The sequence below is a fragment of the Alosa sapidissima genome, chromosome 12, assembly GCF_018492685.1.
Source record: "Alosa sapidissima isolate fAloSap1 chromosome 12, fAloSap1.pri, whole genome shotgun sequence".
In the NCBI taxonomy this organism is placed as follows: Eukaryota; Metazoa; Chordata; class Actinopteri; order Clupeiformes; family Clupeidae; genus Alosa; species Alosa sapidissima.
In genome coordinates, this window is record NC_055968.1 from 4821780 (window position 1) to 4891773 (window position 69994).

The following is a 69994-nucleotide window of genomic DNA, read 5'->3' on the forward strand; positions in this document are numbered from 1 at the left end:
GGACATCAAGTGTGCTCCTGTATGGTCATAGTGAACATCTGTACCTGTCTCTTAGCTTATGATGAGACAATGGATGGCACTCACTGGACAAATTTCACCATATAAATATCAACTTGGTACATTATTCCAGTTTCTAAATTTAATTTGAAACATATTCATATGTCTTGAGTCATCATATCATATCATATCATATCATATGCGATTTCAAATTGAAAGAGCACCCTGAAGTGTCATGGAGCCAGCCTTTCTTATCGTAGGCTTGCCATCAGCTCACTGGGAAGGAAGCTATTTTACCCTCCATGAGTTAAACGTTTGCGCAAGATAATGGTGACTTGTCTCCCACTTACTCAGAACTGTATGGACTGATTCTTGGAAAAAAGTTGAAAGACAAAAAAGTTACGACCAAACCTTCCAGTGTTTCTGCTTGGCCACGCAAGATGGAGTGGATTCTGTCTTCTTTTCTCTCTGGCTTTCTGTCTGCTACACTGGGGTGTTTGCTCTCACAGTCTCTGCTAACTCCCATTGCCCCCCAAAACTGGTCACCTCGTCTGGGGGCAACACCCCTACTCCCTCCTCTGCCCCTGCCTGCCCTGTGGACTAGCCTGAGTTCATGGACATTACAACAAAAGACTTGGGCTCATAATAACGCTGCACTGTCTTAAGACTTGACTGAATCGTTCCCTGAACACTCGTCCATAATAATGACCCCTTCTCCCCCCTCCCCAACCCCCATTACAGCAATTCCCCACCTTCTATGAGCTAAGCTGTCTATCTGATATTTCTGGTCTTAAGGCTATCATAATGTTTAAATACAAGCTAACCTCTGTGTAGTGGATGTGTGCTCTTGACAAGCGTTCTGTATGTGAGAAAGTGGTAAGGTTTGGATACAGCTTTGTGTATTGCCTGTCTGCTGTACAAGCACTACTAAACCCGTGGATTCTGTTCTCTGTGTTCCCCCTCTGGTTCTTCTTCCTTTGGCCTCCTGTACATATTGTATGTTCATGTGCATCGCACAAATAAACGAGAAGAGAGCGAAGAGAAGAAGAACTGAGAAACCCTACCTCTGTGTTGTCATGAAGGAATCAGAATGATATTCATTTAGGAACTGTGAACCTCACTTGACCATCACAGAGAGTTTTCCTGCAGTTACTTGCCATTGGTTCAGATGAAGTTGTAATGTTAAACTGGTACCATTGGCACATTGGCCATGTTTCACATCACATCATTCAAATGACCTTTCGGTGGCATTTAGAATTCAGAGCAATTAAAGGTAGAGCATCCATGTTGACACGCTGAGGCCAGGTGTTTGGGATGAAATTAGCGCAGTTCATCACAGGGTTGACATCTCATTCCTGCATGGACCCGTCTTACAGCAGGCCCAGAGCTGTTCCAGGATTACTGTAGGCACCACCACAGACTTGTGGATGTAGAATACATTCATTATGGTGTTTGTAGACAAGGGAAAGTGGCTAGGGACATTTACATAAAATATGATGTAGGTGGGCGTGGAGTTCTGAATCACAGCTCTGGAACAATGAATCATCTCATTTGAGTTTGTAAAGTGATTCATTTAGCTTAACGTAATGTCTATAAATCTACATTAACATGTATTTACAGTATTTAGGAGTAAGTTGACACTTTAATGGAAAACAAGAGTACCTAGAGTAATGTTATGTAAATAAGCTTTATTATTTAGTTTGTCTGATGTTTCATTCATCAATCTACATACACACACATTTACATTCTTGTGTAGAGTAAAAAGAACGTCCTCTGAGTCCTCTGATGAAGATGTAACATTACATCGAAACGTTAGTCACCGTTACGCACCTTAAAAAATGAAAACCCTATAAATGAATAGTGTTGCACCAGCGTTCTTTTTACTCCACACTGTCTTGTCTTGCCCTGGCTGCACCAGATTGTTGTGGTTTGCAGAAGCACAGAGAACTCTCTCTTTTACATTCCTTTTCCAGATACGTAATATTTTAGTGATATTTAAAACAACTGTATACTAGGTAAGGATGTTTGAGGGTGTCTCTTTTGGCAAAGAGACACAACTCATAGAAGAACTCCACAAATCCTGGGAATGTATGTTAATATCTTGGATCCTTATGATACTACTCATCAATTACACTTTTATGTGAAGAGAGTAAGTGACAGGAAAGTAACAGTGAAGCAAAAGTGTTCCTTCGCTCATGTGACTACCAATCGACCGACTTCTCAGATGACTACCAGTCAGTGGATGCACACTATTCACTCTCTTTGTGGCCTTTGTTTGCTTATAGTTCGGCTGATAGACTGAGACATTATGCAGGACAAAGCATTCAAATCTAAAGATGACAATGCCTGAAAAACACCCACAGTACTAACAGGAAGCCTCTTGAACTTTTTTGTTTTTCTGTTTGTGTGTGTGTATGAAGTTATTGAATGACACACATATAACGGTTTGATCACTGGAGGGCAGTAGTGAGTCAACTCACGCAGCGCCGAAGATAGAGAACAATTCATAATTTTCTACCGTCATTGGGGTGCACAGACATGGGTGTATTTCTGTAGGGATCCTTTATTTATGAGTCTGTGAGTGGCTTTAGTTTGACGTTGCATGTCTGTCACATAGGGTTGCATTGTATGGCCATACCACCACAAGACGGTGACTATTGTTGAGTTGTCCAAACTCTATACGGCTCTGACCTCACGCTAGGAGAGATGGCTGCGCTCTCTATCCATCTCTGTCAGTCCTTTGGCTTACACAACAACAGCATAATTGCTGAGGAGACTTTGATGACTAACACGTATCACAGGGTCACTTTGGATGGCAAGTTTGTAAGTGGCACAGAGGATCCAGCAGAGGACTTTAATAGACCTGGTAAATGTCTTTGACTTGTCCGTTGTTGTCTCTAGAGCAGCACTGAATGGGCAGTGCGGGCTTACACTGAAAGCTGATTGATGCGACTGCATTCCATTACAAGGATGAAAAACTTTGGACTGCGTCATAGTCGGCTCTCCCTCCCTATTCCTCTGTGGCTCCTCCCCCCTGGAGCCCTGCCACTGTCTGTCAGGCTTCTGTGCTGGTCAGCCATTGTTATATTGGCACTGAAAACCCCCACTAAGTGTTTCGCCTGGTTCTTGCGCCCTCATATCCAGTCAGATGCCCCCTCCACCCCTCCCTCTCCCCTGCTCTGTGTGGTGGTGGCAGTGACGCACATACGTGGGGGATCTCCAGTGATTGATGCAGCACTGGTGCCCTATTCGTCAGAGCAGCCCGCGTTATTAACGCCGCCTCACATGGGCTCCGACAGCTCCCCTGTTTTATGCCCACCCGGTCCACCCTCTCTCCGCTCCGCTCCGCTCCTCTCTGCGCTGCAATCACACCGTGAGCTGGCTTTATTCCGCAGGAGCTGAGGGGCTACGGTCGTAAAACAGCTAAAGAGGAGCGGAGGACGCAGAGCCACCAGTAAGTCAGCGCTGTGATGCAGATACTGATGACCATGCAGAAGCAGTGGCTGATTTGAAAGTGATGATGAGGTTATTACACTGGATGAGACTGTACTGAAATGATGGGCAATGGGCAAGCAGTCAACCCATCTGGGCCTGTAAAGTTAATGAGGGTGTGTGAGATGAGATTGTGGTTAGGGCATTCTCTGACCTCCACGAACTGTCATGGGTGGGTGGATAGAAATATTCAATCTGGAAAGGGCAAGAGAGGAGAGAATCAATGAAAACACTAGCTGACTGTATGGATGCGGTATTCTCAGGTACATTGCAATGCTGCAATAGATGAACCCACAAATTGTAAGGATGCCTCTGAATAATTGTTCCTAAGTTATCCTGATACTGTAGGATTTACCACCTTAGGCTTATATACAGAAGCTTCTTCCTCATTCAGCCATTTTTACCACATCTCTTGAAACCATAAACTCAGCCAATCATGTGTACACAGGGAGACAGATTTATTGCTTTATTGAATACCTATGTGAGGGTCAGAATAAGGGATTATTAATACTAATGGTCAGATCATGGAAAACCATGTCCAATATCAGTACTGTCAACAAATGTACGCACACCGAACACTGAAAGATTGTCTCTGAAATCTTTTCAAGTTCTGTGTTACCATATTCAGCCTCAGAAACGCTGTGCACAATTGATCAAGGACTTTCATCTGAAGCATCTTTACAGACACACACACATAGAAAGTATGCATACACACAGACTGACACTGGCACGCACGCACGCACACACACACACACACACACACACACACACACACGTGCACACACACACACACACACAGAAACACACATACAAAGATATATGCACCTGGATCACGTTTTGGGAGCATGAGTGAGGAAGTCTTTGCCAACGTCATTAGAAAAGGAAGAAAAGGTTTTATGTGACAAGTCATGAGTCAGGCCGGGCATTGACGTCTGGCAATAAAGAGCAGTTTGCTGAAACAGAAAATTAGATCAGCAAGCTCATAACACACACACACACACACACACACACACACACAGTTAACTCGGTGCTATTATGATTGCTGCTCTAAGAAATGACTAATACAATTGAGCAGCTGGAACTATTCAAATGAAAAACCTTGTCTTGTCTTGTCATTGTCTTGTCTATTTCATAAACAAAACCCTTCAGGACGCAGTGTTTTATTTGATCACAGCACCTACTGATTAGTGAAACAGAAGTGTTTTTTTATCCATTTAAGAAACTTGATACACATGTTTCAAAGTTTGGAAGGACCATTTAAAGTTGGCACTATAATCCTGGGAAAAAAGATTTGGCTTTGGCAAACTTGAGGACATTTCCCAACATGGGCTGCCATAGTCAGCAGGAATATAAGTACATTTTCAGAGGCAGTCTCATGACTTTGGATGATGCCAGCAACGGGTAAGACCATGTTGTTTTCACTTGTGACTGTTATTAAGTGGCTTTAGCTAACTCTGAGATATTTATCAAAATAACACTCACCACTAACACACACACACACACACACACACACACACACACACACACACACACACACACACACACACACACACATACTAATTAAAAAATACAAAGTCAAATCAAGGGCCCTATTCTGCAATCTGATAGGCCTGGTCAGAGGCGCAAGGTTTAAAGACATTTAGTGCGTGTCCAGACATTTAGGGCGTGTCCAGTCCAATTTAAAGCTGACATTTGGTGATCAGATGCAGGGCATATTGTTCAAAAGGGTTGTTCTTATGTTTCTTAATCAGTCATGGTTGTGTTTTGGGCGTAACATCTTCTAAAACAATGAAAGTGCCATCTGTTATTCCCTTTAAGAGCCAGCAGTGCAACATTAAAGCGATGGTTCGGAGTAATTTCACTCTAGGGTCCTTTGCACCATGACCCCGAGCCAAACTCGTAAATTACCCCACTAATAATTCCCAGAATGGTACAAAACTTCTACAGTAGTACAACTATGTTCTTTACTCATAAGACAAGGCATTGGAAAGTTTGTAATTACACCAGGAGTTTATTTAAATAACACTTGCCTGATAGCTTCTACTCTGCTGCTATCTACCGCTGCGTCGACGTTACTTCAGTGATTTGAGAAAAGCCCGTAAAAGTCCTGGCAGGAAGCGATTACATATGATAACCTAATTAAATGCTCGGCGGGGTGGTCTAAAGTGCGTGGCGGGCCATAGTTTGTCCACCTCTGGGCTAGAGAGAATCGGATAAATCCGGGATCTCCTCCAGCCTCATCTTTGTTGCCTTCGTAATTTCCTTTTAAAAGTTGGATGTAAGATAGGGCCCCAACACTCTGTGGAGTGCTTCGCAAAGACAAATACATCCTATATGAGCTGTCCACTCCTTGTCTTTGATATTTGTTCTGTTTGCTGTGTTGGCGTTGAGTTTGTGTCTTGAATAGAATGAGTTAGTTTAGTTTGATTGAGACTTTTCCTATTCATCCACTCCACTGTGACCTTAGAGAGACATTCTCAACAGCGTAATGGGAAATGTGAGGTTGCCAAGACTGCGCTTGTTGATAACCTTGTACATTTTGAACAATAAAGAAGCCCAACCGCAGTGCTCTACAGAACAAGCCATTCAGTACATTTGCAGTGAGTTTGTTTCCTACGCACAGTTTGTCTGAACTCTGGAGACATGTACTGTATAACAACAGCAGGTGTGTATTTGGGATTTGATGCTCCAATATCAAAATTCCATCCATAGAATATTGTAACATACATATTCATGCATTAGGCTACTACACAATCAGGGAAATATGAGTCTATACATAAAAAAGTCCATTAGGAAATGCATTTATTCACAGACTGTAAAGCTGCAAATATAGCCTACTATAGGCCTAAACAGAATGGTGACCTTTAATTGATCATACAAAGACAAACTGATTTGTGGATGGTGTGGGTTGTGTGATACACAATACACAAAACAGCACACATAGAAACGGCATTAAGAGCAAAAAAGGCAATAACATCAAGGCAATCCAAGGACACCCCCATGAGTGCTGGAGTGCTATAGTATACTAATGCAGACCTTACATACAGGATACATAAAAAACTTGTTTGTTCTCCAGGAAGCACTTTGTGCCACAGCACCTGAGTACTCCATTAGCCCTTTGCCTCTGAAGGATAAGTGACCCTCACTTAACATGATGGCTCTAGATTAGGGCAAATAATGACAATATTTAGACTATATTTAGCTCTACCCCGCTATGGAACTCATCAGGTCAGTTGTAGCTTTGATACGATGCATGACTGACTGAGTTTTGATGTAATAATATGTGCTATCATAGAGCGTAAAAGTTTGGAAGAGTGAGCCCAATGTTTGGGTGGGCTGTACTGATCAACTATGAAACGAGGCCTTGGGAGACTGGCTCTCTGATGAATGAGTGATCTTAAATATAAATAAGTTGATCTCTCAGAAAAAGTGAAATAACTCGATGTCTGAAAAAAGGGTTAAATTAAATGTAACTGGATGCCAGCTTGGGGCTACCATAGTTCCTAATCCCCAATTTTTGTGTGTGTAGCTTTTGGTAAATTCATGTATTAGCAGAATCCCATGTTTTGCAGATTTTTTACAGAAATCCTTGCACTGCTCCTTTTGTCAAATGTCTCTTCAATCACACTCTCTCTTTCATTCTCTCTCTCTCTCTAACCTTCTCCTTCTGCTTTCGTCCTTTTTTTGCTGACATACCAAAAGAATCATTTTGTGGCAGGGCACAAGGACAGTTTATTTGGTGGCGTGCCTGTGTTTCTCATTGGTGTCCAGAAGAACGGAGGAGCTGAATAAGCCACATTCTCCATCTTGCAGAAATGTTCACTCGGAGAGTATCTTTTTCCACACACTCTGAACTCCCCTGCCAGGTTATAGGGAGTATTGAGTTCTTGAGTAAGAGCATCGCTTCTTTGGCATCACAAACCTGGCAATGTCTCCCGTATCATCCTCACAACCTGGTTTGTGAGTGACCTGCTTTTTGGAGGTGCAGTTGGTTTCTCTAAGCGTTTTTTTTGCATGACTTTTTCCTTATGAAATTGAGCTAGCAAAAGACATGAGAAGAAGTCACTATTTCCAAACAGCTGGAAGTGCGTTTTATTGCTCGGGAGTTTAGCACATCTGAAACTATGCAGTTTATGGAGCTAATCCATGGCAAACAGGTCCATAGACTTTCCTAGCAGTTTAAAAATAGATGTCTAAATTAGGCCTTACTGTCACAGAGGATATAGGGCTGCAGCTGCCTCTGTAAATAAGGTAATAATAGCAGTAAATACGATCAGAAAAGTTGATGGGAAGTGCCCTCCACCTCTTCTCCCTGTGTTATGCAAACAGCTGTAGGAGCACTGCTGGGGATCGCCGGTGTATTTTTAATCTGTTACTGGGGCTGGACACCTTAGTCCAACCGTCAGAGACAACAGGGTGGAGCCGACCACTCTGGACAAAGGTGAGTTCCACTTGCCATCACTTGTTAAACTGTCACTTGTGTAATATTGAGTCTGTGAATTGCTCACATTTGAGTGGGCGAGTCATGTAACATTGCACTGTTGGTAAACAACATTGTGGTTAAGATGATAAATCCTTGAATCTAATATACCAGACTATTTGCTTTGAACACAGAAGCATTGTGAGGGCTATCCAAGTTGTGACATTAGAACCTATGATATATGACTCTATACTCAAGAAAGATTTATTTTTCGACACTAAACACCATGATTTGGATAATACCTTTATTGCAGAATCTGAAATGAATACTGCTGTTTTGTCTATTAACTCTATGGATTCATGATGCATATGATGTGAACCAGTAGAAATCATCCTAATCTTAAACAGCTAAACACACCTTTCGACCTACATGCACTTGAGTCTATTTACACAGACTTGTTTGTGTCTTTGCGAGCATTTGCACAGCAGAATCAGGTGTAATAGATTAAGGCTAGAACAAAGCACCCCAGGGTGTAGATCTCATCGAGGACAGAGATGGGGAACTCAAACAAACATCCACCACGCAGATGGGCCACGCCACACTGTGAGCACATGTTTCTTATCACAGACCATCATAGGAGCAGAGGAGGGAGAGGGCATGAGCATCCTGCCTTATGAGGTGCAACAGCATATCACAGACACACACACACACACACATACATACACCCACACACACTCCATCTCCCTCTGTCTGTCACTCTCGCTCCATCACACACAAACTTTCTCTCACTCACACACTCACTCACATCACACACACACACACACACACACACACACACACACACACACACATGTTTTGCACATGTGCACTTTTAATTAATTTTTATGTGCAAAGAAGCATTGGAAAAAGTCCCTATATGATTGCAACATAAAGCCATATGCCAAATCGCATGCAGATGCTTATCAGACTGCAAGCAACCAGTGGGGTGCAACTGTTCAGAGTCAGTGGCATGCTAGACCTCTGGCAAGCGTCCTAGTCCAGTGGCCTCATGCCCCGGGTAGAGTGACAAAGTTCTCACATTGTGTCCTAAACATAAACACTAATGCACTCTCTCTGCCTCTCTCTCTCTCTCTCTCTCTCTCTCTCTCACACACACACAGAGTGTCGTGTTTCACAGCGCACAGCGGCAGTGATTGATGATTGGTGTGTATTCTAGGTGAGCCAGCTCAGAATAGCCGCTCGTTTACCCAGAGACCAGTGGAGAAGCAACTCAAGTCCCTCCATCGCCTGCCTGTTGACCTGAGCCAAACAAAACTACCTGAGCAAATCACTACAATGTGCCATATGATTCAGCTCCACACCGGCCCTATGAGCAACCAGTGACAGGTGAGTGTGCCTGCTGTGTCCGGAGCCTGGCGTCTGTGGCGAGGTTTAGTCAGAGTAAGAGTTATTATAGAACTGAGTTGGGTAGCTATGTTGATTAACTTTGATTAATACAGTGAGTAACTTTGTTTCATCAAAGACAACATATTTTTGTTTTGTTTCCTACGAGTGTGAGTCTCCCAAAGTGATTGGCAAGATGTGGTCATGCACAGTATATTGTTCTGCTTTGAAATCTATAGCGCTATGGAGATTTGGAGACCCAAGGATCCGTTCAGCAAATGTATCCCTGGCATTATAGGGCTCTGTGTAATGAACTGAAGGCAATGATTCTATGAGAAGCATGTTACACATTGCTGTGTGAACCTTGTAGAAAATGGGTTGTTTATGTAGCATCATGCTGTGCAGTTGTGCTGTGCAATAAGTAAAGGGATTGTATAACTTTAATGTTATATTTGTTCTCATCTTCAAATGACCCATGGATGTTATTTCCTGTTATTGTGAAAGCTGGGGTCAGAGGAGCTTTTTTGAGCACACACTCCAACTGATTGTATCTATAACATAAATGAGGTCTGGTTAATATTTGCAGCACTGAATAATGATGGCTGGCTTGTTAAAGATAGCCCTAATGCACTATGATGCGTTACGTTTCTCATAGGTAATATGTTGTTTCCTCTCTCTTTCTCTTTCTCATGCTTTACTTCTGCGTTCTTTTCTCACACGTTTGGTTTCGGGTTCCGTTTTCAGATGGATCTGTCTTTTTCTCTCTCCTGCTCTCTTTGGTTTTCTCTCTATTTACTGCCAAGTGTTATGTCAAGTCATGTTCCTCTCATTTCAGCATGTTCCAATAAGGTCCAGCTTATGTCAGCTGCGTACCCTGGTAGTTACTGGGGTTCAGTCTCTTCACAGACAATATGGCCTTTTTATCAGCCATTCTCGGTGTTCTTTCCTCTTTAATAGTATTGCATTCTATTGTATTACTGTAACATCAAGACTGCAGGTGCCCCTCGCTCTCCTCAACAGCTTCTCAGTGAGCCCCTCTAACAACATTACTGTATTCACTTGGAGAAAAAGCTATGTGTCAGCTAGCATCCAGCACTGTCTCTACAGTACTCTCTGAGTTCAGGCATGCACAGAAAATAACAGCCTAGCCTGTGGGTAGCTGGTGCTGTTTGTAAACACTGCGTGTTTAGTAGTCAAACCACAGATGTGCTGACATGATTTTAAAGAGTGGTGGACAGAAGCCCGGCCCCAGGTGCCATTATGAAAGGATTTCATTAAGGATGCACAGGCAGCTTTATGGGGTGCTGATGTACTGTGTTGACTGAGAGAGAATTATGTGTTCTGCGCAAGCATGCCGGTTGGGTGGGATGGGGCGGTGTTGTGATGCTTTGGTTTAGTTGGCATTAACACTAATGACTTTTGGACAATGATGGCCAAAGGGGACAATGGGGTGAAGTAGCTGGACTCGTGTGCTGATGGACCGTGCGGCTGCCGAAGCTAGCGGCTGCCCCTCGAGCTTCCAGGAAGATGCATGCTGATTTATTATAATGGTCAATTAGCGGCGGCTGAATCATGCCCACATTCACACTCCGCGCTCAAGCCTCTTGCAGCACCTATGCTGTTGTTTTGGGTGCTGTTGTGATTCCCAGCAGGATTAAAGCCCACAGAAGGTTGGGCTCAGATATGGAGTGGAGGCAAGCAAAGAAGAGTATCATGTAATGAACTAGAGTTCTTCTTTTCTTCACACTTTGTACAGCACTGGACCAGACCATTCATTTTCTATAACCTTTAGTGGGCGCAGGAACATGACCAAATGGCATACATTATGAGACCAGTGCAATCCACCACTTTGTCCTGTCAGACTGGCTGTAAACAGCTTGGGGCTGGTTCCCCAAAACGTTCTTATCGCTAAGTAGTTCTTAACCTATTCCTTAACATCTCTCTTAAAGGAACCGTATGTATATATTAAATATACAAATATTTCAATTAATCATAAAATGGCCCTGATATGTCACTAGACATTAAGAAATCATGTTCATTTCAAATACTTATATCACTGACAACAGTAGTCCGGCCAGGATATTGTCATTTAAAAAGTGAAGTTGCAGCCCTCAACTGATGTTGATGTTGTGTTTTGTCATGTCATGTTGTGTTTTGGCCTGATGCACCACCCTCCACCTATCTACTAATCACGAAGTCAGTAGTGTTTCGCCATCAGGGTTGGCAACCTCGAGTCAGGGGGGAGGGGGAGGGGATACACCGCTCTTCAGTATTTTGAAAGTGATTGCAGTACCAGTTTTGGCCACAATGAACATTTTGTTCCTTTAACGTTATGGCACGATTCCCGACACGTTCATACGCTTAGTATATCTTCTGTAAGTCACACGTTCGTAAGGTTGGTCTGGATCATTCGTAAGCTCTTAGCGTTGTTTGAGCTCAAGACGATAGTCGCCGCCACTGTGCAGCAGACTTTAGAAATCAGCGCAGCGCAGGTCATACTATGGTACAGTATGTTGACAATGTTGTGGCTCAACGATAATTTTATGTTATGGACATTTTACGACTAATAAAATATGTTCGCAATGGATACAGGCCTACGTTTACTTTATTTGGTATCATAATGTGGTGGTAATTAGCCTAGGCTATTTTGTAATGTCATTAAAGCGTTCAAATTGGCAATCACTTTTAATAATTAAAAGCTGGCAACGAATTTGCCTCTAAATGGCTAAGATCTATAAATGGGTAAGAATGGTGGTGTCCAGTAAGTGACCAACTATGGCAGCGATCCAACGTGTCCTTGTATTGAATCAAAGACGGCGCCGGCCGAGGGGCCGTTTAGTCCATGCCGCTCCATAGCTCTTTTTTTTGTTGCTGTTGCACAAGTTATTCCGAAAGCTGTTCTCTCTGTTCTTCTCTATATTTTACTGATAACTTACTCTGTTAAAATAAAAGTTACTGGGACTTCCGGTGACGTCATGTCTAAGGCATAAGCCTAAAAACGGAGCTCCGTCTATTTGATTATTAAAAATCCTAACAACTGACCGAAAACTAGGCGATATAATATATTTGCGTGATGTCAACTTCATCTAGAGGCAGAGGTGCTGGCAAACAGCAGAACTTGACGGATAAGAATGAAAATCCGAAGCAAAACCAAAAGGGAGAAGACGATAAGGCTAGTGCTAACGTTCACCACATGGAATCCAGGGTATTAGTCGAGCTAGAAAAGCTACGGGCGGAAAACCGTGATGGACATGAACAGACTAAAGGCTTCTACATACCTGACGCACCCGACCGGTAGCGCGACAATGTGACGTCAAAATGACGTAGATCTCTCTGGCGCGCCAGGGTTTTGGCCGTGTAGCGCGAGGTAGCGCACCACTCATTTTTTTTCAGACGAGCGCGACAAGGCGGAAACAGGAAGATGGACTAGTTCGAGGGCAAGCGAGTTGCAGTGTTTTGTTACAGTCGTGAATTTTTAATAGTTTGCTGGATAAGTTAACAAAGTTACCAGTGAGAGTTGCAACACATGGAATTAAGAGGAAAGAATAGAAACGATTTATTTTCAAACAAAGGATATCTATTAAGGCCTGAACAAAATCTCTTTCCACTTCAGGAAATTACACAAACTCAGCCAGCTGCTAGCTAGCTAGCTAGCTAACTAAACTGTTTAAATTATTAAAATTTCCCTCGGGATGACTAAAGTACCTATCTATATATCCATCTATCTATCTATCTATCTACCTGTGCACACACCTTGGAAACTACATGATAATGATGATGGTAGTTGTGAATAGTAGCAACCAAAGTCTGAAGTACCATCACAGAGGCTAGCTACTGGTGTTTCCATAGACATAATATACATAGACGCCGCATCGACCGCTGCTCCCTACTAGCGCTGACGAGATTTGGAGCCGCCATCTTGGACCGGTCATCCACTCCACTCAGTGTAATCTGTTTGGCCGGTGCAATGAGCTGTCAGCACACTTAATTAATCATATCTCACTGAATACCGAACAGATTTTCACGCGGTTTTTTTTGCTGCAAAGGTCATACATGTAGCTATGATACAGGCCACATTGTTCGAAAATACAAAATACAACCAATAGTACGGTAATGTTAAATCTTACTTGTGAAAAGTAAATCCCCCGAGTATGGTCCGCCGATTTGAGCAGGAACATGCTGCACAGTGCTGTCATCTTGTGTTTTCTGCTGCAACGCAATGAGGAGTATGACCGGTCCAAGATGGCGGCCGCATTTCTTGTTTCCAGCAGCCAATGCGGCGTCTATGTATATTATGTCTATGGGTGTTTCTTACTGCAGCTTCTTCTGCTGTGTAAGTAGTTAATGTTAGTCTTTTCACAACAGCGACACCTCTGTTCAGGAGAATATTGCAACTAGTGTTGCGACCACCACGCGCGAGTATAAATGGTTACGGCGCTTCTGTGACGTCACATTGTCGCGCTACTGGTCGGGTGCGTCGAGTATGTGGGACGTTTAAGGCCTCGCTTACAAAATTGGGATCGTCTATGGAGGAACTGAAAACTGAGGCCTAGTCCACACGTACCAAACCGATCTTTTTTTCCTCCGTCTTCCCTGGAACCGTATCAAGAATATTTGCGTCCCTACGGATCCATCCACGGGCACTGTGTCTTTACAGAAATTCACCAAAACTTGCAAAACGTGCGCTTTTAAAACAGACAGAATAGGCTACGGCGAAATGGCTAGTGCAAGGAAACCAGAATTGTTTGTGTGGACTGATGGTGAACTGTCAACTGTAGTCAACTGTAAAACTAATAAACTTTATTTTACGGTTTGTGAAGGGTGCAGTCCCGTCCTTTATTTGGCTAACGCAGGTAGGCCTACTAATCACCTTTACTTCTTTGGTTGTAGGATAGTCCGTGATTCACATTAGTTTTGGCTATCACCGCAATTAAAGGCTACTAAACGCATAAGGCTTACCCAAGTTCTAGGCTATTCTGTCGCCACATTTATAATATTGCTATAAAACCTTCGTTAGTAAGTCAATAGTTTTGCCTGCATCAAATCTTTTTTTTTTTTTACTTTATTGCCAGTACATAACTTACAGGCAAACATAACCACACAATACACTAAGGGCAACAACAACAACAAAACTAAGATATAATAATAATAATAATGATATAAAAAACAAACAAAACCAAAACAAAAAACAAAAACAACAACAACAGCAACAAAAAAACAGACAAACATACACTCAACTAGACTGACAAAAAAGACCTTGATCGTGGATCACATAATATTTATAAATTACATGGGCATATTCATCTTTCAATTATCTGTTCACTTTCAACCCATGTATAGAGTAACAAGAGTCCATCTCCTTATAAACAAAGGCAGTTTCAGCTGTAGAATGGCAGTCATATTTTCCATCATTTGGACATGTTTAATTTTCTATATCCATTCAGATATTGTGGGAGGGTCAGGCTGCATCCAGTGAATGGTTATCATTTTCCTAGCGGTCATCAAAAGGATATGTAAAATATAACATTGGTCTTTGGTCAAATTTTGTTCTGCCATGTTGTCCAATAAGAACAACACAGGGTCCAGAGGTAAATTAATACCCATAATTTTTTCCAATTCATCTTTAATGTTTCTCCAGAATGTCTGTATTTTGGGGCAATCCCAGAATATATGGGTATGGTCTCCAACCATCCCACAATCTCTCCAACACTTGTTATTACATTTGTTCACTAGTTCGCCCTTCTATATGATTGCCTCAGCTAGACTAGAATGTATGGGAGAAGTGCGTGTTTGGCAAGGTAGCTGTCCGTGGTCCCGGAGTGCCTGGAGCGGATATCGCGATAGAGCGATGACCGCTTGCACCCCCCTGTGTAAGGAGGATGAGTAACAGGGCAATTGGTGAAATGGAGGAGTAGGGGGAGGAGGGGGGATGATTTCGCGAACGTCGGAGCGTGTGACGTATGGAAAAGGAGGTCGGCTTAAATAGGCCTACCCTGCGGCGGCAGTGGGTGAGTTAATTGCTGTCAATCATCCCGAAGGCTCCACCCGAACTTTGTTTATAAAACATCATTTCACTAGTTCGCCCTTCTATATGATTGCCTCAGCTAGACTAGAATGTATGGGAGAAGTGCGTGTTTGGCAAGGTAGCTGTCCGTGGTCCCGGAGTGCCTGGAGCGGATATCGCGATAGAGCGATGACCGCTTGCACCCCAAAAGATCACAGAGAAAGGCCGCTACCAACTACATAAGTGCTTGCTGAGCGAGTCGTAAATCCGCTAGATTGGAGCGGATGTAAGACTGGTAGGCATCCGAGGACCAACGGCCCAGTATTTTAATTTGTTGCTCCGATAAGCCGTTGAGCGCAGCTGTTGTGGCAGCTCCTATCCTGAAGGAGTGTGCGGAGTAGCGATCCGCGGGAAAACCAGATTTGACTAGAATGGTTTTTAAGAGTGTCTGGAATCTGTGGCGAGTGATGGGTAGCCCTTCGTCTGACACGAAGGGCGGGCTAGTAGACGAAGCTTGAGCTGACCGATATGAGATGTAGTGAGATAGGTATTGGAAAGGCTGAAGATCTGAGGCGGAGTTAAATGGATATGGAGTGTCCTTTTCGGGACTGATCGGTTTTACTCTGTTTGATGGTAAATCGAATGGTGTCTTGGTCTAGCTGCTCTAGATCTGCGATGCACGGGTGGACATCGGGAATGAAGAGAGACGAAGGGCATGTAAACTCGCTACATCTCAGCAGCCCAAAAAGGCCGGTAGAAACATAACGGAGATGGTGGAATCGGAATGCGGTGACATGACCCTTTGCGAAGGGTAGCGAGGCGGGTGGCGAGAATGCTTGAGGTAATGGGAAGGCGGGAGTCTTGGGGGACTGGATGTTGCCTACGGATACCTTTAATTAACAAGCCTATCCTGGTGTCGGAGAAGGGGCATTCGGAGCCGTGGGAGCGTTTGTAGAAGAAATGAATGCCAGCTAGGTAGACTCTAATGGAAGAAACTTTGATCCCGAGTGAAGTGTGGGCGTAGGTGATGATGATATGGTGACTGCATCGAAACTGGTAAATGGTAGTGAGTGCTTTGCGTGGAACTGTTTGAAGCACGACCAAGCAGTCCAGTAGGACTGCATGGTCCTGGGTGCGAGGGCATGAAGGGCTTGGTCGGCTGTGATGGGCTGAAGATAGCTGAGGGGGTGGTTTATGGGAAGATGGTCTCCGAAAAGCTGGGGAGTGGAGTAGGGTACGGGTCCGCCTCTGGAGCCGAGCTTCTGAATCTCTGGAATTTAAGACGAGAGAGAGAGTCAGCAATTCCATTGTGGCAACCGGGGACGTGCGCGGCTCTTATAATAAGCTGGTAGCTGGCTGCTATCCAGATTAGACGCCTAATAAGAGGGGAAAGCGCAGGCGATTTTGAGCTCGAGTTATTAATGACGTGCACTACGGCTTCGTTGTCGCTGTGGATTATCACACTCTTGGAGGTCCGCTCATTCCCCCAGGTAGGGCCGTGATGGCTACGGGGTAGAGTTCGAACACGGCTGACGATTCGTTTTCCGTTATTAGCGCTCTGAACTCTAGTGGCCAAGGGGATGCAAACCAGCGCCCTTTGAAAAAGCCTCCGAAGCCTATTGAGGGGGCTGCGTCTGTGTACAGCTGGAGGTCTTCTGGATATGATTGGCAGTCGTCGTAGAACATGCACAAACCATTCCATTCGTCTAAAAACATCCTCCAGAGTTTGAGATCGGCCAGGCACTGGGCATCTAGATATACTACGTCTTCGAGAGATGGGGATGCTGAGGCGCAGTTTAGGAGATGCGAGATGAAAGGGCGGCCCTGGGGAATGATTCGCATGGCGAAATTGAGGTGGCCTAGAAGGGAGAGAACTTCTTGTTTGGTGTGAGATGGTGAGGTTATAAACTCGTTCAACAGTAAAGAGATTCTGTCTTTTTTCTCTTTGGGGAGAGATGAAGAGAATTCTTCGGTATCTAAAATGATGCCGAGGAATTCGAGTCTGGATAAGGGACCGCACGTTTTCTCTTCTGAGAGTGGGACTCCCAGTTTGTTGAATACGTCAGTTAGCGTAGAGATGCCTAGGGCCGGTGGGTAGGAATGGGGGATAACTACTAGAAAGTCGTCCAGAAGATGAACGAGAAATGGGAGCTTATAGTTATTTAGGAGAATCCAGCACAGGGCTTCTGATAGCGTATCGAAAATTTTGGGACTGCTGCGGCAGCCGAAGGTGAGGCGAACTGCAAAATAGTATCTCCTATGCCATTTGACTCCAGAATTCGAGATCAATGGGCATGACTTTGAAGGCTGAGGTGATGTCCGCTTTAGCTAGCCAGCAACGTCTACCTGCCTTTTTGATCAGAGCGATAGCGTCATCGACAGAGTGGTAGTGCAGCGAGAACTCTTCTAGTGGAATCAGACTGTTAATGCTGGGAGTGGTACTATTGTGCGGAGCTGAGAGGTCGATGATAAGTCTCTTTTTTCCTGAGTATTTGCGCGTAGCTACGCCTATGGGGTTGATCCTGTAGACTGGGAATGGAGGCATGGTGAACGGACCGATCATAAAACCAGATTCGACCTCTTTGCTTAGGAGTGAGGTGACTACCTCCGGATCTTTGACGGCAGATTGTAGGTTTTTACAAACGAAAGACTCTGTAGGTCTTGCTAAAACACCTGGATGGAACCCGTGCTTCAACCCTGAAGTCAAATAATCGCAAAATCCCCTATTTGGATTGGACTGAAGTTCTGAATGGAGAGCAGAAACAATGATTGGAGTAGAGAGATACTTTTTAAACTTTTTATATATGTTCTTGAGTGCGGAACAGACTGACTTGGCACGGGCGCCTGCGCAGTAGCTGCAAACGTGGAGGTAACGGCAGGAGGATTGGCGACACTGAGCGAAGTTAAATCTTCGGCAGATTTTCTCGACCTTTCCAGGAACGCTCGTCCTCTTCCCTGGCTTCTCCTGCCGTAGCATCGGGGATGCGGGGAACATAGGAAGAGGATTTAGGGGCTGTGGAGCTGGTGCTGGGGAATTGATGGTCGGGGTTGACTAGTGGACACTCGGCCGCGCCGTGACTGGGGCTATTGCAGAGGGGACAAGATGGCTTAAGTCCTAGGAAAACGCGGTTATGGAGCTCCATATCGAGCGCGCCCCAGTAGGGGTTTTAGTTCCAGAGGCCGACTCTGGCAGCGCATTTTGCTGAAAACAGCCGGTGGTAGCCTACGTATGAAAATGAGCTCCACCGTAGGATACGGCTAGGCCGGCGATGATGGCCAGGTAGTCATTTAGCTTAGTCATTTGCGTCGACTGGAGAACACGAAACAGACGACTTCTGTGTAGTTGGCAAAAGCTATGGTGAACTCGGGAAATGACAGGGTTTTTTGATGCTGGGCCAGAATTTTTTTTTTTTTTTTTGAGAAAAACCAGTTCGCCGCAAACTAGATCCCGGTTATGAGAGGGAATAGGAAGTGAGGGAAGAATGGTAGAAAGGTCTACGTCTGCACCTGACAAGATGAGGTTCCTGGTGGACGCTGTGACGGGTGGTGGTTCGAATGCTGCAGCGTGAGGAGGCGGTGGCAGGGCCTGTGCTGTGGCTAAAGAATAGTTTTGCTGCCGGAACGGGACGTCGTGGTCCGAAGCACTCGCGGAGTGCTGATGACCCGCTGCTGCGGGCTGGTCTAGCGCGGAGCCGGGGAAGAGATGGGAAGGGAGAAAAGGGGGGAGGGAGGGAGCGGTCGCTGACGCGACCGGAAGGGGAGCAACCTGGGACAGGGTCGCGGGAAGTGGGACGGGGAAGGAAAGAGGGTTAGGGGGGGAGTAGCGACGCTGTCGCTATCGGCGCCGACTAAGACCAGGTGCTCGCTAACTCATAAGAGAGATGGGGAGCTAGTGAGGTGACTCTTCGAGCTGACGCTTCGTGAGTTGAGGCGTGCTGTACAGACGTGGCTCCCGGGATGGAAAGGGGAGGGGGAGAGGGGGGAGGGAGGGAGCAGTCGTCGGAACGACTGGAGGTGGGGCAGGCCTGGACCGAGTCCTGGCTAGGGGAGGTGGATGGGGGAGGGAAAGAAGGAGTGGGGGGGGGGAGTAGCGACGCTGTCGCTACCGGGGCCGTCTGGAAAAGTGGGGCTGGACCCGGAAATACGGCGGAGATGCGGCGGGAATGGGCCTGAGCCGCTGACGTGGCAGTGGCTGTGGCTGAAGCAGCGGAATGATACGCTCTGAAGCGTGTGGTGCCGGAAAGTGCTGTCGGCGTGCCCGGTTCGCGAGGTGGCTGGTGGTGTGTGCTTCGTCCGGCTGAATGGCCGGCGGAAGGAACCGCGTCGGGATGCCAGAAGGAGCAGCTTGCTTCCTGGTCTGGGGAGGAAAACAAAGTGAGGGAGCGGGAGGGCGAAAAGACCGGGTTATCCGACTGCGTTAGAAGGCGGAGGAGATGGAACTTCCTATCCGACATGCGGCATCGCGATGCCGCGGGAATGGAGAGTGCTGCGGATGCGAGCCACTGTCCAGTGGGTAGGGTCAACGCCTTGCTGGCGCTGGGTGGATTTCCAGTTCCATGAGAGCTGTCTTGTCAATGCGAACGATACACAGACTGAATGATTTCGCGAACGTCGGAGCGTGTGACGTATGGAAAAGGAGGTCGGCTTAAATAGGCCTACCCTGCGGCGGCAGTGGGTGAGTTAATTGCTGTCAATCATCCCGAAGGCTCCACCCGAACTTTGTTTATAAAACATCATTTATTAAAAACACTGACTTTTAAATGGGTCCTAAAAAACCTCATCTTTACTTTCCAATCAAATTCCTTCCACAGTTGGCTCCCAATCCCCTTATGACATTCAGAGCATCTTCCACTTATCATCCTCTATGGTGACATTAAGCTCCATTTCCCATTCCACTTTGATATGTAGAGTGTTATCAGGTGTGTCAGCCATTAGCTTTTTATAGATGAGAGACACTTGATGTTTTGTTGTTAGGAGTTGTTGTAATATATGTATGAAATGCATTTCAATATTAGTGGGGCCTTGCTTGATAATGTCCCAGTCAGTGTGTTTTGTGATGTAGTGTCTGATTTGCAGATATCTGTAGAGATCGCTCTGGGGTAAACCAAATTGATCCTGGAGTTGTGAAAATGATTTGAATACATTTCCTTCAAATAGCTGATTCATTATTTTTAATCCACTTTCAGACCATCTTCTATAGACTCTGTCAACTATAGATGGGAGAAACTCTATATTTCCCAATATGGGCATAGCCCGTGACAAAGCCACCCCTCCCCTTAGTTGCTTTTGGACTATATTCCACACTCGAAGTTTGTGCTTAATATATATGTTGCTTATTTTAAAAAAAAATTGAGACTGCTGACTAAGAAATGGCAGAGTATTTAATGATATTCCTGATAAGGAATTTCTTTCAATAGACACCCATCCAATCTCTTTATCTCTGGCTACCCTATTGCTCTGAGTTGGGCTGCCCAGTAGTACATTTTGAAATTGGGTAGGCCCAAACCTCCTTTCTCCTTACTTGCCATTAATATTTTCAATCTTATTCTTGGTCTTCTATTTTGCCAGATAAATTTTGATAAACGCTTTTCAAGCAACTTAAATGTGGACTGTGGAACCTTAATAGGTAAGGAAAAGTAGCCTTGATAGAACATTCATTCTCACTGTCTCTACCCTACCAAACAGTGAAAGCGGTAACATATCCCATCTGCTTATGTCTACATTGATTTCTTTTATCAATTTATTATAATTTGCTGTAAATAGTAAAAAAGTGTTTTGGCTACAAATTTTGAACCGAATGCGCTACAAAATATGATGTGATGTCTATTTTATGTTTACTGACCACAAGAAGTCCATTGGCAAATTTATATGTATGCTTGTCATATTTATATTTATGCTTAAGTCTGGAATCTGTATTCTTTTCAAGACTGTGGTTGAAAATATTTTTTTTACCACAACTTTGAAGGTTTTTCTCTTTGAAGGCAGTATTTATATTATGGCAAATTGTTAAAAGAACAATATAGTCGATTTGTCCAAAACTCTGCTTCACAACTGCATATAAAAAAAAGCAATAACATAAAAAACAACAGTGAATTATCATTATCACTCACGATCTCCAGATCACTCGTCTCCACCATCATTGTTTGTACAAGCACCCTCACATGCATATAGAACTGCAACGAACTCCGGCTTTACAGCACTTGCAGCGCTCTCTATTTTCAATTTCAAATTAAGATCAATTTTTAGTCAACTTTAGTATGGGTTCAAATACTTATTCTCCCCACTGTATCAGTTATACATTTGTATCTCATCTGGTTCAAAATATGCAGCCAAATTTCAGGTGGCGGATTTGACTGCCATCTTGGTCTCAGAGATCACTAACTCGGGCGCCCTGGCTAAATAATTTCAGTATGCCGTCAGCTGTATCCGTGCCAAATTTGGTGCTTGTAGATACATTGGCGCAAATAATAGGGTGTAACTACAGTCAAAACTGCTTTTTTGGACAGCGGCCATATTGGAATTGGAGGATTAAGTGGTCGAGATATACTGGGTCATAAATATAAACATTCCTATGTGTTTCCCATGATCAATTAAGTTGAAAAAGACATCAAGTTTGTATTTGTAGCTCTTGTGGTTCAAAAGTTATAGAACCCTTTTCAGGTAGCGGCCTTATTGGATTTGGCCGCCATCTTGGCCCCGAGGGTCTCTGGCTCCGGCGTCTGTCCTGTTCTTTCTTTGTCTGTCCTGTTCTTTCTTTTGTCCTGTCTTATATGTTGTGTTATGTCTTATATGTCACTATGCCTGCATAGAGAAAATTGCCCCTCGGGGATAAATAAAGTTTTTTTAATTGAATTGAATTGATATGTAAAGCAATCAGTTTACAACAGTAATATATCTAGTAATATTAAAATAGAAGAGTTTGGTAAACGCTATATCTCCATTTTTAAAAACATTAATACACTATGTTATTTAATTGTGAATTTCAGGTAATATTAATAAAATTGCAGCTGTGTTGTTCTGATTGAGTAAAGATAAATTGAATAACAATGAAATAAAAACAAAATGATTAATGAAAATTCATTAAAACGGATGATATAGCGTTTGGAACCACCTCTTCAATATTACTATATATATATTACCTAGTAATTTTATAGGCGGCGGTACATTCACATTTACACAAGATACATTCACTCATGAATAAGTCATAACTTTCCAAAATAAAGCAAAAAAAAGCAAACATAAACTTTTCTATGGCACACCAGAGGGATGTGCCCTGATGCACAGTACTGTGCACTGCATCTCTGCAAACATGCTACCTTAGAATATTGAAGTATTCAAGTGATTCAAGTGCTCTTATTCCACTGTGGAATGAATGCCTGTCACAGACTGTTGTGTTCAGCTGCTGTGATTCAAGAGGCATGATATGAACGATCAATCTCCATTAACTCTGAGAGGCTCATTCACAAACACCTCTCTCCACTGCTTTATTGAATGAGCAGAATGAGTTCAGATCAGGACACTGAAATAATCACGGTAGACACACTTTTTGTTTCCAATGATTTTGTTTCCACTAAATCATTTCTCTAAATCTTCCTCTATTTCTTCTGGATTTTTTTGTCTTGTTTTTTTCTTCAGTAAAACGATTCCCGGGACACTGAAAGAGCGCCGGGGTGCACGGAACTTGGTGGGCATGTAGCCCCACAAGGATGACATGGAACCATTGTTTTTCATTTTGATCCGTCACAGGCACGCACACAAGCACACGCACGCACACACACACACATAAACACAAACACGTACACGCACGCATGCACAAACACACCCACACACATGCACGCACACACACACACACACACATAAACACACACACTAACACGCACACACACATAAAAACACACACATGCAGGCAAGCAGGCACACGCACACACACACATAAAAAACACACACACACCCCATTACCCCCATACACCCACTCACAAGCGAACACACACACACACACACATGCAGGCAAACAGGCAAGCAGACATGCAGACACACACACACACACACACCCCATTACCACCATACACACACTCACAAGCAAAAACACACACACAGCACACTACACAAAAGCAAATGCACACACTCATTTACATACACAAGTTGCAAGAGTAGGGGATGGAGTAGGAGACGGCGTGATTTATTTTTGCGGGACTGAGTGGCAGTACACCTAGTTGTATGTACACTAAACACTCCTTGAATGGTTAAATGGTCCATTTTCTTTTCATCTTACCATAGAAAAGGATTCCACCATCTTTTTGCAACTACAGCCATTTACATTTGTAGGTGAATGACAAGAGAGACCTTTCACTGGCATGCCAATGGAATAATCTGTTAGCATGGAGGTCACTTCTGATGGTTTTGTGTTGTTGTGTGTTTGTTTTTCAAATGGTGACCCCACCCTTATGAATATCTCTCCAATAATTATCCTTATGGAACCTTTACCATCCTCTTACTCTTACCATGTGCATAGGGGCAAGATAAATGTGGATAATTTTCCAGATAAGGCTGTTAATAGTTTGATTAGAAACTTCTTTATTATTGTTTAACTGTGACTATGGCCATTTTCAGGCCAATACCTGTTTATTATACCCATTTCCTCACTGAGGTCAATACACTTTCAACTTATTTGAATTGTGTATTTTCTTGTCTTCCCCATGTTGAGGAAAGACCAGGGCATTTGACCCCTGTGTGACTTTTACACCTTAAAGAAACAAGACATCATGGATTACTGCTTGGAAGCACTCTGGTTACCTTGGAGAGGGTCTAAATCAGTGTTTCTCAAAGTGTGGTCCGGGGACCACTGGTGGTCCGCAAGCTATCCCAAGTGGTCCACGAGCAGACGTGGTAAAATATAATATACGTAGATGAGTTGTTTTCAATATTAAACCAACTTGTATGTAAATCCAAACAGTTCTGCAACACTGTCTATGTAAGATATGCCAGTTTAAATCATATGAATCCTCTGACACACTAAAACAAAGTGCAAAGACAATAAGCAAGGTGGTTCAGTGAGTAGGCCTATTGTGTAGGCTAATATACTGTTGAAGTAGGTCTAATCTTTTTTTTAGGGACCTGTCTTAGTAGCCTATCTTGAATCCCATCCCTTTCAAACTACCTTAAAATTGTGCGATTAGCCACCAGAATAATAAATCAAATAAATCAAAATACAAAATATGATTGGGATATAGGTCCAAACCTATGAGTAAGCATTCAGTGCATAGACTGTATATATAGTTCTATATACAGTCTATGATTCAGTGTAATAGAGGTTATCAAAGATACTTTAGTTTGTATTTTCTTTTAAAATATATATTTAGGAGACAAATGGAGTCATACCACAGGTCTATGTCCAGGGATGGATTATTGAATGAATAATACTAGGCCCAAGAGCTCAGGGGGCCCTGAAGCCTAAGACTGTGAAGTTGCTTCTCCGCCCTTCTCTTCTATTTCCACAAAACTCACAAGTCGTCATAATGTAAAGGGTCATTTTTTTTTTTAATCTTCCGGGGGAGTATGCCCCCGGGCCCCCCTATCTTAACTTGGGGAGGGTTTTTTACATCTATGCCCAGGGGTTCATAATCCATCCGTGCCTATGTCCGTCAAAAGTTTGGTAGGCCTATATCCTAATTGACTTATAAAGACTTGTTTGTGATTTTAATAATATTTTTGCATGGCAGGAAATGTATTGAAATTCAGACCGCACCACAGATTTGGTCCCCCCCAATGTTGATCTCATGGCTACGGCCTTGGCGCAGCCATTGGTAGTGTTCCACAGTACACCACTAACCGCACTCCACTGCCGGTCATCATATAAAACCCTGGAGTAGTATTGGTCAGTTCCTGGGTTTTTGCTGATTTGGAAATGGGCTTGAATAGGAAGGTAGCCAGACGGATCTGCAGAGCAAATTCAAATGTGCTCACAGATTTATCTAGGTTCACCCATATTTGTTAATTTGTCTGTGCTAGATTACGGTTACGCTGGCGAGTCACACCGCTCCGTCTGGCATCTTGTTTTGTCTGATGTCTGTGTGCGGAGCAATTTGGGTTGCACCCATACAAATGTGCTATATAAATAAAGACTTACTTACTTAATTACCCAGGCTATGGGGTTAAATTTGTTTGTTTTCAATCTCAGACAATCTATGTTATGATATACATGTACCGTAAGCTTCAAGAGACTCTCTTCATTCCCCTAGATGAGAGAGGTGTCTAAACGTCTAGAGTCTTTTTTATCAGATTCCTCATAAACCATGATCCACTAACTATATAGTTTATTTACATTCCTTTGTGTAATTCATAGTCTCACATCTGTCTATTATAAAATAACACACCCAAATGGGGAGCCCTGAGCGCTTACGCTATTGGTTGTATCAGAACATCTGATGGTGAGGGGAGCATTGCACGGATCAAAGATTATTATCTTATGTCCTTGCCAGATGCACCGTTCTCAGTCGTCATTGTAATGTGGTAGGGGGATTACTCACTCACTTATAAATGGGTGAACCATGCTGTGTTGTCTCAATGTGTATATGTGAAAGAGTGTGTATTGTGTGCGTATATGTGACTGGGTGGGTGGATGCTTCTCTGCATGTGTGTGTGTGTGTGTGTGTGTGTGTGTGTGTCAGTGCAGTATATCTTGGTTCACTGAGGTTGTCTCTGGGTGACTTTGAGGCCCGGGGGTATGAGTAAAGCGTCACTGGCCACAACAGATCATGGCTCATCAACACGCACTGTGGCTCTGGTTCTTTCCCCCCGGGCGCTATGCTAATCCTGCTACACATGGCCCTGCCAACACCTGTGCACTGGTCTTGTATCCAGACTGCTTGAGCCTTACTGCTCTCACATGACCTCTGGTGCCTGAACAACAACAAAATCACAAAAATCAGAACGGCAACCATCTCTTCTAAATGAAATTACACTTTAAGATACATTGCCAAAGTATTTTACTCTACACCCTATTTTTTTCCATTTGAGGCAACATTTTGATCAAAATCTTTAGAAACAGTAAAGTAATGGAACAATAAGACTACAGCCTGCCCTATAAAACCTGGGGTAGGATGGATCTTTGTTGGGGTTGTATCTGTTATGGCACAATCCAGTCAGGTTATTAGAGGCATAAATATGTTGAATTACTGTTTTTAGAAGGATATATGACATTCTCATTCATCTAAACCAGGAAACGGGTGGAGAGCAGACGGTTGAAGGCGGCTACTGAAATGATGCAACACACTGTGAAAGTTGACACAATCCAAAAAGAAAAAGAAAAAACTGTCCAGCGTTTCAAGACTGAGACCCACCCTCTCTGGGAAGAGCTCTGGCAGTCGGAGATCTCTTCACGTAAGAGCACCGTGGCCTTGGCGTAGAGTTGAGGGGCCACTGCCACACTGGATAGAGATCCAAGACTGTGGCCAGATGCACACAGCCCCTGATGGAGCAAACAACTGACAGCCTTGTGCTCCTATTTTTCCCTTCCTGAGTCAGACGACTAGGATCTTTTACAAATTAAGCACCCATTAAATTTGTAGAATTGGAAACGGCTGTCCCTACAAACGCACATGACATTTCGTATGGAACTGCTTAAACAGTCTTTAGACGTAAGCTCACTAGAGATTTCTTTTCCCTCTGAGTATTTGCGCAATGTGTAATAAACAGAGGGCAAAGGGAGTAAGACAGAGCTCCAGTCCTGTAGGTATTGCTACACTGTAAAAAATGACATTTACCGTAAAAAAAATACGGTTTTATACTCTATTTTTAACAATAAGAGAATATACCTGTAAAATACAGTAAAATCAGCTTTTTCAAGAAGACTGCCGTAAAAGCACGGACAAAGTCTGTAATGTTTAAATGAGAAGAATCCACCGTTTTTTAACACAGTTGTACCATTTTAAAATGGTTTAGACTTTTAATTTAGTAGTTATCAGTGTAAAAATACTGTGAACATTTTTTTTTGGTGTTTTAAACACTGACTGCTAACTTGCTAATGTTAGATGGTGTAGGCTATAGGCTCAAACAACATTTCAGACGTGTTTTGGGATTACAATAACAGCTTTTTAAATAATGTACAGCATCTATTTCTCACTAGTGGTCAGAAAATCCAAGTATAAAAAAACAAACAAATGACTTTTATCTGCAAATACGGCGTCTTGGACCATCTTATGAACTCCGGCTTGATTTACTTTGAGAGCTGCCTTTGCTCATTAGCATAACTGCAATTTGATTGGCTGGCGCTCTGCAGCAGTTTAAAAAGTTGAACCAGAGACGGTTGATAATTTCATTGTGATTTTACTACAATTTCGCCGTAAAATTACAGTCAACATATACAGGGGAAAGCCATAATTTTACGGCAATTCCTTGTATGGTATTTTATCATAATTTTACGGTAACCAAGCAGCAACTTTTGCTGCCGTGCCTTTTACCGTTTTTTTACGTTTTTTTTTTTTTACAGTGTACATGGAGTAGGGACATGCAGAACCACCATACTCTCTCACAGCCACCTACAGTACTACTGGGGGTCAACTAAACTCACACCCCTGTACCTTTTATGTTGTTTATGTTTTTATAAATGAGCCATCTTTAAAAATATTTTAGTCATAATGTGTGTATTTTGTCTTACACCCCCCCCCCCCCCCCCCCCCCCCCCCACTATCTCTCTCTCTCTCTCTCACACACACACTCACACACACACACACACACACTTGTATATACTGACATAAAAACACAAACCCAGAGCCGGCTAAGTTCGGTGTTCCAAATGTCGACATATGTTGTTCAGATAACGCTCAACAGATTGATATCCGCAGAACATGCAGACTTATATGTCTGAAAGCAACTACAGAGAGAGAGAGAGAGAGTGAAAGAGAGTATGGTTGGTTGGTATGGGGTGGCTTTGAGCCAATAAAAGCAGCACATCACCAAATGACTAACAGACCTTCCATAAACATCTAGACCATGTCAACAGTCACTCGATAATTCACTGGAAATATTCCCTAATTTCTACAATTTATAAGGAAACAGTAAGTTTGGGAAATTAACCCCCCCCCCCCCGCTTTTTCCATAAAAGTAATGTACAGAAGGCCTATGTAGTCAGTAGACACTGGATGGATCTGGTAAATGTCTAAAACTACTGCAGTGCTCAGTCTCATGCAGAGACATGCAGGCACAAATAGTCACACATGCCCTGGGGGGTTAATTGGTTATCTGTCTATACCAGACCCTCAAATACTGTAGCTGTTGAGGGTGGTATATCTCAACGGCTCTTCTCCAGAATAAGGGTCAAACTATTCTAACCTTTAAACTTTAGGAGACTTGGCGTCAAGATGAGTCTTTTAGATTAGAACGTGTGAAAGGGCAACCAGCACGGACCTTTGAGGAACACTAATGGGATTTAGTTGTTTGGTTAGAGAAGAAATCCTCTCGGTCCACATCTTTGTTGTGAACCGCAAGATGTCGAGCTGAATAGGCTAAAGAGATGTGTGCACTGTGCAGGCTATTAAAGCTGTAGGTTAGCATGTTGTACATCCTACCATTGTAAACACAGCATTTGATAAATCGGCTGGTCGACTTAATTAGCGTATAACGTATCCTAATGAAGTCATGTAGCGAGAGGTGGAATAGGCTACGCTATACCCAGATGAATATTGATCGACAGCGTAGCCTGCTTTTTCCAGTAGCTTACCCCCCGGGAGAAAGATAGTTTGTGGATGATGTCATTGCCTTAACAGAGAAGGTGATGCTGAGGGGTGATGTCATCTCATCACATGCGACAGGTTGTAGTTTTGTGCTTGCTGTCTATCCTTTCTCTCTCCTCAATGCAGTAACACTATGTATATTTAACGAGGCAAGGGTGAGGTCATCATTTTGCTTTGAGTGATGCTACACACTACAGAAGGCATTCCTACATAAATAATTAGTGTGTGTGTGTGTGTGAGAGAGAGAGAGAGAGAGTGAGTGAGAGAGAGAGAGAGAGATTTTGTATATTGTTCAAGATAATTTTTAGGTAGCATATTTTCTCTATCACACATGCATCGTATTTTAGGAAACTGTAAGAAGAATTCTCTGATTCACACATAGGCTACCATACACTAGACTACACATACACACACATTTACCATAGCTTAATGATATAGCCTACGCTCTTGATGATTCCACAACCAAATCATATTGTAGGCTATCATATTAAGGAACTAAATCAAGCATAATAGAACCTGTGCTTACAAAGAAAATCAGATGGAGTGAGTAGCCTACCAACACAGTTGGGATGCGCTTTGATCTGTCTGATGATGCGCTTCTCGTGTGTTCTCTTGGGGATGAAACAGTGGCTTTGGCTTTGGTTTGAATTCCGACTGTTCCGCTAAGACAGGGATGGTGATATCGGCACGGTGCACTGACACAATCTTAAATCACTGCATTGGTTGCCTGTCCTGTATAGGGCATGGCATGCTTTCAGAGCCTGATGTAGCCTACTGTTTACTCAGAAGGACAATGCATTATTCTGGCAACTGGGCAAGCAGATTAGCTTTTATTGGCCCTTATAGAAGTGATATTTCTGCCAAATACCTTGTGTGTGTCTGTGTGTGTGTGTGTGTGTGAGAGAGAGAGAGAGAGAGAGAGAGGCGTGGTTTAATTCAGTGGACCCTTACCAACTTTGTGGGTCATTTGACACTTGCTTTTTGAACAGATTTTATAATATATAATTTCTAATCATTATTATAATCATATAATAATAAACACAGTGGCAAATGTTGTGTGTGTGTGTGTGTGTGTGGGGGGGGGGGGGGGGGGGGGGGTAAACATTTCCAAGCTAGATGGTCATACATTAGGTTATTTGTGTTCTTACTTTTTTATCAAACCCTTTTTGATTTCAGCAAGAGATCATGGTAGGCCTAGTAGAAGTACTGGAAATAGAATCAGAACAGAACAATATTTGAAATGCTATTAGACCTTTTTCTTGCACCAATTATGCAGTTAAATAATTCTCTAGGATTTATCATTGATGTAAAATGTAGAATAAGGGTATACACAACACAGTTGGTGAAAAAAAAATGGAAATCCTCCAGTGAAGGTATAGGGCAATGCACAATACACCATTATGGGCTGCCATGACGAACTTCTTCTATGCGTGATGTCACTGCCTCAGAAGTGCCTCCGCCTTCAGTGAAGTGAAGTAGCCTAGAGGAGCGGCGTATTCTGTTCAGCCGATGGTGAGCTGTAGCCTAGACTGCTTGTCTGTTTGAGTAGACTACCGCGCCGGTGCAGTAAAAGGACATATATGTTAATGTTATGTAGAGTCAGCGGTCTGTGATGAACTTATTGTGAGTAAACAATGGCAAAGACAAATTTACAACGAATGAAATAAAACCAAGCAACGCACTCTCCCAGCGGACAAGGAACTTTGGGACGGAATTATATTAAGTAAGGACCTTCTCTTTAAACGTTGTAGCCTATTGTAGAAGTTGTAACCTCTATTACCATTAGTTTAGTAGGCTATATTTAGTTTGTCATTCTTTATTTTCTCTGGCTGCGTCTATTGACCTTGACTTTCGTGTGAAATTCTTCTAACATTTCCCGTCCTAGTGCGATAGCAGTCTTAACTCGCGCAGTGTCTGGTAGCAATTTCACTTTTATTCAATGATTGCACACCTTGCTTCGTCTATTCACTTTTTTTCACCGTTTATGAAGTCGCTTGCAATACATGCACAACTTATATTTAAAATGTACATTTTTTTTAAAGACCTCATTAGATTTTGTTGCTGTGCTCCAACGTGGTTCTCAAGTAGCCAAGACTTTATGCTATTGTTGTAGTCGGGACCGCAATTTAGTCGTGTTTGGCTGGCTTATGAAATGTATTTCCGTTATGTGCTTCGAGATAGTTATTTTGCCGTAACACTAATGGAACCTCTGCATATCGGGAAAAGTCAGGATTTCCTGTTCCAGTGAACGCGCAAAGAACGCTCGCCTGGTTTTTGACCGTTCTCCATGTGACTCACGCCATCAGCACTAACTTGGTGGAAAACCTCCCAGTGGATGCAAGCTTCTCTGTCATTGGATCTGGTTTAGTAATCCAGCAAAGAAACCATTGTGCTTTTAAACAATAAAAGATAGCCTATGGCCGTTTTCCAATTGAGGTGACGTCCCAGTTCAGCAAGATAGCCCAATAGCGTAGACTATATTGGTCTACGGGTTTATTCCCCTGATATTTAAATGATGAAAAAAGATGAGAGGCTTTATCGTTGTCAAATGTAGTATATAACTCCAAACCTAATGTTGTGTTCATTTCAGAATTATTATTATTATTTATATTAGTTTACCTGTTTTTCAGATCCCTATAGCTTACTAGGCTGTTGTTTAGCCTAGGTTGACCATAGATTGCCATCTGTTTGAGTGTGTGATCAGAAGATCTGTGCGTGCGTGTTTTATTTATTTATTTTACTAGGGGTGGACCTTCCATGGAAAGCAGAAGCCTGACACATATGAATGGCCAAAGTCCTGGTCTGCTGGTCTCATATTTATTCTGACCACTGCTTTAATACTGCAGTGAAAAACACAATCAGTGCCACAGGGCAGCCAGCTCCAGGCCTCCTGACACCCTGACACCTGTGCATTCACGGGTGTGTTGTGATGCTAGCTAGCTAGGATTTTAGCTTAATTTAGGGAATCAAGTGTACACGTGCCACCCTCAGATACTGTGCACCTTCACTTTAAATGGGCACCTAGTCACCTTGTGTAACCTGCGTTATGTTGACATTTACATTTGCACCCACTCCTATAACTTCTTCCACTGCCATGTTGCCCATTATCCTTTAATTTACCCTCAATCTTCATATAATGTCATGTATTATGTTGTCTTCTAAAGCACTGGGATGTCTACATGCACTTTATGTTTATTCTCTACTGTACAGCATGTGCCTCTATATGTGTGTGTATGTCTATGTTTGCTTGTCTGCACCATTATCTGCACTAAGATGCTATATTTCAACCCTGCTGTATATTTGTATTTGGAGTCTTCAGTGTCATTCTTTACACCTAAGGTGCTTTGTGTATTATATGATGGTGGTAGGCACTGCAGGCTCTCAGAAAACGTGTTGCAACCATTACTTTTGTATTTTGTTGCTATTTCTGAGTAAACAACTTAAATTCCATTTTTTATGCCAGGTGTGTTGAGAAAAAATATGCTTGCTTTTCTGTTGAATGTAGTCTCCTGTGATTGGCTAGCGCAACAGCCCGAGACATAGTTGATTGCTTTTGTGAATAGCGTAAACACTTGGCAACTGCAAGGCTAAGAAACATTTTGTTCTATTACCCTTCAAGTGTCAAATTGAAGTCCAGGACATTGGCCATCAAGACACTCTCTGATCATTTGAGGAATTTGAAAGTTGATTTGGTTTAAGCTGTCAATGAAACCTGGGAACAGCCAAGCAGACCGCCATTATTATCACTGAGTAAATGAAATTGACTTTTTCACACATGCTATGTTTAGTTATAGCTATGTTATGTTTAGTCATAGCTGAGGGAAAGGCTGTATCTCCCGCTTGCACTGTGTCCTTGTGGCTTCCCTCTGTCAGATTCATTCCCGTCACAAAGTTGGGACACGCGCTGAAGGATTAATGCAGAAGGGGATTTGAATTACGGTGTTATTGATGAGGGTGTGGATTGTGAATAATTGGTCCCTCATAGACCATTTCATAAGGCAGGGCTAAGGTGCAATGCAGCTCATGAGTAGTACCCACACACAGCTTAAGGTCAGCCTCTTTGCCCATTACTCTGCGGCAATTTTGTAGCCTAAGAGAATAGCATTTTTGCCAAGTTTATCTTCAGATGCATGTGAGCTGTTTAAAAATGTTCAAACAAGGTACCTGTTTCTTGAGCAGACGTCATAATAGCTCAGTATGAAAGAGTTATTTGTGCTCTATTGCCAGGACCTGTTCATTTATATTTATATTATATTATGTTATATTTATATTTATATTATACCTATAATTTTGATTTATTATACTGGTACACATACTGGCATGATAGGTATGCAAATGACAAGACTTCCGTTATGCAGAATACTATTTGCAAATATTTCCTGGACGTAATAAAGCTCAAAGCTCAATGAATGCCTTATTCACATGTTAAGAAATATGCCTGTTTCTGAATGCTGAAGATGAAATGTACTAGATGCCGTGGCTCCTAAGGATGGTATCAATTAGTATGGGGTGTTTTTTTCTGCTGTTAAATGCCCCCTGACTTTAGTGTGTGTGTGGTGAGAATCTTGTCATGCCCTGTAGTCATCTCTAAAGCTCTCTCTCTCTCTCTCTCTCTCTCTCTCTCTCTCTCTCTCTTTCTCTCTCCTGCTCTCTCCACAGGACTCTTTTGACTATGCTGAATCTCTTCATTAGTTTGGTGCTCACTGTCCATGGTAAGTTGTTTTCTCTCCCACTAGAAAGCATTATGTTATCTAATGACATGTCCCTACATAAACACAGGCACATAGATACACTCATATACAGTACAAACAAACAAACATGCATAGACACATACACTGCCTCATTTGGTTTTCATGGCACACACCCACACACACATCTATAATACAAGAGCCCCAAATGGCTTCTATCTCACAGCTAGTCCATTCTGATTTAAAATGGCACTCCCTTGATAAAAAAAGGTTATTAATTAGTGTGCTTTGTTGTGTGACTGAGGGCAATTCATCAAGACCAAGTCAGTGGTGTGGTGAGCCATTTCAGTAAGATAACTACCCAATCCCCAGTCCACTCTTTCCTATGGCTGTTTCACAAATACAGACCCTAATGGGACAAACACTGTCGTCTAAAGTGACACAGATAAATGCATTACTGTTGTTGCTGTACATGATTGTTATTGTGACTGTGTGTGTGTGTGTGTGTGTGTGTGTGTGTGTGTGTTAGGGATACACAGTCTCCACACCAAGTCTCTACAGGCACAGGCACTACAGTTAATCTACTACTAGTGATGGCCTACCTGTTGTTCACACATAAGACATTATCTTTGATTTTACCCTGAAATGCAAATTTAAACAAATCAAGACTGTAAGTCATGAAATATAAGCAAACCATTTCAGCTGGGAACACATAAAAATTATACAAAGCATGTGAACATTTTGAAATAAAAATGCAAATCTCACCCCTCACCCTACTTTAATAGGTTTGTAAAATACATTGTACATATCTGCCCATGCCGATAATTAGTAAATGAAGATTATTTTCACTAATACTGATATCATCGAGTATCCCTAGTGTTTTGTTTGTGTGTGTGTTGTGTGTGTGATTGAGTGAGAGAGAGCGAGAGAGAATGTGTGTGTGTGTGTGTGTGTGTGTGTGTGTGTGTGTGTGTGTGTGTATTTGTGAATGTGTGTCTTGTGTCTTTTGTGTGTGTGCCCGTCTGTGTACGTGCGATTTTGCGTGACATTTTGAAGTGTCTCCCCTGGTCCCTTTGCTGTTATACCTCCATGAGCCATTCATGCTGGGGAGCTGGCCTGGGTGATTCACGCTCTGTGGGAGGCTAGAAGTGTGTGTGTGTGTGTGTGTGTGTGTGTGTGTGTGTGTGTGTGTGTGTGTGTGTGTGTGTGTGTGTGTGTGTGTGTGTGCGCGTGGGTCTGTGTGTGTGTGGGGTGGTGCCGCAGACATAAACATCAATGTGAACCCACCAGCTGCCAACTATTCCGCCCTGGCCTCCAGATAGACTCATTATTATTAACAGATAGTCAGTCAGCACAGAGAGGGGGCAGATAAAGACATGCATGCTCACTGGGAGAGGGCACGAGAGAGAAGGAGGCTGTTTGGATAGATATGAGAGAAAAAGGAGAAAGAGAGAGAGAGAGAGAGAGAGAGAGAGAGAGATGTAGGATGCATAGGCAGCAGGAAAGAGAGAAGGAGGCAATGAAGAAGGGGTGTCTCAAACAAGGGAGAGGCATATGCTGATAAGAGAGAGAGAGAGAGAGAGAGAGAGAGAGAGAGAGAGAGAGAGAGAGAGAGAGAGAGAGAGAAGGTAAACAACAAGGTAAGTGGGAGGAAGGGGAGATATATAACGTAATTTACGTTACATTAGAGAGTTGATTAGACTAGCTAATAACAGTGTCCACATTAGGCATCAAATGGTTTAAAACAGTGCAGTGTAACAAAGGCCGATGCCTCTCAGTAAATGATTGCCAGAGTTCACATGGCTAACAAGCACTGTCATTATCCTACTGGTCAGGACATTCAAAAACCACTTGATTTTGTTCTTGAATTACCTCCATGGCAAGTGGACACTTCTAATGACACTTTATTCTTTAATGGAGAGTTTTACAACCTCACTGTTTTCTAAAGACTTAATTTAATTGAACCACAAAGTGTTTTAGCTTTATGCATTTTTCAAAGCATAGGGCTTTGGAGATTAACATCACCATAGCAAACTCCCTGTGTTCATTTCGGTTCAGGTTTCTTGTTTCATGTCAGCATGGAAAACTGTTGCTGACTTACAGAGGATTTAGCTACCTGTAGATGTACTAAATGGAATGATTTATGTTGTTTGTACTGCAGTTTGCGTTTGTGTATTCCCAAATTCAGAATTTACGTACTGTAACTTGCTACATACTTTTGAGGGAATTAAATCGAGAGTGTTCTATATAAGAGGCAGAGACCGTTTGGAAAGAGAAAACGAGACGTCAGAAACACTCAACTCACTCTGCTCCCTCAGGAATATGTCTGTGCTCTCAGACTTAGCATCCATCTTTTCCTGCCTCTCTCTCTTCAGGTGTGGCCTCTCTGGATCTGCTCGGTGTACATGCTGAGCCGTATGAGGACGTGCCCTGGAGGATGGACCTCTGCTGTGAGCTGCTAGCTGCAGCGCATTCGGTGGGAGATGGTGCCACAGACAGCAGTACGTCCCACTTACCAAGCAGTGCCCTGACTACCGACCAACTCAAGTGCCACCAAGACAACTCCACTGACACAACGCACGGCAGCACAGGTAAACCAGTTGACAGTTACCTGTGTTAAATCCACAGTCAGGTGCAGAATGAGGTGTTGCTATATAACTCTGGCTTAGTGTGAATTTACAAGCCAATTTCATTATGGGGAAACAAGGATTAGCTGGCACTTTGGCACAGGTTCCTCTGTTTATTTAACTGGTGACTTGATCGCAATTGAGTCCCACTTAAAGGAATTATCCGGAGTAAAATGCACTTTAGATCAATTTACGGATGATTGGGAGTACATACATTGAGTTGACATCCAAATCATGTCATTCGGATGTGTTTTGAGAAAGTTCGATGTTACTGTTTTTAGTCAAAACTCGTTAGTGTGGAAGTGAGAAGGGCATATTATTTCGCTGCCACAAAACGCTATTTTTATACCTCTTCTACAGTTCCAAACAACATTACACTTACGTGGTAGTGAGTAGAGGGTCCCTAAAGCCAAACCGAAGTATCCCGAGGTCTTTATGTGGTCGGATAGAGAGTCCAGAATGAATTTCATCAAGCCAGTACCTTTCCGGAAATGTTGCCATCTTTGCTGCCACCTTTAGGGGAAAGTCCGTAGGAGTCGATTGCCAAGTGTGCTCTGGGAATTCACAATTTCGTCGCCGTTTAAAAAAAAACAAAAAAAACATAGTCCAGTCCATACAACTTCATTTAAATTTCAAAAGAAATACTGGACTATGTTTTTTTTTTTTTTTTTAAACGACGACGAAATTGTGAATTTCCAGAGCACACTTGGCAATCGACTCACTTCCACGCTAACGAGTTTTGACTAAAAACGGTAACATCGAACTTTCTCAAAACACATCCGAATGACATGATTTGGATGTCAACTCAACGTATGTATGCTGTTGTCGTGAGCTCAAGAAAATAAAAGAAAAAGAAATGTCCTTGATTGGTGTGATCAAGGGTGAAGTGGCTGTTGGAAAACAGCTATTGTGTTAGGCTGGTTAAGCTGGTTGAGAGAACGCCGTGGGTATAGAGCAGCTTTGTGAACAGTACAGTAGATCTATAAGGATAGGATTTATTTCCCTCTGATCAATAGAGAGGGGTCATTACATCTGTTAGCCAATGCACATTACCTGCCTCTCTCCCTGACACAGCTCCCAGAAAGATAATTAAACGATGCAATTACTGATGGAAATGTCACCGCTATTCAGAGAAAGGTGTGTGCGCGTGCGTGCGTGTGTGTGTGTGTGTGTGTGTGTGTGTGTGTGGTGCGCGTGCGTGTGTGTGTGTGTGTGTGTGTATGTGTGTGTGTGTGTGTGTGTGTGTGTGAGAGAGAGAGAGAGATGGATGATATGGATTCAGAGTGATATAAAAAAGTAGAGTGATATAAAAAGGACAAAGCCAGACAAAAGGGAGCTGATGACACATTGTTATTACTGGACCTCTGTTTATTTAGTTGTGAGCTCAGAGATCTTAAGTCAGTCCAGCGCTCATTTCTTTCTGTGTGCTGAACCATGGTATATAAGGTGAGATTGCAAGCTTTGGGTAGGCTGCAGTGAATAAACCCACTTCAAAGGAAGCCGCTCCCGGGATTGTGCAACAGGCAACCTAGACCTTTCATTACAGTTTGTTTTTGAGTATGCACCTCTGGAGATGAAGGCAGCCTTGGGCGATAAATGAGCAGCCCATACTCACTCACAGTATTCATTTTATGCAGTTCTCTGGTAAGACTTCTCTGGTCTGATATAGGTATATTTGTGAGCTGTCATGAAGGATGACAGCGCCTGTTAGTGCTTGTTGTTTTAAGGCTTCCAATTAGTTTCTGTGAACTGTGAGGGATCTAACATGTTAATTAAATCTCTTTGCAGGGGTGTGTTTGAACATTATGTGCTGGCTTGATGAGGAGAAAGAAAATCTAATTTGTATCCGTAAGCTACAGAGCGCATCGGCAGACAGGCTTGTCAGCATTAGCCTGCGGCATTGGCCGTGAGTATCCAGTTTCCACCCCCCGTCTCTCTCTCTCTCTCTCTCTCTCTCTCTCTCTCTCTCTCTCTCTCTCTCTCTGTCCTTGTCTATTAGCAGCTTGTGGATGTCTGACACTGTGTTGTTTTGTTTTGCATGGTCTCTTGCTTGTGGTTGTTATTAAAATATGAGGAATAACACATGGGATAAAACGCAGAAAGACCTACACTGCTGCATGTCCACAAACAGAACAGTTATCCTGACACTAAGACAGATGATGGCACACAAACAGACACACAGATACACATAGGAAAACACACACACACACACACACAAACATACAGAGAGAGAGAGAGAGAGAGAGAGGGGGGGGGGGCATACACACACACATGCACAGAGAATACCCTTTTGTGTCCACTTTTTTCATTTCACAGCATGAGATTAGGCGTCTGCGTGGAACTCCGTCCACTCAGAGGTCAGGTGTGCTTATTTCCCCAGTGTGGCATATTACTGTGTGCTGACCTCACAGGACAATACTAAGGGACAGCGGGGCTATGGTCATTCCCCCTGTTATGCCAGGTCTTATGACTTGTGTGTCTTTTTTCAGTGCGGGGGCAGACACAGGAGCAAACAGGGAGCAGTGTGAGGAGAACTCTGGCTGCCGGTGCATGGAGGATGACCACACCTGTTCTGTGGCTCTGGAGGGTGGCCATGCAAATGTGTCAGTGATGGTGAATGTGACCGATGCCCGAGGCTCAATTCTCTCATCTGTCACGCATATCCACACACAATGGCTAAGTATGTGTTGTTCTTCGTGTCATTGTCTTTCTAAAAAACTGTATCTATATCACATGATAGACGCAGACTGTAAAGTATAACTTTGCTTCTAGAATCACAGGAAAGTCAGTTTTTTTTATTAATTAATAATGCAGTTTTAAGACTGTGATTTCAATGCTCTCAAGCATTCTTATATACAAGTATCTTATTTTTATTCTTTTTACCAGACAACGTTCTGTATTAAGTGCTCAGCAAAGCAGAATTCAATTGATCAGAAACAGAATTGATCCCCATTTTCTCTAAGAGTGTAAAATATTGAGCTCCTCTGTTGATCTTTTGGGGTTGGTTTGTTCTAACAATTTAAGAATGAAGAAAAAGGAACACCAGGGTATGAACAAAGCAGATATGATGAATAGGTGGAAATGCTGATGTGAATAGGAAACCAGACATCACTGCAGTCTTTTTATATAAGTTCTGGAGCACACACTGAAAAATCCTACAAAATGTTCCTGTTCACTTTCTACTTTTAGATTGGGATTGAATCCAAGTCCAACATGATTTAGATAATAGTTGTAAGATATTGTATATATGTTATACATTTCCACATTTGAGATATGCTATGTAGAGTTATTACAGTTAATAAACACCCATGGCAAGTGTACTTAGAAAATGTGTATCTGATCATTATCATTGGCAGTATGTTCTTAGAGTCTGATCAACTCTTAAAGCTCCCAGTTTAATTCAGTGTGGAGTGATTTGATATTTGAAGAACGAATTGAATTAAATGTAAAAATATAAAATGAGACAGCTTTGCCCTTTAGAGCCTTCGAAGATCTTTGGTCTCGGGGCCCCTTTGCAGTTGTCAATAAATGATCTGAGTGGTCGCTGCTGAGGTGTTGTCAGGTGTAATGTCTCTCATAGGTAAGGGGAGGAATACAAACTAGTCTCCCTCTCATTCCTATCAAAACAGGCTGTTTCTACTCTGTAGTCTCTGTAGTGGAGAGATGTGTCATCAGGTGTGTCATCACACAGATGTTGACATTGGCATGGCATCATGTCCATTGCCTTTCCACAGAAATTCAAGGTCCTGTTCAATTTCTGGGTTTGCCAGATTGGTGTATTGTTTGCCACATGTTTGCAGATGTGGTTGTGATCGGTTCTCAGTGTAAGGCTGCTGGTGTGTGAGCGATGCTTGTAAGAGGAAGGCTGCTCTGGGAAGACACTCGTTCCGTGGGGAAGCAGTGCTTTAGTGCACGCAGCCTGCCAACCTTGCCAAGCGGGGGAACGGCAGGGTGGCGCAGGTGTTACCACTTTGTCTGGGTGCCATGACGATCAGGCTCAGATCTTGAGATAAAGTGACTAATTTTGTTAGGTGCATGCCTAGTCATATCCCTCTAGATAGCTCCAGGCCAAGCCCATTACTGAGCTGTTTGTTTAAGATTTTGGGACCCATGACAACCCATATGTTTCCATTGTGAAAATCACAAGGAATTTCTTAGATTTTTTTTCCATATTACTTGTGTACGTCTTTTGTAATCTGTGTTTACATAAATGCATATGGTAATTTTAGTTTCTATTAATATTTCTATTTAGTGTTTACCGTTTCCTTGGAAAGATCTATTAGTAAGAAATACATTACAATTTTGAGATCCATGGATGAGAATTCAAGTTTTGCCTTTGCCTTTGCCTTTGCTCTTGCCTTTGTCTTTGCCATTGCCTTGGGTCACAGTTTTGGTACAGAACATGAATGGCTGCCATTGTCTGATAAGCTATTTATAAACTCTTTCCTTGTAGCTTCTAAATGGCATTTCTGGAAATAGCCTCTTTACTAAGGCCCTTATCAAAAGAACGGTTTACTATTGGTGGTTAATACAACTGTCACTGCTAGGCATGGGCAGTTAATTGCTTTTTGTGGCATGAATTAAGGAATAATTTGGTGTGCGGTATTGTGACACTGATGGTGTGACACTGTACTTGGTTTAGGATATTTTAGAGTCTGGTCAGACGCTAGTGATGAGCCACAGATCGTGGTCACTTCACTACTGTGGTCTCTGACCAGTCTGTAGAATTCTCAATTTCTGGCTATCTAAATCTGAACAGAAGTGAAGGTTGTAAAGAGTGTCACCCGTTAACAGTAGTGAAGTATCACAATCAGTAGTGAAGTAACACAATCAGTAGTGAAGTATCACAATCAGTAGTGAAGTAACACGTGAAGTAACACAATAAGTAGTGAAGTAACATGTGAAGTACCACAATTAGTACTGAAGTAACACAATCAGTAGTGAAGTAACACAATCAGTAGTGAAGTAACACATGAAGTAACACAATCAGTAGTGAAATAACACAATCAGTAGTGAAGTAATACAATCAGTAGTGAAGTATTACAATCAGTAGTGAAGTAACACAATCAGTAGTAAAGTAACACAATCAGTAGTGAAGAAACACAATCAGTAGTGAAGTAACACGTGAAGTAACACAATCAGTAGTGAAGTAACACAATCAGTAGTGAAGTATCACAATCAGTAGTGAAGTAACAGAATCAGTAGTGAAGTATCACAATCAGTAGTGAAGTAACACAATCCTTAGACTGAATGCTAGAGTGGAACAGAGTAGTCAAGTTGGCTGTGTCAAGACAGGCTTATCCTGGAGCCACAGAGATCAAGACAAACACCTACTGGCATAGAAGTTTTACAAACTTGATGTTCTGTTTTTAACCAGACATCATGAGGTACTTGGTATTAAAAGAATCACGGTGTCATTCATTCCCATTGGGGATGAGTCATTTTTTTCAAACAGGGAGTTGTAGTTGATGTCATTATCATCTTGACTCCAGTGGTCAAATCCTCATGGAGGACCCAGTTGTTAAAGAGACAGAGTTAAATGTCTGTCTCCACCTCAACTTTTCTGTTGTGACTGTTACATGATGACTGATACACAGCTAATGTATGTACTGTGTGTGTGAATGTTCATTGGGTTTTTGGCTTGTCCTGGGCAGATCCTCCTAGTAACCTTCATTACACCACAGACCAGCAGAAGGAGGTTGTTCTGAGGTGGAGTCCCCCGCAGCCTGAGGCCCTGCGTTATCAAGTCCGCCTCTTCTCCAGCAAACAGCCTGACTGGCAGGTACTGCTGAACAGCCCTTACTGTGAATTGCCAATTTTTTTGAATTACAGTAGTTACTGACTGCCTGTGCTGTGATACATATTATCATACAGAGTGGAGTTCCTGAGTTAGTACTTTCCTTAGAATCCAGTAATGACATTTGCTTCCTTCCACTTACGCTCTGTTGACAATGCTTGCATGATTTTCCTGTCGTTCCCAGTTCTTGCCGGCAGTAAAAGACAGTTGGCTGGCCCTCAGGGACCTCTCTGAGCATACTCTCTACACAGTCCAGGTGCGAAGCCAGAGCCTGCAGTTCCAGGAACACTGGAGCAACTGGAGCCAACCTCTCTACCTCTGTCTGAGTGGTGAGTTTAGAAGGCTCAACCAACACAACTTTCCCTTAGAGTTACAGTAACTTCCCAGTCTTACCTTGGACTTTTTAAACCACAGTTGGACTTAATGTTGTGAAATGCACCACATGTAAAATTACAAACTGGAGGTCTGTCAAACTGGATATGTCAGCCACACAAAACAATGTTTTCTTATTGGTCTTCACACCAGTCTGGAATTTTTGCCATGACAAGCAGAAATATGTCACCATCTCTCTAGTAAGGCTTGATATTTCAAGCACAAATATGTCACCATCTCTCTAGTAAGGCTTGATATTTCAAGGTTGCAAACTTGCTCTCTTTACTGTGGAGTCATCTCAACTACTGATCATGATATACCATGTCTGACAAGCTTGCTCCAGTCATTCCATCTGATATCTTTTCTCCACTGAGTAACATCAGGATGATTGCTGGTGCTAGTGCTTGTCTCTGTGCTTGTCACTGTGTTTGGGAGTTTCAATGGAAGGACTAAATCAAAGATATTTACGCATACAGACTTATACAACAGGAATACTTTTGTAAAAGCACACTTAAAGGCTGTGGTTGTAGACATTGTGGTTATGCATTTTAACTTTCAGCTTTTTATAACACATTATACACACAGCACATGGAACAAGTTATTTATTGGAAGCATAGCCTGCTTCATGTTGTTTCTGTAGAGTAATTGTGGCTGTGCTGATGGTGTTGGGTTTGTGTTTAGCAGGTGCCAAATTTATGAGAGATTCTCACATGGGCCTAATGGTCTTTGCTGGCTTGTCATCGGAGATGCCATTTAAGGCCTCTCTAATTGTAGCTGCTTCCAGCCCATCATAATAAACTGTAACTCGGTAAAAAGCATCCCTAAAAGCATCCTTTTGGTTAGTTGGGTTTGAAAAGGTCTCATCTTGTGGTCGGTAATGGTGGCACCACTATGTGCCATTGTACCAACTCCAACCCAAATGATGCACTTCAAAGTAGAGAAATGTTAGTCTGTACATCCTTCCCAGCAGGTTCAAACAGGTCTCCTGTACAAATATTAAATAGTTATTTTAAATCAAATACATTCTTGCACAATTATTGTGCAAACTGAATTACCTTGGGCTTTAGATTACACATGAGCTTGTTTCACATGAACTTGTGTGATGATGTGGTTTGAATAATAGCTTCTCATTTCTGCAAAGCAGCGCAGGCCTTGGGATTTTGTTTGCTTGGCCATATATCTGTCACTGTCCACCATATGCAGTCACTCGGGTTATCTTTTACAGATGTTAATGGCCCGACGATTGCACACATTGTTGACAATTAGCATCGTGTGTACTCGAGGGCAGTCCGTGCTGTTCATCTCTGCACTTTAAACCCCTCGCGGCCCATAGTTCTTCGTCACAGCCCATTAACTGTCCTCAAAACCCCAACCACTTTTGGAATAGCCTAGCGCTGTGCCCACACACACAAACAGGGTGGCTGTTGGGGATTGCTTGCTCTGCTCATAATAGCAGAGCAAGCAATCCCCCAAGTGAGCCCAAGTGATGCAGACACAGACATTAAGAAGTGACTGGAGACTGAGTCACTCGGATGATATTGAGGAATTTCCTCATAAAAGGAACGTTGGAGTGGAGCAGAAGGAACCCCACAGGGATGTGTGTTGGCTGTAGATGTGCGTGTTAATAGCTTCTTGTTCTTTCTCTTTTCTCTATTTTTCTTTTTTAGCTCTGTCCCCATCTCTCTCTCATTCCCTCTATATATGATACCCAGGGAGGTATAGAATGCCTGATGTTCCGTTTCTGGTGTGTAGGACATCTTTAAGGAGGACTGGCTGTACTGCACTTCTCCTACAGATAATCAAGGCTGTCATCAGGCTATACTGCTACTGGTGCACATCATAGAAACATCATAGAAAGTATTAGCAATTTATGATCAACTTCAGCACATGAAGCTTCTTAGATGTATCCAACCATTCAGGGAACGTTTCATTGTAGTTTTTGATGATGGTAGAAAATCACAAGCTCACAAACTCACAAACTTTCATCCATGTAATGCATTTGTCAATCCCTGCTCTTACCACAATCCTGTGCCTATATACTGTATATGTAGGCCTATATCATTATATGTTGTTTATTCACAGTAGTGTCATAGTGTGATTACAAATATCCCTGTGTCTGAAGAATGTCTCAGAAGCCAAGCGATTGGTGACAGATAGGGCAGGCTATTTTTTGTTCTTACCTGTTGGGCTCTTAAGATGCGTGTTGCTTGTCAAGAAGCCCTCTTTAGGGCTGGTTGCCATGGCAACTAATTGAAATTCACTGCACAGTACACAGAGTCGAAATGTAGCATCGAACCTCTACCTTAACAGGCATCCACATTAAACAAAGTCGAGGCCAAAACATGGCTCTGCTCCAGTGCCACTGCCCAATCCACACTGAAACAGAAGCTCTGTGTATAGAAGGCAGAAAGATTGGACAATAAAGTCACATTGTTCCTTTGATGCATGAGACAAACATAGTTAGTAGGATGTTAATGTTTAAAGCCTGAATGCCTCTCCCTTTGGCATTGTATTATAAGCCTGAACCATTAAAATAAAATATCATCTTATTTCTTTTCTTTTACCTATGTATCATTGTTGAGATTATCATTGTTCTCAGTCTCACAAGCGCTGCTTCTAACTCCTGCTTCTGTGTGTGTTTTGTCTCAGACACCTGCTACATGCCTGAGGTGGTGTTTGCCAGTCCTGGGTCTGAGGTGACCGTGTACTGCATCATCCAAGACACTCGCTGGAATGCCACCAACGTCCGCTGGTGGCTAAATGGCAAGGACCCGATCCCAGAGAGCCAGTACCGGGCCATCAATGATCATGTGAGTGCGGTCACCTGGCGGACTATGGCCGCAGGTGTGCATTTCCTGCTCTGCTGTGCAAAGGGAGAGAAGGACCGCTGCAGCCACATCTATCCCAAAGTCTTCACCAAAGGTTAGTAAGTCTGCATCAGACACAGCTATGCTGACTTCGAGCACTTTAAAGGGACACCAGGCAACGTTTTCGTGTTAATTAATCATCTTCGTAAGTTGGTATATGGTTAAATGACTTATTACAGGGCGAATGAAGACTCTCGCCCGCCCCTACTGCCTGTAGGAAGAATATCCCGCTTGCAAGTAAGTGTATCGTACCCGCCGACCTTCAGTCTCACAAAGTCTCAGACATTGCGAGAAGCAGGATAAGTTTACATCCTGCATCCACAGCACAGAGGCAGGCTAACAAAGCGCTAGCGATTTTTGCAAACGTGTGTATAATGGCAGAGCCGGCGAAGAAGCAGCGAAAACCCTTGACGGAAGATGCAAAGAAAAGGAAAAGAGCTTCAGACCGAGCGAGGGGGAGTTTCGTAGAGAAAAAGCATCAGGCTTGCCTGGTGTCCCTTTAACATGATCCATATGTGTAACATATATCGTTGCATTATTAGAGAATGATGAGAACAGATGCAAAGTATGTAATATAACAGATAAGCAAAATCAATTGGCAAGATTTAAAGCAACTAATTTGACTTAAAGTATCAAGGCCTTTGTAGAGTGCACCATGTTCTACTGAAGTGTATTGCTTCTGTGGGTTTGAAATGTTTTATTCTCATCATGGACAGGTAACTACAACACAAAGATTGACTGCCAGACCACTGTGGACTCTACAAACAAGATGACATGCACGTGGAATAAGGAAGTCTTGAGTGAGGACCAGCTCATGTACAAGTAGGCGTGATTTTGCTCATTTATTTATAAATGTATTCATCTTTACTAAATTTAAGGGGGAAAGTTAACCTTGACAAAATAGTACTTTTAGCCTGCTGGAATAAAAAATGCATTGGATGAGGTATCTGAATACACCGTAGCTTTCTCCCAAACTAACAATATGCATGTCATGGATCATTTGGGATTAGGTCCTGCTGTAGCTCAGTGCTAATAACATTATGCATGCAGTTGGTGTGCTAGTCCAAAGCCATGCAGTACAGATGCTTACGTTGACCTGAACTTTTGACCTTGAAGTACCTAGGTACTGTGGAAGCACCATTATGTAGTGATGGGAGTGATGCTATAGACATCTGAACTCTATGAATGGTCTTGCAAATGTTCAGTCCTCCTCATACCTTCTGTGTATGACTAGGTGGTATGATGGACGTTGTGAAGACATGCAGATGGAGGAGGAGCTGACCAACTCAGTATCCCAGGTGACCAAGTGTCCAAGTGGTGGAGTGGGGCACAGGAAGTGCACTCTAGAGACAGTTCGCCTCATATCCTGCTATAAATTGTGGCTTGAAGAGGTTGGAGGAGAGGGACAAGTGAAGTCCCATCCTGTCTATGTCACACCTTTTGATCTGAGTGAGTATATATCATTGGTGCTCTTTTCCAATGATGTGGTGCCACACTGCTACAGACATAGATTGTTTGGATTAATCATTTTTACAGTAATATACAGTATTACACATCTGTGTGTATTTAAATTGCAGTTGACTCTCCATTTGTCACATGTACACATGAGTACATATTTTCTGTGCCTTGTTCTTAGTGGATGCGTTGTGCCTAACATGTTGTTGTCGCCCGTTCCCGTTGCAGTGAAGCCCACCCCACCCAGCAACATCCAAGCGGTCAGCATGCCCAACGGAACCATGCGCCTGGCGTGGTCCCCGGCAGACCCGGGGTATGAGTTGGAGTACAAGGTCCGATACACAGCTACTACAGAGAAGGCCAGCCTGCAGGTAAGGAGCGGCCAGCACTCCAGGCTACAGCTGGAACAGCAGTGTAATAGCCTGGCCACAGAGAAATGGGCCTGTGGAGGCTCTGTGCTTTCAACAAAGCAGTCGGGTAGTTCTCCACAGACAGGCGGTGTGGCTCCCTATAAATAACAGGAGTGGTACTGCACATCTTTTACTTAACAATTAAATGAGAAATTTGATATACCTTAAAACGTTCCTGCTCATGGATATACTCAACCTCATTAAAGTTAGATTATTAAATGAAGAAAAATACTGCTGCCCAAAATATGTTGCTGTCTGTGCAGAGTAGTGACCTGTGTGTTGATTTTGGATCCAATTTCTTTTGTCGGTTTAGTACCTTGGGCCGCAGCTGGAGTCCTGGGCTGCGGTTGTGGTGGCCGAGCCCTGTGTGGTCTATAAGGTGGAGGTCCAATGCAAAAGACACAACGGATCAGGCTACTGGAGCGATTGGAGTGAACCCCACATGTCCACAATAAAAAACAGCCTTGGTAAATGTCCCATTAACCCCTGTCACTGTTACATAGCACTCTTACTCAAGTGTAGCTGATTTAAACAGACCCCCTGGACATAAAAGTTGTTAAGTGAGAACAGTGAGATGATTCGGTGAACTATTATTGATGATGCATGCCAACAAAAGGCCAGCTTGACTGCTACTTTTCCTCCCTTGTTAGCAGGCATCTCCTGGTTTTACTTCTTTCTCTCTAATTGTGTGCAAAATGAGAAGCCATTATGTCCCCATAACACCCTAAAGTCCCATCAGCATGATTCCTGACTAAAGAGTCACAACAGAGATGAGATCTCTGAAGAGAGATGTTAATATGTCTGATGAGATAATAGTCTGTGGTGTTGTTTTCAGCCCCTGAAAGAGGACCTGAGTTCTGGCGACAGCTTAAGGAAGACTCCATGAGGAACCAGGTCAACGTCACCTTGCTATTCAAGGTAAAGGAGAGGCTCCATCGATGTGTAGCTTCTGTTGAAATGAAATTTGGTTCACCTGTCCAGACCTGCATTATTGCATTGGATTACCAGGATATTGCGCAATCAGACCAGCCGTTTCACTTCTCTCCAGCGTACATTTCCACATCTTCCGCAGAACGCCCACAGATACCCACACACACACATATTAACGGATAATGAGCTCTCCCACCGCAAAGTTGTGAAATGTGCCCAAGACACTTTCTTACTAACCCTCTTTTCTCTTAGCTACAGTTGTGCCAGTGTTATCTCAGAGGGGTATATACAGATTAATAAGCATGAAAGATGCGTTTGGAGAGATAGGTTTGGTTCCAGGAAACACAAAGGCTTTCACTTGAACATACTGAATTGAGTATGTCATTTTGCCATCGCAGAGCCAAAAATTATTATGATCTATTGCTACAGAGAGAAGGGAACAATCATTCATCCGAATTCTTTTCGTGAATAATGTCTATTTAATTGACAAAGAGACATTCAGCTGGCAGTCTTGTCTTTCAGGCTCTTTCCATTGAGGATCCCCCACGCTGTGTCGAAGGACTTGTAGTTCAGCATCAGAGCAGTGGGGGCGCTATGTGGTCGAGTGAAACTGCTTTAGGAGCCTCCCATGCATTCCTGTTGGGGCAGGAGCCCCTCACCGTCACTGTAATGGCACGCAACTCTGTCGGAGATTCGTCCAACAACCACATCCTGACTCTAACCAGGAGCCCTAAACGTGAGTAACTTTCATTTGAGACCTTTTGTCATGCCAAACTGTCAGTATTACAGTTTGATGTAACCCTTTGCTAAGAAAAGCTGTCTTAATAGTTCGAAGGGAAAGGGATTCTTCTTTTCCCGAAGGAGTAGGAGTAAATAGACTGGATTCCAGACTGGAAAATAGACTGGATTTGGAAAGAAAAAAAAACTAGCACCACCAGAGTCTTCCCCATTCCATTTTTACTAGATCATTTTACTCAGTAGATATTTCTTTTGTACTATTTACATCTATAAAATACATTTACATTACATTACATTTAAACTGTTGTTAATACACACATCTTATGAACCTTTCATTATGACCGGTCATATAGGGATTGTCAAAGTTTATTTTATTTTTTTTCCCGTCATCTACTTCCTGAATTTTTGGTCAACAATACCCGGGACACCGAACCACCGGGGCACATGAAATTTGGTGGGTATGTAGCCCCACTAGACTTTTACGGAAAAATTTTGTTTTGTCCTCGGGGGCCACTCCCCCCTCGTGCTGGGCCCCCCGAACCGCAAAAAAAGCAGTTTTTCCTAAATAACTACCTGAACCGTGGCACTGAGGATGAAGAATCTTTTATGGTATGTTGGTCTCAAGGGCCCACATCAACCTGGCCCATAATCACTCATTTGTGATTTGCACCCCCCCGGTAAAAAATGAAAATGCAATATTATTCTGCTTTAATCGCCCCTATCTTCAGTTAAGATGTTCAGAACTGCACCACATTTTATGTGTATGATTGACCTGGCATTCTCTGGGGGTATGCCAAGTTTCGTAGAATTTCATCCATGGGGGGGGCTAAAAAAAATTAGGTTATGTGTACATTTAGTGACTGTACATTGGCCTGTAGATGGCGGTGGACACATATACACATGCACACACACACACAGGCACCCACATACTATCGGTATTAGAACGGCCGATACATAATTACAAATTCAGTAGGATTAAAAGAAAGCCAAAATAAATATTCATCATCATCATGGCTGCATTTCCAGTATTGGCGATAAGTAGTCGTTTGTCCACTAGATGGCGCATCGTTGCAGTGAGACGTAATTTTGTTGGAAGTTAAAAGTGGGTTGGAAAAACAATGGACGCTTCCTACAAGGACTGTAGTTTACCGCAGAGAACGTCTAATAAGGATAGGACGATGTTCACATGAAATGTAATTACCATTTCTTCTTGAAGCCGAAATAAATCTGAGGATGTTTATCGGACATGCTTGGTTTTTACTGCAGGTACGTTAATCTTATAATATCAATAAGGAACTAGGTAATGTTACCGTTAGCGTTGGTTGAGTGATGGAGGCCAATTTGATTGATTGCATTTGTAGAAAACTATAAATGCGGTTATACCAAGCAAATTGATAGCAGCACTGTAATTGTATCTTTCGACTGTCATTTGTTGCACGTGCTACAAAAATCATTCTGTGCAATGGAAGATTTACCAACGTTACACCGGTCTGATACAGTTTTGCCTATACATGCGTGAGACTGAGACGCCTGTTTATTTTGTTTTAAGTGTGTGCAGGGTGTGAGAGGGGAATCAATGTGCTTTGATTCCAGCTTGGTAGTTGTAGTCTGTGAAATTAAAAAGCACGTGTGTGTGAAGTATCCAAACAATGACACCTTCATTTCATTATGGCTGCTTTAGCAACACACCTTAAGCTACTGTGTAGTGGGTCCCATTTAGAAGTGGCTACTTCATTCGCGCTTTTCTTGACTCATGGAGCTGCGTGAATTTTATTACAACTTTTCGCCACGATATGGCAGTTTAAGTCCGCTTGATACTGTAAGGCGTAAGCCATTGGTTTCCAAAGGAGATTTTATTTGTGTCGCCAGCATAGCCTATTGACAATTTATGTTGTAAATAGGCCTACCTTATAAGCCTACCTGTAGCTTAGGGAAGCTAACAGCTTTCTATTAGCATCTAGTTTGTTAGTTACAGTTTTGTCATAACTCCCTGATGCATTTTTGCATTTAGAATAGCCAGAGCGTGGATATCTCAATCGGAAAAAATGAAACAATATAGGGTGCCTATGGACTAGGCTGGGTGAACCCAGCCTGATCTGCCCGCTATTTATTTTTTGATTTCTTAAAAGATTGAGCTTGGTCTGGTGAAAGCCAGACTAGCCATGGACCTCAGTTACACAATGCAAGGGAACATGAATCAGCCTATATGTGCACCATTTCATCAAGGCCCATTTGGACATGTCAGTTATTTGCACCACTGGTTAGATGTAAAACAGAATTTCGTTTCAGACTACTGTTACTTAATTTGTGCATTAACAATAACGTTTCAGACTACTGTTACTTAATTTGTGCATTGACAATAAAGTATTACATGAACTAAAGATGACTAAAATCTTATGTAGAAGAAGAAACATTCACAAAAAATCCATCCATCCAAAAATGACCTTTGTTTTTGATAGCTGTTGAAAACGGCATGGAACTGACAGAGATGTTTTTGTGTATAAATAAATAAATAAATAAATAAATAACATTATGCTGATACCTTTTGCTTTTCCCAAATACAATGTAGCCTACAGGTGTAAGTGACCTTTCATCAATCCAGTTGCAATGGAGAACTGTGATGAACTGCCCTACTTGTGATTGTTTAGAGATTTTAAAGGTTTTATAACAATGCTACATCTTCTTTGGCTATTCTACAATCTATTCACCTTTTCAGCACCAGTAGGCTACTTTCTGTGCAGCCGCACACACACACTCAGGCATGCCAAACAAGCATACACAAAAGTTTCAAGAGTGGGGGATGGAGTAAAATATGGAGACAAATTGAAGTGTGATTTATTTTCGCGGAACGGATGTACAGGACTGAGCGTCGGTCATATTTTGTACCGCTATGCGGTACATCTAGTTTTGTTTGAGAGTTTGATATTTTTCTTTATTTTATGTGGCACTCAAATGTCAATGTGTCCCATCAACTATAGAGTGCAGAGATGAGGTATCAAATTGATCTGATGTCAGGAGGTGGCCCATCTGAGTAAACACTCCTCATAACGGTCTTTCGGCGGCATAATTGCCTGTGAGGAGAACACAAGGCCAAGCTGTATTCTGTTCAGAGTCACTTAACATAGTGCACAAATGAGGAGTGCGAGGCTTATTGCTGAAGTTGTTTTTTCATTTTATTTTTATTCCCCTAATATCCATATTTTTGTCAGCAGCTAATTAGTTTCACCAAAGCTATTTGTTACTCTATACCAGGCCTGGCCCATTAGCTTCAAGCACATACAAACACACACTCATAATAACCACATACACACAGCCTGCACACACACACACACACACACACACACACACACACACACACACACACACACACACACACTAGTACAGGCCCATTTAAAGAAATGATTAAGTGGAAGTAAACACATTTCATATATAGAAGCCCTAGGTGCTGTGCGTTTTTGCTCGTTATGTTTTTAAAGCCTTGTTGATGTGGGGATTGTGTGCAGGACAGAGTGTTCAGTCGTTCACCGCCCGCGTGATAAACAGCACGTGCGTGGACCTGAGCTGGACCCTGCTTCCTGGTGGTCCCGCTCCACTGGCCTTCGTCATCGAGTGGCCCCATCCCAACGGCGAGCTGCAGCAGAGAGGACAAGCAGCGGAGAATGTGCAGTGGATAAGAGTGCCCCCTAGTGACCGAGCAGCAAATGTGCATGGTACGTCCATGTGTTTGTGTATGTGTGGCTTTCAAAAAGAGCATATATGCCTTTCTCCAACACTCATGCAGCTTTCTTTCCTTTGACAGGCCATTTCTATGGTGCGGAGCAGCATAAGTTCACACTCTACACACTCTATAAGGATGGAGAGGGGAAACCTGTCCAGTGCATTTGTAAGTCCTTCACCATGTTTCAAGCAAGGACCAGGCAGTTTTGCCTACATAATGCAAATACTGATCAATTCAATAAATATTTAAGGATTGAAGGATTGGAAACAGATTTTTGACAATCGGCTTTTCCATTTTAGCATCCAGAGAAGACCCGGCGGCATACATGCTGTTAATGATCATTGCCTTCCTGGCCGTGGTCCTGTTTGTCACTCTGATCATCTCCCAGAATCAGTAAGATACACTCCATTTACATTGTTTGTATGAATCTCTCAAAGGGCTGTGTGACAACCAGCTTTGCAATAACTACCAGAATAGCAATAAAATTATTACAATTCTCATGTATTGCAAAACTGGTTGCAAAACACATGTTTTTCAACCATTTTTGCAATAAACCAGATTTGTAAAAAAAAAAAAAAAATTCAATGGTAAAAAATTACTCATAATTTCGAAATCGCTAGGTCAATTTTACTATAGGGAAATAGGGATACTATTTATTATTTCATTATATGATTATGGTATCATTACGATAATTCAGATTTGTTTATGATATTAACCGTCCTACACAACTGGAAATTTTCAGTAACAACAACCTAAAAGGAACATCTGCAAACATTCCACAAACTTTGAAATAAAATTAAATTGCATGTTTTAGCTTGTGGAGATGGCTACACGATGCCCTTCTATAGAATTGCCTTTTGGCTTGGGTCAATGCTTTGACATTGTGATGCACTTGGAGTTGCTGTTGATCATTTATTTCACACACTTGGTGGATGACTCTTTAAGTCTGTGATCGTTTTCATGTGTGTATATGTTATTGCTTGATGATGCCCTCAGAGTTGCCTGATATTATCTTCTTTGTTTGGAGAAAAACGCTGTTTGCAATACATTTCATCTCTCTTGTCAGAAAGTGTTTTGTATTGGGGACGGAACATTATTTTAGTTGATTTCATCTACCGCGTTTGTTCAAATCGTGTCCAGTAAGTCAACATGGGCAAGTTCAGGGTCCTAAATTCTGTATCCATTAAGTCAACATGGGCAAGTTTAGGGTCAAATCGTGTCCATTAAGTCAACATGGGCAAGTTCAGGGTCAAATCGTGTCTATTAAGTCAACATGGGTAAGTTCAGGGTCAAATCGTGTCCATTAAGTCAACATGGGCAAGTTCAGGGTCCTAAATTCTATATGGTGTTAGATGGGGATACTTGAAAGATTTGAAAACAAGATTTGTAATAACTTTATTTCAAAGTTCGTAGAATGCACGTATGCAGATGTCCCTTTTTATGTTACTGGCTATTTACAGTTGTGTAGGACAGTATATGAAAAAGATCCAAATTATCAAAATTTAAAACAATCATAATGATACAATGAGATAATAAATACATTCCCTATATGATCGACCTAATGATTTTCAACTTATGACTAATTTCTTTACCTGTCCGTTGAAAATATTTTGTTACAATACTGGTTTATTACAAAACTGGTTGGAAAACGTGTTTATCTTCCTTAACTAAATTATTGAGAAAACAAGCATAATGATATAATCAGAGGATCAATTGACTTCTGTACCATTGAGAATATTTTATTACAATTCTAGTTTATTACAAAACTGGTTGGAAACACATTTTGCAACCTGTTTTACAATAAAAGAGAATTGTAATAATTTTATTGCAATTCTGGTAGTTATTGCAAAACTGGTTATCACTGCTGGCTTGATGAATAGACTGCCGCACCTGCATATCAACAGTAATGGCCTCGGGTAGTCAGGGAGGTGTATCCATTCATTCATCAAGATCTCAAGGTATTTTGTATTTTGTGCACATAGAAAAAAGTGCCCTTTATTCTTTATTCAATTCAATGCAATTCAAAAGTCTACTTTTTTGAGTAACAAATCCTTCGATCAATGCTGAGGTAAAGATATGTGTATACCGGGAACCATGAATCATCATTGCCCACACTCTCATAATCCTTTTTGCTATCTCCCATTATACTTCTCCCATTGTGCTAACATCAAGACATTGTATAACAATCACTGTTACCTGTGTGCATTCATGCAGATGGCCACGGTGTTCACAAGAATGAATCATAAATAATGATTCTCAATCTGAATAAATCAGGGGCAGGAGAGACTGAAGAACAGACTGTAATAGAATCATTAGATTAATATCATAATGGATGATCGTTGGATCATAGTGAACTCTGATGTCAGATTAATATACACAACACAACACTTTCATTCATGGCATTTCAAGTTAAGTAGCAGTCATGTGGAACCTAATAGTATGAGTGTAATGGAGAGTAAGATAACAATGAACAAAATAGAGAGGGGAAAAGTACTGTGTAGGTGGTCAGCGGCGTCATTGACCAGAGACATATGCATGCGTTCATTACAGCTGTTTTTCTCATGTCAGGATGAAGAAGTTGATGTGGAAAGATGTTCCAGATCCTAACAAATGCTCATGGGCTCAAGGTGTGGATCTCAAAAAGGTAAGCCATCATTTTAGTGATTTTATAGCCACAGAGATGTAGCTCATTCTGAATGTGAAATGTGAATTGACAAAAATCTCATGAAAATTTAGTTTGAATTTGTAATATTGAGAAGTATGTGGTATGCAGATATAGGATTTTCTCGGCTAAAGAGAGCCATGCTCACCTGTAATCACCCCAGATGAAATGTTATAGCATCTGTGTTTAAGTTCTTCACATGGTACCTTGTCCATCTGCAGGTGGAGAATATTGAGAGCTTATTCAGGCACCCTGACGGTCTTACTGCCTGTCCACTGCTGCTTATATCCGAGGTCGTATCCGAGGCAGAGGTTGTGGAAAAGACTGTACCTGCAACATTCCAGAAAGAAATGGAAACTGGCGGAATATCCAAGGAAACCACTGTCTTGATGCCCACTCACATGTCTCTCTCAGACTCAGTCTCCGCAGAACCAGTTTCTGGAGGGACGTCAGGTATCTTGGAGACACCAGAGTCTTCAGGTCAGTCTGCGGTGTCCGGGCAGTCGTCGGTGACATATGCCACGGTGCTCCTCAATGACCAACCCTGCCAGCGCCACAAACACAACCAGGAGAACCTGAGCAGCTCCAGCGACGAGGGCAATTTCTCCGCCAACAACTCGGACATCTCGGGCTCCTTCGGCCTGTGGGAGATGGAGCAGGCGGTGCTGGAGACCGGGGAGACCGACCCCCGCCACTCCAGCTCCTACAACTCAGTGGAGCTGGAGTTTTCCGAGAATTCCGAGGAGGAGGACGAGGTTTTAACAAGTCGACGGGTGTCCTCAGAACTCTACTATCTTGGCATGGGCTCCCAGGATGATGACCAGGAGGAAGACGCCGATGGCGACGATGAAGATGAAGAGGAAGAGGGGCCGACAAAGCTAGAGGGACCACATTTAGGCTCCTTGAGAGAGGAAGGGGTCCTGGTGTGTGTGGAGCCAGCCTCACAATGTAATTCTCCATTGGCCCGCCGGGACTCCAAAAGCAGCTGCTCCAGCTGTGCATCTCAGAGCGGCCTGCCCCTCTACCTGCCCCAGTTCCGGACAGCCGCCGCTAAGCCCATCAGAAGCTGGCCAGAAGACCACGTCCTCCCACTGTGAATGAAGGTAGAGCATCCCATGCTGTGTCTGATGAGTGCACATCTCTGTTTCCCCTTTGGAGGAGATGAGATGCCACTGCGCTCTTGTCACTCATTATCCACCTTGAGCTACTGATCTCTACTCAGTTGTCCATACTCCAGGCTTGACTGAAAGGATTTATGGGAAAGGCCAGCACTGGCCTGAGGTCAGTCATTAAAGGTGTAATATAGTGACATTAAGAGTCATGTGCTTGTGGTCTGTCTGTGAATGGATCGTTGATAGAACACTGGTTAACATGACGATGAGAAATGCTTGTTTGCACCTTGATTGCCTGTTAAAGGCTGAGGAATATGAGAGAAGGTTCCGAGTTCTGCTGGAAGCTGATGATGTTGACTGCTCTGATGAACACTAGTCAGAGGGGGAGAGATGACTGAAAAGATGGGAGAGTTAAAAAAAAAAGCAAAGTTTTGGGTTCTGCGTTTAAAAGCTGCTGGTTGACAAAGCATGACTGTCTGACAGTTGTGTGAGAAAATGCTCTCTCCACCTGCATTTGCATTCCAAGAAATGAATGTTTCTTGGGAAGAAATAAAATCTCTGATTCAAATGGATGTTTGGTGTTATACATTTTTGTCTTGTAATTTTGTCATGTATACTGTTGCCAGCAGGTTCTCCCAGGAAACAAAATGTGCCATCTATTTTCATCATGTGCTGTTTTCTATGAAAAAGCTGATTGTGCTGTGATCAGTTGAATGTATATTTACCTTACAAGGATGGAAAATGAGTAAAGGGTGTACACTCTTGTCTATTTTTGTGGTTCAAATAAACTATTTATTGCAAGTTTGGGGATTGGTTTGTGTTCTTTTTGTCTCTAGCATGCTTGTGGTCTGTTATCCTAGTCAGAATATCCCCTTTTCACAAATGGACAGACTCCTTGTACTTGAAGTGTAACAAGTTGTAATTTTGAGTAAAACTGTGCCTTCAGGGTATTGTGTTTGTAGGGCATCTTAGGCCTACACACGGCTGGCCAGAAAGATTTTGTCAGGAAAGGCCTACTTCAATTTTAAGATACACAGTTATTTGTGTTCACTCTTTCCATCTAAGGGGGGAAAAGACTGCAGAGGTTTGCATTCAAAACAAACTTAATGGCAATGTAGGCCCACTCACAATTGTAGGTAGAAAGGGTGAGATGTTGGGCACAAGTGTGTAGGCCCTAAAGGAAAACCAAACTGAAGCAGGCAACAAGGTTAGCTGTAACAATATCTAATACATCAAGACTTCGATTCGACAGCCTTGAGCTTGAGCATGCAGCACAAAAATGTCGAGTCCACTGTTGGCACATGCCATGAATAGCATAGTTATACAATAATCTGAAATTAGTGAAGGGCCACTGATAACTTCTCTGACCACACTAGACATATTGAGGCCTACAAGGTCAAACATGATTCTTTAGGGAGCTCAACTGAAACAGATGAAATGTATTGTTGATCTCATCATTATATTTAACTAAAATATGAATTTAAGATGCTCCATTATTATGACCACATGCACACACACATAAACGCACACATGCACACACACGCACATAAAAATACACACACATGCAGGCACATGCACACACACATAAACACAGACACACACACACCCCATTACCCCCCACACACACTCACAAGCGAATCCACACACACACACACACACACAGAAGCACACATACAGTATACACCAAAACAAGAACACACTGTGCACACACTCATGTACAGTACATGCACAAAAGTGAGTTTGAGATGAAGACAAATTGACAAGCGTGATTTATTTTTGCGGAAAGAATGTGCAGGACTGAGTGGCAGTCATATTTGGTACCGCTTTGTGGTGCACCTAGTTACTCTAAGACCATTACACACAATGTACAGCTTTAGTTTTCACCATATCTGGGCAACAAATACAAAATGTTTAAATTAACTGAAGTGATACAGTAACACAGCTATCCTGTAAAAAAGAGAGGTGGAGTTTTGCCTAATGCTTTTAGTTTAGGTCTATAGCACATTATGGAAAATGGAATAGGCCTAGTCTAGCTTTACTGTAGTAGGCTGACTTAGCATTTTGATGAAATACTATTCCACCAATAGATGGAGAACTTGTCATCTTGGACCTGTCATCGGAACCTGTTGTTTTGTAAAATCTGTGCACAAAACATAAACAATATATTAACATTTTTCTCGATTGCTTTGACCTGCTAAGAAACTGGGATCCACTTGGTCTTCATTACACCTTCTTTGCACAGCAGAAGTCATCTCTTGCATTTGTGCTTACAAAATGCATGTAAGACCTACAGTAAACACCTACTGTAGGCAAGACAAATGTTATTGAACTACAACTTGTCATTTTTCATCAAAATAGACCTACAGTAAACACCTTTTGTACTGTTTTCTTCACCAAATACAGTTTTTCTCGATCGTTTTGATGCTTGTGTCAACTCTGACATCAAATTCTCAAAACAGTTAACACCTGTGTCTGAACTAAAGCACTCTGGCCAAAATGACACATTTTGCTTGCAAAAGGCTGTTATTCTCTCAAAACACTTAAAACATGCAACAAAAGCAAATCTTGCCTTCAAACAACATATCCTGTCGTCAAATCACTGTGTGATTTCAATCAATCATTAAACACTGGACAACAAAATACAAAATATAGTTCTCAAAATGAGCATTTTTGCTATGTCTGTTCCATTTCTTTCTCATTTTCCTGGTATCAGAAAAAACTGAAAAGACTAAATGTACTAAATAAAAAATAATTGTATTCATTCCTCCAAAGATGTAACTGTCATTGACATGTAAGACTTATCCTACAGTAAGCACCTAGACAAGGCAAATTTCATTGAACTACAACTTGTTATTTTTCATCAAAATAGATCTACAGTAAACACCTTTTGTACCGTTTTCTTCACCAAATAGGCTATACAATAATTTCTCTAAATCTGCCTTAGATCCATAGCCTACTTGCAAATAGCAACACAGAACAGACATGGCATATCTTATGGATAATGAATGATTGCCGATTGAAGAATTGTGCAAAGGAGTTTCACACAGGTGTATAAGAGGCTTATGTAAGGAATTTCTACCACCTGTGAAAAGATGTTTTCCTTTTGTTTAGCACAGGAAAACTACAGTTTTTCTCAGTCGCTTTGGTGCTTTTTTCAGATCAGAATGAACATTCTCATAACTATTAGTTCAACCTCCACAACATTTAGTCATTTGTGCACATCATAGTAGCAATTTCTCCTTCCTCTGAACAAATTGCAAATGCTTTTGGACATGTATCAGTTGCTTTCATACAATTCTCTGCTGTTTTTTAACATTATCATTTGCTTATGTCATGTCAGTCAAAATGAAGTATACTTATGGATGCTGAATAGTCGTTCCCAATAAAACTAATAGTCTTCATTTCATTGCTTGAGTCATTACATACAAAATTGTTGAACTAGTTATCAAATTCTGTCACAATGCTGTAGAATTGCAAAGAGCATACAGTAAAAATGTACGTATTCAGTGTCTTGTACTCACTTACTCCCCTAACTACAGCAATGTGTAACTTTACTGTAGTTTTCAAATGGCTGTACAAGTACTGTATAGTGCTGTCTTGAGCATGTTCAGGTAGTGTTACCGAGTTCTGGCCTTTTTTTTGCATCTCCAGTTCACTGAGAGAACTGTCATAATGAAAACATGACAAAGCCATTTGACTATCTTGTTCATAAACGATGGTGTCAAGACTTCTCATTTTGATGACACTGACAGTTTCATTGACATAAATACCTGCTTTTGAGGAATGGACTATCCATTTTGAGCAAGTGATGTGCTTTTGCAGGTCATCCACTAAGTTTTGCAGTTTGCACTAATTGTTTTGAGAAATGCACTAACTGCTGTGCAAATGTTAATAGTGATGTGAGAAAAGCACCAAAGCGACTGAGAAAAACTGTAATACTTTGTCTAAATGTGCATTAGATCCATACTAGCAAATAGTAACACAGATCAGACATGGCATCTCTTATGGATAATGAATGATTTCTGATTGAACAATATGTGCAAAGGGGTTTCAGACAGGTGTATCAGAGATTCAGACTTCCTTCCTTCAGAAGGAATCTCTACAACCTGTGAAAATATGTTTTTCTTTTGTTTAGCACGGGAAAACCAATAGAGTTTGGGGTTCATTTGTGTTAACTGTTTTGCAAAAGGGTGTGAAAAATGTGTGAACCCAATGAAAATGTGTGCAAAGTACATTTGCAAGAGATGACTACTGCTGTGCAAAGGTGTTCATGAAGACCAAGTCGATCCCAGTTTCTTTAAACAGGTCAAAGCAATTGAGAAAAACTTGATTTTACTTCATGTTTTAAATGTTTTGAGAGAGTAAGAGCCTTTTGCAAGCAAAATGTGTCATGTGTCAAATGTGTCACCTGTGTGTTAACTGTTTTGAAAACGTGATGTCAGAGACAAGCATTAAAGCGATCAAGAAAAACTGTAACTAATTTCATTTAAATGTTTAAATAAACAAATGCAATTACATTTTCAGATGTTTTCAATCCTCTAATTCCAGTACTTAATCTTCACCTACAGAGGGCGCTATAAGATCACATGACTGCTGTAAGAAAAAAAATGATTCATAAATACTGAATACAAAGACAAGTGCATGTAAGAAATCACCCTTTCATTTTCAATAATTATGTGAATTAAGATAAAGACAATGGAAATACCAATCAAAGAAAGTAATCATAGTTACTAACTATCTGTAAATATTTGAACAATCATCTTGAAATTTCTGATTCACCTCTGTGTCTGTGCAAGTGAGATTCACCTCTGCTTGAGCAGAACTAATGAGCCCTGATTGAAAAGAGCTCCTTCAGCACTGAACCCATTCAGAGACACTTCCTGTCTACATGTAAAAAGGTTCTGAGTAAGTGGCAGGCTGCTCCTCCCCCCTCTCTCCTGTTGATTACCTTGATGAACAGGTAAAAGAGGAATCCCTCTGGCGGACCAAAGATTCACATTGCAAACTATAATATAGAACAAATAGTAATGGAGGTTCAGCTGAGTTCAGTTGGGTGATATGATCCAGGCCACTATGATGGCAGCAGTGTGATGCTGTGTGTGTGCTTCTGTGATTCTGAGGGATGTAATGTGACTCACCGGTTGCTGGATTAATCATCAATGGGGGTTGAGAGAGTAGGGTGGCGGCCCAGCCTTAGTGCAGGGGAAGGGGCTGTGATGAGCACTGCATCTCGGTGATGAGACACTCAGGCCTGCAGGGAAGCTCCATGGAGCAATTTCCAGGTGGAAACTGAGCCTGAAGAGGCCAGGCGAATGCTTTAGGGATGCGTCATGGAGCGGTCAGAGTGGTCATACTCTGGTAGTATTAGGTGGTGTGTTCCCAAAGCGGTGGTCAGAAATGTTCACTCTCTTTCACCGATGTTCTCATTTCATCAGCTCTAACTCTATGTTTCTAATGTTCAATCATAAAGCATTAAACCATGGAGCAGTTTGTACAACTATAATAGAACAGGTATTATGCACTCAGTGTGCTGAGTGTGTTTCACTAATTCACGGATTGGGATAAATGCAGAGACCAAATTTCCTTCACGGGATCAAAAGAGTATATACTTATACTTATACCTAAAACATAAAAGATCTGCTACTGAGTGCACACATGCACACACTTTTTATAACATGATGTGACTCACAGTATGATTGCTAAGCTGAACTCACTGTAATTTACGAATAAAAGGTTGCTAGTTGTCAAATCCTGTTTGGAAAAGTGGAGTTTGCGCAGGTGCAGGGGTCATAATAGAATTTCTCAATGATGTCATATCTTTCAAATTGAATTTACTGTAGAGCCATGATTGGATTGGAGTTGGGACCTCTAGCTATCAGCTTATCTGAAAGGTATTTAAGATGACTAACCTGTCTTTTATAAAAGCACTGCTATTCTGCCACCACTACATCACATACAATGCCTCCTCCTGAGTCCAACCATGGAGAGAAGTCCATTTGCTATCCTCTCCTCAACAGGATAACTGAAACATTCATTTCCATATGGACCTTTCTTTCTTGGAACTTGAATCAGAGTCGTGTCCCTTCATCTCTCTCTCTTTCACTCTCTGTGTCACCAAAGATTCAACTCTGTACAGTTCTCGTGTGAATTCTCCCCAACCACAGCCATCCGTGCACCTGAAGCATAGATCGGCTTAGATCAGTGTATATCTGTTTTCTCAAGAGCAAGAGGTGTGAATGAGAGAATGGGGTGAGACAAAAGAACTCTGAGAGAGTTTACATGGCGTTGCCAAGTGCTTTGGGCTCAGTGAAAATGCCATTGTGCTGAGTCCTCAGTTTTAGGTTAAGTGCAGCTAAGTGCCTTCATATTCCCCATTGGGTCTAGTTGCTGTTGTTTTAACAGTCTGAATCTATGGAAACAGACAGCCTCCTGCGAGACTCACAGCGCTGAAACTCTGAATTGGACTTGGCACATGCCCTGCAGATACCCCTGAACCCAGACAGGCACTGCTTGCCTCCTTCAGACACATGTTGAAGAGCAGCAGTGGAGTTGGACTTGAGAGCAAGTACTCTAGTACTGTGTGTTTTTGTAAGAAGATGGTGCAGAAAATCCAAAGGGAGTCACGGATCAGTACAATATAGGCTGACAGAGCAAAAGATGGATGAAAAGATGGACAGATTGACAGAAAGAAATTAAGGTAAAAGTGGTTTCTGAGTGCCATGTGATAGAGTGCAATCTGGTTCCCAATCTGTTTGTGTGGAAACTGTCAAAACAGCAGGGGGCCCTGAGTTGGTGGGGCTGGAAAGGTTAATGTTGAGGCTGAAAGGCATGGGCTGAGACAGGACAGCGGGAAACAGAGAGATGGTGTTGCTGAGCACTCCCAGGCCCAGTCCCTAGAAACAGCCTCACTGTTACATAACCCCACCCGCACTCCACCCGAACCTCTACACGTGGGCAGGATGAACAAAACCTTCTGTCACGGACAAGAGAGGGAGAGAGACTATATTTACATGAACAGCAATAATTTGACTGTTGACTTTATTCCAAATAGGTGTTGAGTGTAAGAAGGGTTGTTTATAGAATATTCCATTCATATTCTCGTTTACATGCTTAGAGCATAGTCTGATTAATAACTCAAGTGCACATTACAAGACACGTTTAAATTTAAATTTAAATATTCTATGTCTTAATTTGGTTATTGCCTACTGCGACTACGACCATATAAAGAATATCAGAAAATACTATTCACATGGTAGTGTCGCAATCGGAATATCGGGTTAATATCAGAATATTGCTATCTATGTGGACATACTGAGTGAGTGTGGTAGCATTGTAGCCCAAGGCAACTAACATAGTGATGGATATGGGATGGATGACCTTGCCCTGCCAGTGATAAACTGCCTTTCATGCAGTAGGTAGGCCTACATGGAAAGCAATCATAACACACAAAGAAACACTATAGTGTATGTGTGTATGTATACATGCGTGTTAGTTGGTATATGCTGTATCTTAAGGCCCTGTGTGACATGGAAAAGTGAAAATGCATCCTTTTTGCACTGTGAATTCTGCATATGTGCATGATTTAAAGGATGCAACAGATTATTTGTTTTATTTATTATGCATGTCATTGAAAATCTATAGTTTTTAATGAGCACTGGCAGGGTCTCTTTTTATGACCGAGCGATAGAAATAGAAGTGATGGTGTTGTCAGGGGAGGAAGGTGTGATAAAAAGAAATGTTCACCCTTTTAGAGCATGTCACCTTGACCTCGCAGTTAAATCCTGTGGCCCATGCACACTCCACACCAGGCCTGTAGACATGCACACCATGAGAGTCTCTATCACAGTGGAGTATTAATCTTGTTGTTTAATATTTGAAAATGGGGCAGGATAACAACAGAACGGCCATTGCATAATGCATGAGAGATGACTGCGTTTTCCCACAAAGTGCACATAAATGTTTCGGAGGGCCTGACAGACAGAGAGGTCTCTTTGTCTTGTTTATTCCTCCAAGGGTAGTTTGGCAGACTAGAAGAGAAAATCTTGACAGGTGGGCCTTTATAAATAAATGTGAGAATAATCATACAGTGGAGAGGTAAAGGCAGCTGAACACACAACTCACACACATATACACGTAATCTAATGCACAGCTCCATCTGACTGCTGAATGGTTATTTTTTTCCAGAGGGAGAAAATAATCTGATTATGTGGATTTGATTTGTGTCATCCAGACCATTGATGAATTGGACTGTCATGGCAAATGGTAATCTGAGTATGAGTCACTGTTTTGTTTATTTTTTGTGCACTCTTGCATGCATTTCATGCATGTATTGATCTATGAAAAATACCCAATAGAAAATAATTGACAATAACTATCAAATCAAATGAAAAACAATGAATCATACTGTATCTCATCAAAAGGGAGAAAATGCTTTTTTGTTTTCATCTCTCTTATAAAGACAGTACATACAGTATGTGTGAAATGTCATTTTGGCTGGCAAGTACCCTTCCCTCCTAATACATCCTCTGTATTTTTCCATTCTATCATGGGAGATGGCAAGTCTTCCTTCCACCACTCATCAGCACTGAGCTAACATGTCAGGTCATTGCAGGCCTTTCTGCTTGTCTGCCTGTCAGTGTGTGTGTGTGTGTGTGTGTGTGTGTGTGTGTGTGTGCGTGTGCGTGTGCGTGTGTGTGTGTGTGTGTGTGTGTGTGTGTGTGTGTGTGTGTGTGTGTGTGTGTGTGTGTGCGTGTGCGTGTTTCTGTCTTTATGTGAGTACCCTAAAATTGTGAGCAAACTCAAGTGTTGTTGATGACAGATGGACTCATAATCTTCAGCTCCCACCCTCCTCTGCCCATTAGAATGACAGAATTAAGCATCTTCACTACTTAGTCCCCACAGTTTTAAAACAGATTTGCATGGTATTTTTGGGAATGTAGGAAAAGCTCACAAAATGCTCATCCAAAGGACAGTCAATTACCACCAGACTGATTAAATAACTTTGTATATTAAATACTACTATATATATACACATATACACATAAATACACACACACACATATATATATATACATCTTGTGTGTTCAATGACCTCTGATGAGTTAATGATGCCATGTTCACTGTGACAGTGCCATTTTCAACAAGAAAGCTTTTGAGGTCCCCACTAACCTAGATCTGTTTTCCTGACCGAATGAAACCTTAAAGCAAACAAAACATATTTCTCACGCCACAAATGTTTTTTGTTGTCTTTAGGCCTCCATGAAAATAATAGTTTGGGCATTTTTAGTTTATTTTCAGAAGATTTGTTTGTGGGGATAAGAATTTGACTACTGTACAATGACATGTACGAAGCCTCTTCTGACCTCAATGTGTGTGGTTGTAGACCCAGTAGCCCTGCATGGTGACAGAACCTTATGACTACTTCATCATTAAAGAATGACTTTTCATTAAACACAGGTGCTGAGGTGACTAATGGTTATCTGACAGAGTTAGAAGGAAGAATAGCTGCTTTGGCACAGGTAAATTGCCCTGTAATGACATCCATTACGTCTATGATTAGAACAGGAGTGAATAGAGGGGAAGGAGTGGAGGAGAAAGAAAGAAGGAAAGAAAGAAAGAAAGAAAGAAACGGAGGAAAGGGGCTTGTCTGAAAGACGAGAAAAGGCGAGAATAGAAAGAAAAAAGTCTTATGATTGGAGGAAAAGGTTGGGAATGGGAATGGACAGGACATATGAATGGAGAAGTAATGAACGAGCAGACAGCAGATGAAGGGATACAGGGAAGCTGAGCGGAGGGAGAGATGGAGAGGAAAAAGTAAGAAGGACAGGAGGTCTGTATGAATGACCAATTCCTGCTGGTGACAAAATGCCTGTCATATGGTGCTTGGAGGGCAATCATAACATATCGTGAGAATTGATGAGTGTGTGTTTATGTGTGAGGGGGATGTGTGATATATGGAGCAGCAGACCTACATGTTTCTGCAATTTGAGTGCAAAGGTGAAGTATAAGTAGGTTACTATTTGATATGTATTCATGTGATATCTATTTATTTATTCTAATTCTTTCGGTTCCTGTTGACTGAGCATATTTCAGCCCTCAGTTTCTCTTTGCCTGTTTTATTTCCCACTTCTTACACACTTCTTACACACTTCCATTCTTTCCTGTTTCTGTGCTACTAGAACTCTCCTCCTCTAGTGCGCTCCATGCTCATTTCCATAGTCAGCACCTGATGGAATATGCAAAGAAGACGCTCATTGGTAGTTCAAATGGGGAGTCAGTCAAGCGATCAGAGGAGACCAGGCACAGTCTCACTAAGCCTCCTAATGATCTGGTCTCACACATGCCACACACTGGGTCCATTCATCCGGCCCGCTCCTCCAGACGGACAGCGCTTCTCGTATAGGTGTGTGGCAGGCCACAGATAAGAGGCGGCAGCTGTGTGTATGGAGGTGTTCGTGCCAAAATGTGAAACATGGTTTACAAAATGGCATTAATTACTTCTCGTGTGAGATTCTTCTCTCGTGTCGCCCGCTTAATGAAGCAAATTAACTAGGAATTGTCGAGTTTGTGGTGTATGTGTTTTGTGTGTTATGTAAGATTTTGTCTGTCTGCGACAGCAGATAACAACCCAAAATAGATCTGTGCAAGAAGGCAAAAGCTGTGTGTGTTACCGTTCAGTGTTGATGTCAAATAAGAAACTGCTTTAATGATCCACCATGCTGGCTCGAGATGATTGGAGAGTGAGCAGCCTCTCTACTCCTATCATATCAAAGTGTCTGATGACTGCAAATGACTTCATGCATAATGTTTTTATGTTTGTTAGCTTTCTCAGCTAATGAATTAGTGCTGACTGTAATGATTATAATTGCCCCTCATATTATATAACTGATTCTGGAGTGACAGGCTGTATACGGTCATGCATGTCATGCCATCTTTGCTTAATATTTAAGAGCCTTTAATGAGACCATATGTCACATCAAATATCTGCCTCTTTCACTCTGTGAGATGTGTTGTGCACAGATTGTGTGCATGAGCAAAACTTGTTATCTCGCATTTGATTGTTTATTAAAAAAACATTTAGGACAAACTATATTAATCTGTATTGAATTTATACTATGTAAAATGTATACAATTGGAAAAAAAATCATTTAACTTGCTTTCATTGTAATGATTATGATCGTAAACCTTCTTTCATAATCATAGTAATTGCTTTGATGATATGTGTTTTATGTTTTATTAGGCTTCCATAATCATCGCCACTCTATTGCCATTATGACACATCCTCTGAGGACAACGTCTCAGACACACTCCACACCACCCTGGCACATCCAGACAACCAAAACTGCTACAGCATGTCAGGCTGCTTATTGCGGACTAGAGCTCAGCATTTAACAGTCATCCCATCCAAGCCCATCCAAAAACTGCTAGATCTGAGACTGCAGTGCCCACCTGTGCAACTGGATTGTGGATTTTCTCACCAACAGACCCAGCATGTGCGTATTGGCAGTAACAGTAACAGTAACTGTAGCAGTAACAGTAACAGTAACAATAACAGTAACCTCTGCCACCTTCATCCTCAACACTGACACTCCACAGTGTTGTGAGCCTGCTGCCGTACTCATGTGGAGCCAGACACAGCTCCAATGCCCTCAGATAGTTCACTGTTGACATCAAGATTGTTTTTACAGGTGTGCTGTGGAGTTCATTCTCCCAGGGTGTTTGACATTGTGCTATAGCAGATGCACTAAAGGGCAAGAAAGCCCTACAACGTGTGATTCAAATAGCACAAAGCATTATAGTGTGTGTCTATAATTCTTTGTGCTATTTGAAATCTACAAATCTACATCCCACGCTGCCTCAGGAAAACAAGGTGCATCATAAGGGCGTCTAGCCACCCTGCATGGGCACGTCTAGCCACCCTGCATGGGCACGTCTAGCCAACCGACATGGGCACGTCTAGCCACCCTGCATGGGCACGTCTAGCCACCCTGCATGGGCACGTCTAGCCACCCTGCATGGGCACGTCTCTCCCTCCTGCCCTCTGGTACGGCTCTCTTACACTGCACTTACTGCAATGTACTTCTATTCTGTTATTTATCTATTTAATTGCATGGTGATTTGAGTAGAAGTATTCAAGTAATAATTTAATTTTACTTGATATACAGTACAGCCCTTTACATATGACAAAAACTTTGAACTTTGAACTCTCACAATGGTCCCATTGACCTCAATCAATATTTGTTATAACAATTCTTTGATGCATGACTATAACAACTGAGTGACACAAGAGCTTTGTTATGGCATCTAAATTCGAGCTGGTAAGACACTAATGGTCACATTACTAGTCTCACTCTTGCCATGCTTGTACAGATGTCTTCTACATGATTCTCATCACATTTTCAAGATGGTCTTTTAGATTTTACTTTCATTATCATCATTTGTCACTTGTATCACTTGTGAAACATCAGAACGGTGTGGTTGGCCACCTTCTTTCTCTTACAGTAATGTCTGATCTGAAGGCTGAGTGTATTTGCATTCATTTATTATTCATGCATTTCATATATTGAATATTTATTTCATTTTTGGATATCCAGCACAGTTTGCTAATGAATCCAGAATAACAATAGGGACATTCTCCCATTAGACAGAAGGACAGAATGACTAACCCAAAGAGTAGGTGATGATCATTTGAGCTTATTCCACATTTCTAAAATGCTCTGTTGATACCACCATCATGAAAAGCACAGCCTCTACGCATTAAATCCCATTTGCCAGGCTGGGTGGAAAGGTCTTGGCATAGTCAGGGCCTCTGGGAGCACAGACACAATCACCATTGCGTGTAATCACTGACTGCCTCTGACGTCTGTGGCTTCAAACGTCTCTTTTCACAATCACGCTTCGCAAACCGGTTACAGCATGTAGGAGTGGGACGGGAGGACAGCGCTCTAGAGTGAGGTTGGAACGCCATTTGAATTCCATTTGAATCCTGGCAGTTATGTAGAAACCTCCTGCAGCTAAATGCGGGCAGAAGCTTTTGTTATGGAGAGACGCATGTTTGGCAGCTTTGCATGTGTATTTGCATGCTCTCTTATTCTATATTTAGATGTGGCAAAGATTAATTTTTGAAGCTTAAGAGATGGAGGGAGCCTGTATACTGCAGTTCGCCACACTCTGAGACTGAGACAGGCAGGAGGCAGGAGCTGTTACCACTGCCTGCCCTTTTACACCTGCAGGAAGTGAGGCCCTGAAGTCCTCTCTCTCTCTCTCTCTCTCTCTGTCTGTCTGTCTATGTGTGTCAGACACACACACACGCACACACATACATACACAAGACTTGATGCAATCATCCTCGACTCGTGTAGCACTAAGCACTAAGCCCACTTGGACAACAGGAAGGGGAACTAAGTGGGAAGGCTGTTTCAATGAATCACATCCAAACCCATGGCTCACCTCTGGCGGAGTCTGCCTCTACACACCATCAAACAGTGGTGTCCATATTGCATTACTGTACATTTAAGTCTCACGGGGCATACTATCAAGAATTCACTACAATAGGGAGTCGCTGACTGCATATAGTACAATGTATGCTTAGT

At 42.2% G+C, this 69994-nt stretch overlaps 2 protein-coding genes across 6 annotated transcripts in view; both read left to right on the plus strand.

The window, feature by feature from the left end:
• Nucleotides 1–1060, plus strand: part of dnajc6 (DnaJ (Hsp40) homolog, subfamily C, member 6) — a 35528-nt gene extending 34468 nt beyond the window's left edge. For all 4 annotated transcript variants that reach the window (XM_042057598.1, XM_042057594.1, XM_042057597.1 and 1 more), the window contains one exon: nt 1–1060. This exon is cut by the window's left edge and continues 2367 nt beyond it. The gene's annotated coding sequence lies outside the window, so the exon portion shown is untranslated.
• Nucleotides 1061–9162: 8102 nt separating this feature from the next.
• On the plus strand, nt 9163–57207 carry lepr (leptin receptor). Of its 2 annotated transcripts, none has more exons than XM_042057174.1 (19): nt 9163–9295; nt 33686–33738; nt 36090–36305; nt 38130–38247; nt 38831–39021; nt 41996–42123; nt 42323–42467; nt 45160–45432; nt 46094–46199; nt 46612–46826; nt 47061–47203; nt 47556–47709; nt 48078–48160; nt 48695–48908; nt 52414–52620; nt 52710–52793; nt 52928–53021; nt 55197–55272; nt 55512–57207. In XM_042057174.1, the coding sequence occupies exons 2-19, from the start codon at nt 33699–33701 to the stop codon at nt 56385–56387; spliced, it is 3363 nt and encodes a 1120-aa protein (XP_041913108.1). In that variant the 5' UTR covers nt 9163–9295; nt 33686–33698; the 3' UTR covers nt 56388–57207. The 2 variants fall into 2 exon arrangements, with proteins under 2 accessions (XP_041913108.1, XP_041913107.1); XM_042057173.1 differs by lacking the exon at nt 9163–9295 and adding an exon at nt 30507–30749.
• Nucleotides 57208–69994: the final 12787 nt, after the last annotated feature.

What these genes read in the sequence shown, in the direction of transcription:
- lepr (XM_042057174.1), top strand. Translation starts at nt 33,699, where the DNA reads ATGCTGAATCTCTTCATTAGTTTGGTGCTCACTGTCCATG. An exon ending in TCTCTACCTCTGTCTGAGTG is followed by an intron (nt 42,468 to 45,159) that starts GTGAGTTTAGAA and finishes GTTTTGTCTCAG; the next exon opens with ACACCTGCTACATGCCTGAG. An exon ending in TGTCACACCTTTTGATCTGA is followed by an intron (nt 46,827 to 47,060) that starts GTGAGTATATAT and finishes TTCCCGTTGCAG; the next exon opens with TGAAGCCCACCCCACCCAGC.